Below are 66,760 nucleotides of genomic sequence, written 5' to 3'. Positions count from 1 at the left end.
GAGAAAGGCAAACTGAAGGCACCAATGGTGGCGGAGAGAATGGGTTCCCTTGCTCCCTGGGTGGCTCATGACATTTCAATCCCCTTCAATCCAATACGGCTGAATTATTTTTAACCTAACAGAGCCTCCTGGCTTTTAGAAAGAATTGTAAGTCGGAGGAGTTAAAGGACAGATAGAAGCAGGGTGTGTGTGGGGGGGAGGGGGGGGGATTCTAACCAATAAAACAGGCCCATAGACAGCACTATTCTGACTCGGGTGGGCAGAGCAAGGCATCTTTTACTCATGTTAGTAGGACACTCCAGGTGCCCTTTGCTTCTCAGAGTGCTACCGTGCATTTTCTTTTGACACTTTCTCTGTGACTCTGCTTGTATCACAATAGAATAGTTCCAGACAACCCAATCTAAATTAAGAAATTCTCACCGCACCATCTTTTGGACAGTTTTACCCAGGGTCTAAATAAACTGATCTCAGGTCTTAACAGCCTGGGGTGAGATGCAAGAGAAGTGTCCCATTTCTTCTTGGTTCCGTTCCTCTTCTTCCTCTCATGCTATGAAAAGCCACTTTCAAAACTTGTCAAAGGCCTCGCAGTAAAAGATCAATCAATAAATACTCAGATTCTCTCTTCAGATCATGGTGCTATAGGCTAACGACAGTGGTAGATGAACTCATACCACTATCCTAAGTACCCTATGTTCTTTTGGCCCTCAAACACTGTGCTTTCTAAAATACCCATTTTGGCCGGGCGGTGGTGGCGCACGCCTTTAATCCCAGCACTCGGGAGGCAGAGCCAGGTGGATCTCTGTGAGTTCGAGGCCAGCCTGGTCTACAGAGCAAGATCCAGGAAAGGCACAAAGCTACAAAGAGAAACTGTCTTGAAAAACCAAAAAGAAAAAAAATTAAATACTCATTTCTTCTTCAAGTATAACCCATTTCAATAGACGCGAGGAGGAGATATTGATCACGTTCTTCTTACTCTGGCCATCACAAATACAAACGTGCAAGTTTAGCCCCAAATATGAGTTGGCCATCAATCTGAGGTCTGGGGGGCAGCAGAGAGTAGTGGGGACAGGTGAGCAGGGACGTGCGTCACTTGTTAGGGGCAGACGCTGTTTACATCAATCATCTTGCAGAAATTTGTACTCAAGTCTTTGAAGAGAAAAAACAGAAATTTAAATTCTCTTTTTTTGAGAGAGAGAGAGAGAGTGGACTCACGTGGCCCACGTTGGCCTCAAACGCACTGTATAGCCAAGAACAACCTAGAACTCTATGTCCCGGGTGTCGGATTGAAATGTGAAGCACCACACTTGTCATGAACCCAGACTCCCGTGTGCACTCACTCTAAGTGTTCACATGTGGACTCCTGGCTTGACCGTTTTCACCAGCCTGACCCATGTGTCTTGACTGGCTGGCTGCAGTATGAGTGGAGACAGAACCACCACCCTGGAAACCAAGAACTCAAGACTGGCAGGTCCAGCTCTGATACCAGCCCACGCTTCCCCTGAGCAAGACACCTCATTGTTTTGTACCTCAGCTGCCATGTCTCAGAAGTTTAGAGATTCAAAATTCCTTCCGATCCTTAATTGCTAGTGTTTGACTGAACCTTTTCAGGAGGTCAGTCCCCACGAGGAAACCTCAGAACACGGCAGAAGAGAGAATAAAACAAGACACAGGCTCCTGCACCACAGCGGCCTCTACAAGCAGCAGACAGGCCTGAGGGTGGCAAACACTTGGTTAATAGGACCACAGGAATAAACACGTTCAGCAGAGCAGATCTCTTGGAGGATACCCACCACCCATCAGGGGCCACCATCACTGAGTGGAAACTTCCTTCTATGTGACAGACCCTCTGGGTATTCTGAGGCCAACTTCAAGGTTTCAAAGGAATGTTCTGAGTCGGAGTGAATCTGAGCAACACGTTCCCCCAGCTGGGCCTCCTGTTGGCAACTCATGCCAGCCCACCTGTGAGAGTGTTGTCCTTTGTCACTGTCCCTCTGTGACTTCTGGCAGGGGCCAGTTACACTAGGAGAGGCTCATGTGATTGGAAATGCAGACAGAGCCCATGTATGTGTACATAAGTGCGTGGTGTGGCCTGCACACAACTGAACTGGACGGAGAGATCACCTTGTGATATAAAGAGCACAGGAAGGAAATAAAACATTAAACCGGAAGTTTCTCATGCAGCAGTTACAATAAGCAGAACAGATGATAGTATGTACTTTCTCATGGTTATAGTAATCATGTACCTTAGGCAAAATAAAGGCCCAAGGAATGATGGAAACTTGTGTGAATTATTACCAGGCACCTTCTTCACACAGTCTTTTTGACATGACGACTTGGCTCCAAGTGACATGAAGAAGAGGGTATGTGGGACCTACATTCCTAGGAGTTCTTGTACATCAGTTAGGGACAACAGGGCCTTTTTCTCTTGCTATTAGCAGCTGCCAGCAAGAATCCAGTGCTTTCAGGAATGATTACCTTTGGTCCCCAAACCAGCTGCAATCCACGTGTTCAGTTCTCAATGCCCTGGAGGCGTTTTCTTCACTGTGCTCTGTTCCTACCTGCCTTTTGGTAGCTGGGGTGTTTGCTCTAAAAGCCGGGGTGTGCTTCCTCTACAGCCTCTGTAGAGCCTTCCCCTTCTGCCTGGAATGCTCTTTACTGTGATCTTCTTGAGAGCCATTGAGGCAGCAGATCTCAGCCTTCAGGATACTCCTCACCCCTCCCAACCACCCAACATACAGCCTCTGTAATGGTGCCCAACCTTTAACTCTGGGCTCAGCACCCCACACCATACACCTGATGGATTTCCTGTTTCTTTTTCTTCATTTTGAGTCTTACTTAGAAGACAGAATCTAAAACAAGAATTTGAACTGATGTGAGCTTATACAAATATAAGCTACATAGGAACTTGGATGCTGTGTCCTGTTCACTGCACATTTCCAGGTCCTAGAATAGTGCTTTCAACCCTGGTGGACAGAATGGACAGAGGGCTGGGTGGCCAGAGACTCCATCTGGCAGATGCCTGCAAGGTGCCCGTGGTGGACTGGGACTGGCCCCCCAGCCTACCAGGGAGGACAGACCTTGATAAGGCAGGAGAATTGCTTCCAAAGTGTACCACACCTTCTTCCCAAGATGACTCTGAGAACAAACTCCATGGAAAGGTAGGAATCAGTATGTGAGGAAAATCCCAGCAGAGGTACTAATTTGGAAAGCATGGAGCCCCAGGAGAGCTGATAAGGCTGGAGTGAGTGACAGAGGGACCACAAAAGAAAGGTGTGAGCCAACTTACAAGTCTCTGGGCATTGAACTGTGACCTTATGAATGAAGAACCATCCAAGGAGTTCCAAGTGACATGATGGTTTTATACCTTATTACTGTGATTTTTGTAGTGGTGAAGGCAACAAATCAGACAAAAAGCACAAAGCATTTAGGATGCTGTTGTCTAATCCAGATGAGCAAAATATGTAAAGAATGCAAAATATTAACGGCAATGATGACGGAAAAGAAGAGTTGGATTTGAAAGCTGAGGAGGTAAAGCAGTGGAGTTCAATGACACACGAGATGTGAGAGCGAAGGAGAAGATGCAGTTAAAGGGACTTCCAGTGTCTGGTTGGTGTTGGTGGAGAACTGTGATGTTTCCTTTAAAGCAAAAGGCTGCGAAGCTCTGAGTCTGTCCTGTTTGTGATGTGGTAGGATCTGTGCTCTGGTTTCCCAGATCAGGTGGAGACTGGCCTAAGTGGCCAACTGTGTGCCCAGCACAAGGCCTGTTTATCTGCTCACAGAGTAAGTTTGCCCAGCGGTCCCTCTGGCTTGCTGGTGACTTCTCTGCTGAGGACACACATGCGGTTTCAGCTCACAGCCATTCCTGGAGGAACACGCTGGTCCATCACCACAGAAGCATGACTATTGGTCTAAATATAGACATGCTTGTAGCCTCAGAGAAACAAAAGACCAGAAGTCAGGCTTCCAGTTACTTCAAGGAAATTCTAAGGTGACAGACTTGATAAATCAATGAATGTTCTACTTCTCCCACCTGACAATTTGATCTGAAGATTAGGCTAGGACCACCTCAACTATGTTTCATTCTTCTCAACTTTAGTGGCTAAATCATTCTTAGCCCTTCCGACAGCCTCAGCCCATTGCAAGATAGTCCTGGCCATCCTCATGGGACACGTCACAGGTGCTAAGTACAGCAGGCTGTCTGGGCAGACACGCTGCAGGGATCCTCGAATTTTCCTAACTCTCCTCCTGGCTTTCATCTGCAGCTACCATCTGTAAGGTCATCTAATTTGAACACCATGGGCACTGGGACCTGCCACCTTGGGTTTGCATCCTGGTGTTGCCATTTGTGAGTTATGGGATTTGAGGGCAGGTCGTTAGCCTTTCTAAGATGCAGATTCTGCCCTCATCTGAAAAATGAAGACGAGGAGGAGGAGGAGGAGCAGTGGTGGAGGAGGAGGAGGAGGAGCAGTGGTCAAGTCCTTGCTGCTTTTGCAGATCTGAGCTCGGTTCCCAGGAGCCATGCAGGCAGCTCGCAGAGGCCTGTAACTTGAGCCCCAGGAAAGCCAACAGCCTCTTCTGGACATCCCAACACATGTGGCAAACACTCACACAGACACATACATATTTTTTAAAGAACAGTGTTAACTGGTCTATCTTATGGGGGTAACTGTGATGATTAAAAGTATTAATATTTATAAAGTAGCTAAAAAACACCTGGCACATAGCAAGCACTCGATAAACATAAGCTACTATGCCACTGCCATGGTACCTGATGGCCCTGGGATGCCTCTGGCGGGTCCTGTCATAGGTACCAAAGCTGTAGGAGTTCATCTTGGAGGAAGAGCCAATGCCCTCTTCCTTCTGTAATATGACGCCAAGGGATAACAAAGCACCACAGCTTATACCCTGTGTGTTCTGATTACCAATGGAACAGCTGACCTTTCACCTGCTGCACCCCCTGATCCTTCTCATGACATCTACTTCCAGAAGACCGGAGAAAGACACAAGTCCACTCACACTGGGCTAGAAGACGAGCAAGAGTGACAGGCATCATGCAGGCCTCCCTTTCCTAGAGCTCTGCTACAGGGTCAGGTGGGTTCAGCCTGGCTCCAGCTCCATCCCTCAGGATGCACTTGGCCCATGAGGACTTCTTCCTTCATCCTCAGCAGATTCAACCCGTCGAAGGGTGGAGTGGATGCCGAGGCTTTGAAAAGAACCAGGCTCCAGCGGCACCAAGGTTGGCGGTGGAGAACAATGACAAACTACATCCCAGACGGAAGAAGAGCACTGACGCAGGCCTTCAACGTACCCTGGATGATGAAGTTCCGGTCCACACCCAGCACTAAGACGGGGGACAGAAACGGAAAATCCAAGCGTGAAAACACTTAACCAGTTCCTAGGAAGAACTCTAATAAGAAATGTGAGGTTCCTGTATCAAAAGCTGTAAAACACTATTAAAGAAAAGAGTAGAGACAGGACAGGCTGTCGTCGAGAGGGCTCGCTCGGGAGGTGAACATGCTTGCCTCAGAACCCACGGAAAGGTGGGAGAGGAGAATCAATTCATTTAAGCTGTCCTCTGGCCTCCATATGCACACCTTGGCATGCATATGGGCCTCCCCTACACAAACAATAATAAATAAAAGAAAAGGTAAAGATTATGTTAAGAAAACAGATATCCATGGGGCATACACCTGAAATCCCACCTGGGAACCTAGCTATGTAGTAATCCTCAGCCGAGAAACAAGAAAAAAGAAAAACGAGAGGGAAGGAGAACTATGAAAGTGAAGAACTGCTCCATGTACTTCTGGAACGAGGGCACTGAGACAGGGCTTCTCTGTGTATCCCTGGCTGTCCTGGAACTGGCTCTGTAGATCAGGCTGGCCTCGAACTCAGAGATCGACTGCCTCTGCCTCTCTAGTGCTGGGATTAAGGGTGTGCACCACCACCAGGCCTGCCTTCCATGTTCTCAAATCAAGATTCAACATTATAAAGAAACCTGTTAGCCAGGCGGTGGTGGTGCACGCCTTTAATCCCAGCACTCAGGAGGCAGAGGCGGGCGGATCTCTGTGAGTTCAAGGCCAGCCTGCACTACAGAGTAAGTTCCAGGAAAGGCGCAAAACTATACAGAGAAACCCTGTCTCGAAAAAACATTAAAAAAAGAAAGAAAGGAAGAAAGAAAGAAACCTGTTTACCCCAAGTTGATCTACAGGTTTACTGCAACTGCAACAAAATCTAAGCATGTTTTTGTGATAATTAACAAAATGATTTTATATGAAACATAAAAGGCTAAGAATAGCTAAGACAATCTTAAAGGAAAACTGGGGAAAGCCCCCACTACCAGATGCAAGACCATCATAGGCACCGAGTCAGGACAGCACGGCACAGAGGCAGACTTCTGTCAGCGGCTGCAGAGCACACCGGGGAAATAAAGAAGCCTGTAGAAACCTGCTCGAGCACGTGCTGTCCTCTTGTTTATCAGAGTGACTGCACTGAAAGGCATATGGGGAAGAGATTTTTTTTCCCCTTTAAAAAATATGGGATGTTCAGCGGGGCATCCATATGGAAAAGCAATAGAATGGGGTCCCTATCTTAGACCTCCCAGAAAGTTAGTCCACAAAGGCTGCAGAAACAAAAGGACCAAACATTGAACCTAGAGGATAATGTAGTAGACAATCTTCACGTTCCTGAGGACATAGGATGTCTTCTAAAGTAGAACATAAAAAGCACAAACTGCCATGGCAGTGGTGGTGGATGTCTTCAATCCCAGAACTCAGGAGGCAGCAGTAGTCAGATCTCTGTGAGTTCAAGGCCAGCCTGGTCTACAGAGTGAGTTCCAGGATAGCAGGGTTCACACAGAGAAACCCTGTCTCAAAAAACCAAAAGGGGAAGGGGAAAGAATTCATCAAGGGCCCATTAAAAGTGAGAGCAAATCATGTTGTAGGAGAAGAAATCTACAAAAGGACTCAAATCCAGAATACACAAAGAATTCTACAATCAGGGCTGAGGATGTAGTTCAGTCTCATCTAGCATACAGTAAGTCCTGGGTTCGTCGATCCCAGCACCACACAAACTCAGAAGTGGTGACTCACACTTGTAATTCCAGCACCATACTCCTAGTATTCAAGACGTGACTGAGGCATGAGTATCAGAAATTCAGTCAGCCTCAGCTACACTGGAAATTCAAGACCAGCATGGGCTACAGAAGACCTTGCTTTAAACAAAAGTCATCACACAAACCAGGGGCTAGAGAGATAGCTCATCGGTTAAGAGCATGCACTGCTCTTCTAGATGACCTGGGTTCGATTCCCAGGACTGACATGGCAGTTGTCTATAACTTCAGTTCTAGGGGATCCAACACCTCTGCTGCCCTTTGTGGAAACCAAACACATAAGCACAAGCACTTACATTCCTGAAGACAAGCATTCAAACACATAAAATAAAAATAACATTTTGCTGGGCGGTGGTGGCGCACACCTTTAATCCCGGCACTTGGGAGGCAGAGCCAGGCGGATCTCTGTGAGTTCATGGCCTAGACTACCTACTGAGCTCCAAGCTAGCCAGGGCTACGTAGTAAGATCCTGTTTTTTAAAAAAGTAAATACAAAATAAAAATAGGAAAAGGAAAAAAAGGTGGGGGTGGGCAGTAAAAAAAGAATGTGTTAACAGCAAAACAGCATACGTGTATATGTGTATGTAGTCAATGCCAGTCCTAAGAGAAATGCCCACTAAAACTACAACTATTTACTACTGGCATCTGGATAATTTTCTATTTCACAGTCTGGGTGATAGTTGCATACATATTCACTTGAAGAAAAAAAAGCCAAGTTGTACACTTAAGGATTTATATACTCCTCTATATATGGTACTTTAATTAAAATCATTACTAAAAAAGACAGAGACTTACTACTTTAAAGAAATGTGATGTGTGGGCCTTGTTTGGATCTTGATTCATACAAGCCAACTGTTTAAAAGAATTATGGCCATTGGGGGAATTCTGAACACTAACTGCACATTTGACGATAATTAAGGGGCTATTAACTATTTAGGTGTCATAATGGTACTATGGCAATGGTTTCTTTTTTTGTTTATGGCAGTACTGGGAATTGAAGCCACAGCTTCCAGCATTCCACAAAATCAGGCTACTCAGGAGGCTGAAGCAGAAGGATCTCAAGTTCAAGGCTTGACTGGGCACAGTGAATTCAAGGCCAGCCTGTGCACACTGGAGTAAAGCATGCTGAGGAATAGATTTTAGTGGTAGAATATTCCCCTGACATGTGCAAGACTCGTTAACCCCACACTGGGGAAGCAGAAGCAGGTGTAGCTCTGTGACTCTGTGAGTTTGAGGGTAGCCCGGTCTACATAGCAAGCTGTAGACCAGCCAGGGCTACACAGGGTTATCCTGTCTCAAAAGGGAAAACAAACAAAACAACACCACCAAAAAACATCCCAGGTGGTGGCGCACGCCTTTAATCCCAACACTCGGGAGGCAGAGCCAGGCGGATCTCTGTGAGTTCAAGGCCAGCCTGGTCTACAGAGTGAGATCCAGGACAGCCAGGGTTACACAGAGAAACCCTGTCTTGAAAAACAGAAAAAAAGAGAAAAGAAAAGAAAAGAAAAGGAAGAGTATTTTGGGGACTGGAGAGACTGTTCAGTAGTTAAGAGCACTAGCTGTTCTTATAGAGGACCAGGATTTGGCTCCCAGCAACCACAAGGAAGCTCACAACTGTCTATAACTTCAGTTATTTGGGATCTGACACTGTCTTCTGGCCTATGTGGGCACCCCCCCCCCACACACACACGCATGCACACACATAATTTCAGGCAAACACTCATACACATAAATTAATATATAAATATATATATTTGAGACAGAGTTTTCCATGTAATAGTCCTAGCTGTCCTGGAACTGGCTTTGTAGACCAGGCTGGCCTCGAACTCACAGAGATCCATCTGCCTCTGTCTCCCAAGTGCTGGGATTAAAGGCCTGTGCCACCACTACCTGGCATAAAATATTCTTTAATGGCCTCTTTACCACCACCCATTTTCAAAATCTCTGAAAGAGAAGAAAACCTAAGCCAAGCTGCATGCTGACCTGTGCAACAAGGGGCACGGTGCCTATTCTTAGAGAGTGCATCCAGACAAGACAGAACAGCCACTTACCCTGGGCTGCTTACAATTTGTCTGTTTTTGTGAACCCGGCCCAGCTAGACAGTCGCCTGAAAACAACCTCAGTTGAGAAAATGCCCCCGTCAGACTGGACTGTAGGCAAGCTTATTCGGTGCGTTTTCTTGTTTGACGATTGATGTGAAGGGCCCAGCCTTCGATGGTAGCGCCACCCCCGGGCAAGTGGTCCTGAGATATAGGAAAGCCAACTGAGCAAGCCAGGAGGGAGCAAGTCAGTAAACAGTGTTCCTCTGTGGCCTCTGCTTCAGTGCCTGCCTCCAGGTTCCTGCCTCGAGTTCCCACTCAGCCTTCCCTTAATAATGGACTGTGAGCTCTAAGAAGAAATCAATCCTCTCTTCCCCAAGTTGTTTTTGGTCATGGTCTTTATCATAGCAATAGAACACCAAACTAAGACAGCTGCCTTCTTTGGGGTATGCACCGTTCTAAGAGCTCTGAGCAGGCTGGCTGCCCTCCCTGAAGGGCAGCTTCCACAGCTTCTGGAGCTGACCTAGCCTACACATTCCCACTATACATCAAGCTTATGCCAAGTAGCTTCATCTCAGGCAAGTGTCTGTGGCCTCCTTTGCAAGCTGACCTGGCCAAAGGTGCTAGCTAACATAACATATATGAACCAGGAGGTGGGGTTGGGGGTGGCACACACTTTAATCCCAGCACTGTGGAGGCAGAGGCAGACGGATCTCTGAGGTCAAGGCCAGACTAATCTACAGAGTTGGGCTCTAGGGCTTCTCAGACTACACTGAGAAACTCTTATCTCAAACAAACAAACAAACAAACAAACAAACAACCCAAAAGAAAGCAAAAAGGAAAAAGAAAGCAAATATGCTGGGGGTGGGGGTAGGGGTGGCACATGCCTTTAATCCCAGCACTTGGGAGGCAGAGGCAGGTGGATCTCTGAGTTTGAGGCCAGCCTGGTCTACAGAGTGAGATCCAGGACAGGCACCAAAACTACACAGAGGAACCCTGTCTCAAAAAACAAACAAACAAAAAGAAGTATGAATTCCTCAATGAATCTAGTCTGGCTCTTTGTAACTCCAAAATCCTAGGCCCAAACAACTTGGTCTAGAGACAGATACAAACACAAAACAGACTTGGTAGGGCCTCTTGATTTAGAGTTTCTTGGGCAGACTTCAGCTGTGAGAGCTTTCCTACTTAGAGGTGGGTAACTCCTTCCTGCTCGCCTTTGCCACTTGCTGGAGTAGGGTCTAGAGTCGGTTGAGTCTACAGGTTACACCTGGCCTCGTGGATCATCTACCAGGCAGATTATTTGCATTCCAACTGGATTCCTTGGAGAAGTGAACTGCATCTTCAAAAAGGCATTTCAGGCATCCTGTGGCAGCTTTAGAAGGAAGGAAATCCTTGTAGTATCCCTCAGTGGTCCCTTATTTACTACTAATCAGGCTGGTGAAATGGTATGGGCATCAAAGGGCAAAGTCCAAGGCTTCACATACACAGACACAGCCAGGCACAGACATTAATTTACAGGACTTGCTTCATGTTTTCTTTTAACCTTGGAGGGATTAAACAATGACTTCCATTCATAGTCTACCAACAGCTATCTCTGAAAAGTAGCATATTGTAAGGTTGAGTACCCAGCTCTGTCACACACAAACTGTGTGACCTCAAATTTTCTGGGCTTCAGTTTATCACCTGTAAAATGGTACCAATTGTATTTCATAAGGCTGATGGGAAAAGCAAAATAGGATGATACATGTAAGCCGTGTAGAACAATGCCTGGCCAATAGTGTTGACTTTTAGTCTTATTTAGTGATTATGAAAGTTGCTATGGACATCTTTTATCATAGAAAAGAAAGGCTAAAATGGAAGCAGGGGCTGGAAGGATGGCTCAGGTGATAAAGAACTTGCTGCCAAGCCTGAGGACCTGAGTTCCATCCCCAGTACTTACATGGTACGAGAGATCCAACTCCCTGAGGTTGTCTCTGACAGCTCCATTGCACACAAAATAAACAAAATACAATACTAAAAAACAGCAGAACCAGCAGCCACCAGGAAACAAGAACACTATTGTTCTAATTCTGCCTAAAACCCTACCAACAAATTTATATCTATGCCATAGTATTTGACAATAACCTAGCATCAGGAGCAGACATTATGAGATAAGGAATCTAAAGGGTATCAGGAAACTGGGCATTCTCACCTTTCAGAAATGCATATAGAAAGTCTGTGTTCCGAAGAAGCAATTCCCATCACTGTTACATAGAATCTGCAAGCCCTAGTCTGACCTAGCCATGGGTTTCTTACACTAGCCTCAAGAAGTGCTCAGCTATGGTTTGTTATGTTGTCAATCACTGGCATTATGGCCTCTCTCATTAAAAAAAAAAAAAAAAAAAAAAAAGAGCCAGGAAGATTAAGATAGGTTAGCACACGTAAGCCACTCAGAACTGTCTCATGTAGTAGACTCACACTCACTATGCAGCTGAGGATGACTCTGAACCTCTCATCTGCCTCCAGCTCCCAAATGCTAGGATTATAGACATATGTCACCACAAATGGCTTGATGGCCTCTCATTCAACAAACTGTTTTTTAAATTCAGGCTATTTTTTTTTCTTTTTCGGTTTTTCAAGACAAGGTTTCTCGGTGCAGTTTTGGTGCCTGGTGCCACCCTGGATCTTGCTCTGTAGACCAAGCTGGTCTCAAACTCAGAGAGATCTGCCTGCCTTTGCCAAACAAATGCTGGGATTAAAGGCGTGCGCCACCGCCACCCGGCAAATTTAGGCTATTCTATTTCACATTTGCCTATATGTTTAATGTTACTAAAGAGCACACTTATTATTAAAGAGCACAGTTTTAATATTTTATTTGGTGCTGGAGATTGAACTCAAGGCCTTCTACATGCTCTACCATTGACCTACAGCTCCAGCAACCATTTTACACTTTTAAAAGATTTATTTCATGTGTATGAATGCTTGGCTGCATGTATGTATGCCTGGTACCCTCAGAGGTCAGAGAAGGGGGTCAGACCCCCAGGGAGTGTAGGTACAGATGGTTGTAGGCCATCACATGGACGCTGGAAATAGAACCAGGTTCCTTTGTAAGAAAAAGTGCTCTAAAGTGCTGAGCCATCTCCCCAGCCCCTATAACAATTTTAAAATAAAAATCATGAACTAGAAAATCCAGATATCCTTTTAATAATTTTTTTGAGGCAAGTCTCACTAGGTAGCCTTGAGTAGTCTAGAATGATGTAGACCAAGCTTGTCTCTGACTCACAGAGATTCTCCTGCCTCTGCGTCCTGACTGCTGGGATTAAAGGAATTCGCCACATGCCCCATCCAATTTTTTTTTAAACTTTATAAATAATTACCTACTTTAAAATTTTTTTAAATATCTACTAGTCTAGTATCTCCATACAGACTGTGTATACATATTTTTAATAGCTATAATTTATTTAAGTCATAATTGTCCCATAATTATTTATGAGTTATGACAATGCCAGAGAGATGAAGAATACATTTGAACTGTGAATAAGGAAGACTGCCCAGAGGGTCTTTTATCTAAGAATCTATGCAGGGACTCCCAGGGCTCTTAATTATTTATCTACTTTTCAAAGTTAATAAATAGGAATGCCTTTCTACTCTTTATCCCCAAGACGAATTTAGCCACGTGTGATGGTGTGTGTGTGTGTGTGTGTGTGTGTGTGTGTGTGTGTGTGTGTGTGTGTGTGACTGTCAAGTGCCTGTGTGATGGAGTGTGTGTCTATGACAGTGTGTATGTGGAAGACAGCAGCCTGAGAATTAGGAGAGTCAGGTTATGGAGAGGAAAGTCTTAAAAACAAATACAGAATACACACAGCACTGCTTTATCTGTCATGTTTTTATTAGGATCAACTTCTCATATTTTGATTATTTTTTAGTATTCTTTTAAAAACACTCGTTGTTGGTTTTGGGTTTTTTTTTTCCAAACAGGGCTTCTCTATGTAGCCCTGGCTGTCCTGGAACGTGCTCTGTAGACCTACCTGCCTCTCTCTCCCAAAATGCTGGGAACACTAATGTTTTAAAAGCATAACATTATTACAACAAGAGCAAATTTATCTATCATCTTCATAGCCCAAATAAACCCTGTTGACATTTCAAAATATATTGACAGTTAGCAAATTTGACCAGTAAGGAAAGTTTTACTCAGTCCTCCACAAAAGCCACTGTCCACACAATTCTGTTCTAGCAGGAATGCAGTTATATATACTTACTCATTTCCCAAGAAGAATCCTATTATAAAGTGTTTGTAACATTCCTTCTTTATGTAACACGGTATCTGGCTTCTGTGTCCTCACCAGCCCAGGTGATTTCCTCTTCCACAGACACTATACTTCAGTGAGTGTCCCTGCACGGGTTAGTGTCACAGTTTTAAAATGTGGTGCTACCTCAAGGCTGGTGAAGCAATTATAAAACTACTTCAAGCAATCCCTCTTAGCTGTGTGGTGGGAGAAAAGTAAGTTGCTCCTGTAGTTCATTTCCTTCAGAAAATTTCCCCAGATGTTATTATTTACACCAAATGGGTCTCTCAACAGCTGGAGACAACTACTGAGGAAAAGGCTACTTTTCTCTGGGACAAAGGTGGATGCATGCTCACCTTTGAATTCAAAGGCCTCTGTCTTCCCGGTGAGATTCACCTGGTGTCCTCACCCCGTCTACTGCCCACTGCAAGGATGGATGGTTATAGAGAGGAGGAAATAAGCAAGTGCTGGGGAGATCTGCATGGGACGATGGATAAAACTGCTTAGTGACTGGGCCCTCCCTCCTCTCACCGAGGCCGACAGATTGTCTGCATTTGGCTGCATACGACCAAGGCTGCATGGCACAGTTGAGGTAGAAAAGCGGCTCAAGTCCTCAGCTCAGTATTAAAGCGACTTGACATCTTTGTACTGAATGTCCTCAAATCCTTAAATGATGGAAGGTTTAAATTTATCTTGAAACACATGGAAGCTCACAACTGTCTGTAACTCTAGTTCCGGTGGATCTGACACCTTTATACAGACATACATGCAGGCAAAAACACCAATGCACATGAAATAAAAGCCAATTTTAAAAAGTGACACTGTGTCTGAGGGACAGTGAAGTCAAATGGCTGTTCAGAGTCAGGAAACCGACCAAGCCCTCTGACTCCAGGACATTCCCATATTCACTCCTGATTCTGCCCAACTCACCTCGTTAAGTTCAGCTTGCCACTGTACAACCTCAAATAAAGAAAAGGTAGTAGGAGCTGGTATACTGGCGCATGCTTGGAATCCCTGCACTTGGGAAGGTAAGGCAGATGGACAGGAGTTCTAGGCTACACTGAGCTTCTGTATGGTAAACAATGCTCTACTCCCAACTCCTAAATTTAAATCTTGACAGAAACATAATTACCAGTTTAACCAACATCTGTGAAAATTTACTTTTGTGTTTTATTATAAACACCTACATATTCAAAACATCTCCACTTCCAAAAAGGTGGTATCTTTTTTAGTTTTAAGGATTAGAAATGCTGCCTTGGAATATACCCGTCACTTGTCATTACTGTTTCCTGAATTGCTTTCTAGTCGATCAGGACTGATACAGATGAGTTTACCATTGTCAGTGTTTTCTTTCACAGTTTTTGGTTTTTTGAAACAGGGTTCTGGCTGTCTTGAAACTCAATCTGTAGACCAAGCTGATCTCAAACTCCCATAGATCCTCCCATCTCTGCCTCCCAGTGCACCACCACCCACTGGCGATTTTCAAACTCTTTAAAGAGATTTTTTTTTAGGTTTACTTATTTTTCCTTTAAATGTGTTTGAATGTTTTACCTGCATGCATGTATGTACATAACGTGTATGCCTGTTGGAACCCTGGAACTAGGGTTACAGATGTTCAGGTGCTGAGACTCCAACTTGGATCTTCTGCAAGAGCAACAAGTGTTCTGCCGTGCCAGCTCTCCAGCCCTCAAAGCCTTCTGAGAAGAGAAGAAATGCATTTACTTTATAAAGCCCAGACATGTATTTGTCATTGGAACAAAAGCCTCACAAAATAAGCACCCTATCTTCAGGTGACTTACTTGAATAATTATGCTTGTATAATTTTCTACTTTACTTTAAAAAAAAAAACACTAATTATGGCTCAGCACATTGATTTCACAAATGGGTTATAACCCATGGTTTGAAAAGCACTGCATTAAGATGAGTACACACACATTCTGCCCTCGAGGCATTCATGTATTTGCTGGCAGTCTCTTATGTACACAGTCCCTAGACAACCGGAAGACTTGGAAAGGCCTTAGTGTCAATTACTTTGATAACCTCCAAGTAGCAGATTCTGCAGCATCCCTGACAGGGTGACACACCCCAAAGCCTTTGCTTTCCGGGGGCAGGGGGCAAAGCTCAGTGAGAGAATACAGCTTAGCACAAATGAAGTCCTTGCTTCCCTACCACTGCCAAACAAACAGGACTAGAAGTTACCTTTCATGCGGTACCTACCATATTTAGAGTCCCATACAATAGTGCAGAAGTTAATCAAGTACCTAAATACAGACACAATTTTTTCCCCGGAGACACAATTTGTACTTAATACTAGGACCCAGCTTTTGTAGGAGGAAGGAAGAAGAAAGCCAGGAGACAAGAGGTCTCAAAAAGGTCCCTTAGTGACCTCAAGGAGTGTCAGTGAATGAGATTATATGCAGTCTTCAGTATTGGGGAGAAACCAGGAAATTATACTCACAGTAAAGGCTGGCAGGCTAGAAGCCAGGAAACGCTCCCTAAGGAGGTTCAAAAGGAGCTGTGTGTGTCTTGACAGAGAAACTCCATACAATCGGACTGGCAGGGCAGAGGGGAGGTCTTCAGAAGAAGCAAGCCCAGCACACTCAGTGGCAGTAACAAAGGGTTCACAGATGGCAAGTGGTAAAACCTTTCCATAGACATGCACAGTGTACAATGTGTAGCACATAATTTATGAGTTAACTAAAAATAAAATAAAAACAAGATGCTTTTAAGAAGAGAGCTAGCCAAAAAGAAAGACTGAGAGAAGACCAGATCCGCCTGTGGAAATCAAGACAATTATAGATCTTTATACCCTGTGGGTAACAGGACATTACTAAAGGTTTCTGAATGTGGAGAATAGTATTTCAAAATTATTAATGGGCAAGTGGCACTGAAACCTGTCTCTAAAAAGACCTAGAGTTCAGACAACAGGTTCCCATCCTCTGTTTTACTATAAATAATACAAATGTATACATGTATATGGACTTTAGCAATTCAAAATGTTTTAGGAGCAGCCTTGGTTGCCTGCCCCTAAGGAAGAAAAGCTGAGGTATACATACTGAGCTTGGGTGGCAATGAAATCCTATTTATTGTTCCTTCCATCCTTCTCCTTTTGTTATTGAGTGTGAGCCTGGCCTGTAGTTAAACGGTTCTTTTCTTTATAAAAGCTATAGACTTTATTCAAAGTAAGCTGCAGACCTGATCCATCCTCAAGGCTGCTGGGGACTTACCAGATGACTATAAACTATTTTGCAAAGAGTAAATTTTGCCTAAACAATAACAACCTTTATGTTAATGAGATTTCTCAAGTAGCTATACAGGGATCTGTGGAGGCATTAACTATCTAGTAATTCTGGCTCTGCTGGATATACTGTCTGTGCCCTGTAACCTCAGCTAGAACCAAGGTCTGTCTCAGGTGAATACAAGCACGGTATGTGAGTCACCTTGCAATTACAGCTGACACCTGAAAGCATGAGAAACTCCGCCCTGGTCTTTCTGTCTCTCTTCCCCGTCTCAGGATGAACAGAGATCAAGATTCTTGACAAATCATAGGATAATTTTTATTGCACTTCTAAATTGAAAAGGACTGCCTCCAAAGGCCTCAAAATTACTGAGTTGTGAGTATTGTAAATTTTAGGGACATAAGATGTATTGCTTGAGGCTGGTTTTTATTTCTCCTCCCAAAGGGAAGTCACCAAGGACTTCCTAAACTTCAGAGAAAACATCTGTACATACCAGATCTACAGGCTACCAACCATACACATGTAACTGATGAGGGGGTCCTGTGGACCATTCACCACTGAGTAACATTCAGCCCAGTTCTCTGCTGCTGTTATTTCTCCATCCAAGAAAGCCGCGAAACCACACTGAGACAGTGAAACCCCGGTCACTTGAAAACGTCAAGCCAGGCTCTGCATCGACGCCTGACTCCCCCTCTGTGTGGGAGGAAGCAGGAACCAGGACCAAGGCATCTGAGCGAACACTTAAAAGGAAAACAAAACAAAAACAGCCAAACTCCACAGCCAAGTGCCTCCGTTCCTCTGCACACCAGAAGACTTCTTGCCCCACCAGACAGGCAGTGACAGCCGACTTCGCCTTCTCAGGGTGGAGCACGGTCTCCTCTGCTGTCACCTCCCCTGTCCTTTGGTGACACGGGTACGACAACCGTGGGTAGTGCTTGGCTGTGGAAGTTCAAGTGTTTCCACCCTAAAAAAACGAGGCAGTGGTTAATCCCGGGTGCAGAGAGCCTCACGCCAGTGGACGGGGGCCTAGCACACCCTTGTGCCTGAAGTCGCAGCTGCAAAAACCAGGCCGCCGGCCGGCCACACCCTGGCCCGTGCCAGTGCGTCCGCGGGCCCCTCCACGCCAGCTGGTCGCTGCTTTCTGGGTCACTCCGGGTGCACAGGCGAGGACGCGAACTCGACCTCCCACCCCGCGGGGCCCCGGAGGCTTGGCAGCGAACTTCCTGCGGGGCCCGAGCTCGCTCGCCAGGCCCCGGGCCCCGGGGCGGCCCTCGCACAGCCGGGCCGGGTCGTGCTGGGTCACAGCCGACCCGGGGCCGGACCCCCCGCCCCGGCACGCCCTCGCCGGCACCCCACACGGCCTTACCCGGGCTGCCGGACGCACACGTGCTGGGTGACAGCCCCCTATAGGTTCCATACCTGCTGCCGGAAGTGAGCGAGGAGGGCAGTATAGGCATTTCCTGTGACGCCAGCGCCCGGACTCCATTAGGCAGCAGCTGGGGGAAGAATCAACACACCAGGGAGCGGAGCGGTGCGGACCGAGCACCGAGGCGGCCGCTGCCTCCGCCGCCGCCGCCTCCGCCGCCGCCGCCGGGCCTCCCGCTTCGAGCCCGCGCCCCCGCCAGGGCCCGCGAGCCCCCGGGCCGCGCCGCGAGCGCCTCCGGAGGGGGGGGGAAGGGCCCGGTCCTCCTTCTCCCCCTCCTCCCGCCCCACCGACCCCCGCCGCGCCCCGCCGGCCTCCCACCACGGCCTCTCTCGGCGAGGAAACTCTGGCCTCCGCTTCCTCCTCCTCCGACTCGGACGCCGGCGGAGCCTCCCCGCCCCCGCGGAAGAAGCCCCGAGCCTCGGCGGCGGAGGGAGCAGGAGAGCCCGGGGCCTCGGCCGGCCGAGCAGGCCTCCCCCCCCCGCCCTCGCCCTCGCCGGCCGCCGCCTCCTCCTCCGTGGTGGTGGTGGTGGGACTGCCTCCGGCCGCCCCCGCCGCCCCCCAGCGGAGCAGCGGCCACAGCCTGGTCAGCGGCGGCAGCATGCAGGCCAACGGGGCGGGAGGAGGCGGCGGCGGGGGCGGCGGGGGCCAGGGCCAGACCCCGGAGCTCGCCTGCCTGTCGGCGCAGAACGGGGAGTCGTCCCCCTCGGCGGCGTCTGCGGGGGACCTGGCCCACGCCAACGGGCTCCTGCCTGCCGCCCCCTCCGCCGCTGGCAACAATAGCAACAGCCTGAGTGTCAATAACGGGGTTCCCGGCGGGGCCGCCGCGGCCTCCGCCACCGCCGCCGCCGCCCTGGCCACCCCCGAGCTGGGCAGCAGCCTCAAGAAGAAGAAGCGGCTCTCGCAGTCCGATGAGGATGTCATTAGACTCATAGGACAGCACCTCAATGGCCTGGGGCTCAAGTAAGTGTCCGTCCTCTCCACCTGGGGAGGGCCGTAGGGGGACCCCCGGGGCCCCGTGCGCAGGAGGCCGCGGACCGACAGCCCCGGGAGGAGCGGAAGGGAGCTCGGGGGAACCGGATCGGCCTGGTGTCGTGAAGCCAGCCGAACCGTCTGGGGTTCGGGGAGGGGTGGTGGAAGCCCAGAGTGACCCCTCCCCACGCACCTCCAGAGCCGGATTGTCAGTCCGAGAAGGCGGCCACCGAGGGTGTTGATGCTGGGGGAGGGGAGGGGTGGATCAGAGCGGTGGAAATAATGAACCTTGGAGGATTTGTTTTTCAAGTGTGTCTCAGAGGCATCTTTGTGGGACACCTCCCCACCCCCACCCCTGACCGACAACAGCCCAGGCAAACTACCAATCAGGAAGGACAGTCGCCTACAAGTGTTTATGGGAACTAAGGGGCTGGGGTGATTTGGAAAGAGGCTGTCGAGTAAAGCTGGTGGGAATAATGAAGAAAGACAGGGAGTTGAAGTCCGGCAGAGGCTGTGTGTGTACTGAAGGCCTAGCACTAGTGAAATCCCCACTTCAAAGCCAAGAAGGTTGCCTCTGAAAAAGTGATCCCTGGTCTGGTGAATCATTCGTTTTCAAATACAGGTTCAGTGGCCTTTAACTTAGGGTGAAGGTAGACAGAGGGTTTAATCAAAACTCACTGTTTTGTACACACACAAAAGAAAAACTAAGGGAGTTGAGGTAGGGCTGGTGGGAGTGTCCTGGAGAGCCAGAAGGAGCTGATGGGAGTCAACACGCCACAGTTTCCTAGCTTCAGAGGGGAATTTCAAATAAACTCTGAGGCTGAAGTGTCGGGGTGTTGTTGTTGTTGTTGTTGTTGTTCTTGGTGGTGGTGGTGGTGTGTGCACTCGCATGTACTTGTTGGGAAATGGGGAGAACAGCCTTTAGTCAGAGTGGCAGAAGTATTTTGATTCTCAAGCTGAGCATTGCAGTGTTGAGCTGGAAAATGAGGAGCACGAAAGAAACACTAAGTAAAGCCATCAGCACAAATAGATGACTGCTGAAGGGAGGCTTGGATAACAGAGTCTCTGGTAAACGAAACCACATTCGATGAGTTAAGCTCCCAAAGAAAACTCTAGAAAGATTTCACTTTATTCCCTAAAGGCAAAGGGTAAGCGTGAAAATAAATTTTGTGAATGCTAACAGAACGTATTGTCGAGGGAAGCGGCAAGCTGAGCACCAGGCGGAAGTAGCTCGGGACTGTTTGGAATCTACACCATAGTAAATTGGCTATTTTTAGTATGAAGAGAAAGGAAATGGTTTTTGATGCTGGATTTGTTTTAATTTTAAAGACTGACCTAGCAGAATTTCCATACAAGCAAAATATCTGGAAGGAAAGCTCTACCTAGCACAGTCCATCTGTCATCTTGTAGTTTATCTTTGAAAATGCTGGGCCATAGATAGTTTCTAGATCCTAGTTTTGTTTGACCATTTGGTTAGAGCACATTTGAGAAATTGTATACACTCCTTTAAACTACTGAAACATTAAATGGCAGAAGTAGGAAGAACTGAATTAATGGTTTCAAGAAAGATTTTTAACTTTAAATGTAGGTGGCATTTTAAATTGTTTATTTAACCAAGTGCTCTAAAGGTTTTTTTCCCTCACAAAGTTGTAGACACTAGTTCATTAGGAAGAGCCCATCCCTAAAGTTGGTCAGGTCTTTTTTACATTGTGTCTCTCCTGCAGCCAGACTGTTGACCTCCTCATGCAAGAGTCAGGATGTCGTTTAGAACATCCTTCTGCTACCAAATTCCGAAATCATGTCATGGAAGGAGACTGGGATAAGGTAAAGTAGGGCATACAGAGCTGTATGACTGCTACTAAAATTATGTATGTGATGGACATTTTGTGACATTTTTGTTTTTCTTTTATACCAATTTTTGCAGGCAGAAAATGACCTGAATGAACTAAAGCCTTTAGTGCATTCTCCTCATGCTATTGTGGTAAGAGGCGCACTTGAAATCTCTCAAACGTTGTTGGGAATAATTGTGGTAAATACACTTTTGTTCTTAGTTTCACATTTATGCTTATTTTAGGTTATTGATAACTATAGCATCTGATCTTAAGAGGCTTAAAAGTAAATTTTATGTAATTTATAAATAAGGATGAGTTGTTTATGGTTGTAAGCTATGAATTTTAAGTTTTTTTATGTCATACTTAGTAAATGTGTCATTTGAAACTAATTTAAGCTCTATAAAAATGTAAACATCTTCCTGCTTTTAGTGCTGTTAATAGGAGCCTTGTATTGTTAGGGTCAAGGATAAATTATACTTTTATATTACTCAAAATACTGAATGTGTTTGTTGAAGAGAAAATATGTTTGGGTATGTGTATAATGTATAGCCTGAAGAAGCTGGTACATTATTTTTTTGATCATTGGAATTACATAGTCAAGCCAAATTATTACTGTTGGTGTGCCTACCATTTTCTTTCATTCAAGTTATATATATGAATTGATAAATGTCAAAGTTTGTATGTGTCACTTTGAGGGGTTTAGGTGCAGATTTGACCATTGGACCTGCTTACGATCTTTATTTTCTTGTCAAAATGTTTAGTAGTTAGTTCACCCTGTTAACCTCCTTCATTAACCTTGATGGGTTTTGTTTTGTTTTGTTTTGTTTGTGCGGATGGGTTTTAATTCTTTAGGAAGTGATACATTGTTTTGTTTTGTTTTGAGCACTAGTGATTGGAAAGCATGAAGAATCGGCTGCTGGCTTATAGACTTCCAGCTGATTCATTTATTGTCAAAGGCAGTTTCCTGTCGTTGGGGGAGGGAAAGAAGGAGACTAGGAAGTGGAGTAGGGAAGCCAGCTGTTTGTTAAATATTAGTAAGTGACCATTAGCATTTTGGTGTGTTTTTTTTTTTTTTTTAAATTGGGTCAGACATTAACCTTTTTTACCTTTGTCTATAAACTTAATAGAGCCATGTTTTTTTTTTTTTTTCTTTTAAAAAACCTTACTACGGCCGGGCGTTGGTGGCGCACGCCTTTAATCCCAGCACTCGGGAGGCAGAGCCAGGCGGATCTCTGTGAGTTCGAGGCCAGCCTGGGCTACCAAGTGAGCTCCAGGAAAGGCGCAAAGCTACACAGAGAAACCCTGTCTCGAAAAAAAAAAAAAAAAAAAAAAAACAAAAAAACCTTACTACAAAATCGTTTCAAAATTCTCTACAAAAATATAATCTTAGAAAGTAGGCTTCAGGAAATTAAAGGTCTAAAGAAGTATGACAAACATGTAGTTAAATTCATGGTTCTGTTCTTTCAATAAATACTCAAAGCATTAAAAAATTTAAATGAGTACAAAGTCAAATGATTTAACTTAAGAAACAAACAATTCCATAGAATAATTTAAAATAAAAATGAGCTAAAGTAAGCATCCATATTTGAAGGGATTAAATTTTTTTTTCAGGAAATAGAAAGTGTCCTCAATTGGTATGTCTAGGGTTTAAAACCTAAGTGTATTTTAATTGAGCAATTACACATTTTTGGCTCAGTCTGAATGAGCTAAAAGAGAATAAAATGGCCAAAATAAGAATTGGGGTTTATTGGTGGCTATGAAGAAACTTATTTGTGGAGTATTCTGATGTAATTTCTTAGACTATGTTTTCATTTTTTTTAAGTTTATCCAATTATATGTATACTCTAATAGCCAAAAATTTAATGGATTCACTTCTTTTAAAAATTTATTCGTAATAATTTTGAGACTTCTGCTTGGATTTAGATTGACTCATTAGAAACTTCAGTAGAAGCAACATGTAAATTGAAGAAAGATAGTTATAGATAATAAGGAGGAATCCTTTCTTTTTACAGCCTGTTGAGTCTGTAGAACATTTAGGATCTAATAAAAGATGAAGATTAGATCTCTGGCTGAGCCTCACACCATCAAACTGTTTAGGTATTTATACAAAGAAAGGGGTTCCACTTCTGTCTCCATAAGCAGTGATGAATCAGTTGCTTTAAAAGATTGAGTTCAGCAGTTTTTCAAGCCACTCTTCACCTTTCTAATATCATTTATTCCTTCCCAACTTCCTAGCTAGAAGTTGAAATTTGTAATAATGTCTTAGAAGACAACTGTATGGGTTTTTAGCATAATTACTTCCTTTCCACCTAGACACTTGATGACAGTACAGTCTCAAACTGCACATGATTTCCATTGACGGGAATGAAAGCCAGGGCCTTCTCTGGCTTAGCTAGTGCTCTGCCACTGAGCTGCATCGCTAGCCTTGAGACTATACTTTATTTTTAAAATCTGAATGTTTTAATTGATCTAGTTTACTTCCCTCACTTTCTCCCTGTCCCCCACGCATTAAAATGGTTTCCAGTCTAATGATACTCAGAATAGCAGATGTTGTGGGCTTTTTGGATGCTGAAGTCATGAATCAACATTTTTCAGTTTGAGTTGATAATGCCATGTCTGAGAATCTGGATGGACATTTGAGACCAAGAACAGAAAATTGCTATATGATTACAAAGTCTCATTGTTTTTGTTTTTTAATGTAATAGAAATAATTTTAACAAAAAGGGCAAATATGAACTTGACATATAAAAATTAACTCATAAAGTCAAATAAAAACTTTGAGATCCTTAGATTAAATATAATTTATTTCTCCTTTCCTTGGAATCAGGATTTAATTGGCAAAATTTGCTTATTTTAGAGTTAAAGCCATCACAAAATTAGGAGATTGCCCTCAATAACTAGGCTCCATGGATACTATTTTTTCTGAGTTTTTCTTCAATGTTAAAATTCAGTCTGATAATGTGGGGAAAAGATAAGATGAGGGGGGGTGTCCAAGAAGAATTTTCAATTTCAGGTTTTTATTAGATTTTAAAAGAGAAGAAAATACTGCTGGGCCTAAGTCACTGAGAGTCACCAGAGAGCTGAAGTGTCTGATAGAGGTCTAATTGGAAAAACTCATGGAGGGTGTTCTTTCCACATCCCTTTTCTTGCCCTCTGGCACTTTCAGAAGTTTCTGATCTTGAAAAGAGAGGAAAGAAGATCCTTGTCTAAGCATTCTCAGCATTGCCTAATTTTTAACTTTCTCAAGAATGAACATCATTTGTGCAGTAAAAGGTCTTTATTTTCTTGAGATTATATTAATTTTGAGCTTTGAATTTAGGAAGGTAAAATACATTTTCCTTGTTACTGTACAGTGTCGGACACTTCGCTGAGCTTCAGATGGCTAAACATTTTCTTCCTCGAACTCTAGCGGTGTTCGTCTAGTAGCATGTTAGCTGCAGTGCACTAGGCCAAGCTTTGATACCCATTTGAGGGTGTTCCCTGTCTTCTTCTGGGTAAAATGACTCATAAAAATGTCCTTGTGTTGATTTTACAGCATTCCCGTATATACAGGAATATGTGTTTGTGTTGGCTTTGCTCAGAGCTCTAGTCTGCTTCCTTTTCTATCCTGCCTCATCTTTACCCATAGAACACAATAACATGTTCTGCCAGGGTCTTGGTGAGAGAGTAAGGGAGAAATAGCATTGAGCACCATCCCTCTACACACAGGGTCTAGGGAGGGGGAGGGTAGAGGGCCTTACAAGTAATAGTAAATGAGCAAAGACTTGCCTGGAATTAAAAGGAAAAAAATGTTTTCCAAATTCCCAGTTGCTGAGAAAATTTAGTGAGGAAATGAAATTCATACTGACTAGTTGCATGTGGCATTGCTTAAGTTTGACTTAAAAATACACTAAATTATGAAACCAACAGAGTATTGATAACACAGGAGCTTCATTTTGTAAAATTAAACATTTTTTCAGAAGATGGTAACAGTAGCCTAATAACTTCCCATATAAGACCCCCCTCCCTTTTAAGACTTTCAAATTTAATTGGGAATTTTGTCACCTGGTGAACTTCCAAGTATTTTTTACTTGAATATAAAAATAAACTTAAGTACACATATACACCAAACATGCTTTTCAAAGCATCTTGCTAATTAGTCTGTTTCTGAAACTGATTACATTAGTCTAACTTTATGTGTAAAATTGGTAAGTGCAATTTTCCTAGCTACAGGAATATGTCTCAGTTTCAAAAGTTTTTCTGTTTTTGTTTTTTTGTCTTACCTAAAGTTTTAAGATTAGATTACCAAACAGAAGTAACAGGTCTCACAACAGCGAAGTTTAAATAGTTGTCTGGTTTAAATAAACTTGTAGTTGACACACAGTAGAATAATAATAATAGTATAATATAATTATTATATATAATACTATAATATCTTATAGATACTACTTAATATAAAATCTTACAAAGCAGTTCATTACGCTTTTTAATTCTGTTGTTACATGGCAACATTTGGTGCACCATTTTTTAACAACTCTTTTTTTAAGTGGACTTAGCTCGTCCACATTCCATGGAACTTCTAAATGTAATGAACATTTTCTGTCATTATGCTTGGCTGAAGCACAAGGAACAAGTTTGAGAGGGTCCTCCGAACAGTGGTCATCAGTTACGCTTCAGGTTGAGAAGACACTCTAGATAGATAACAGATACTGCTCTTGTCTAGTGGAGAAACTGGTAGGGTTGGGATCATCATTTTCAAATTTAGAATAAGACGATAGTGTAACATTAAAAATGTTAAAACCAAACATTTCCTATAGGAATAAATGGGAAAGTGTCTCATAACTGAAAAGTGCTTTATCCTTGTGGGCAAATAATAAATAATAGTTATCTGTGCTTCGTTGCTAACACATTAATGAGCAGATGATTAGAAATATGCAGACATAGTAGACTGAACCTTCCTAAGGCCATTAAACCTAACCTTCTCATGTGAGCGTCTCTTTACAACTGCAGAGATAGCAGGTGAGCGTGTGCTCCCAACTTCAGTCACAGGATCCCCAAACTCTTGCACACCAACCTGCAGTGTGCATCTGTTGGAAAGCCAGTTTTACTTTGGAAGCCAAAATCTGGCACTTTCCTACTTGACCGAGTGACTTTAGTTCTGCCTTCCAGTCACCTTAGTTTTCTGTCACATTGTGGCTTTTTTGTTTTGTTTGGGGTTTTTGTTGTTTTTTGTTTGTTTGTTTGTTTTTGTGGTACTAGAATGAAATCCATATCTCTCCATACTACACAAGCCCTATACAACTGAGCTATACCCCCACTGCATCATGGCTTTCAAATAACTCTTTCATTAACTGGGATTTTTTTTTTTTGCCAGTGTTTTCAAAGCTTGCTGCATAAGACCTCTTTTTGTCCTATTAAGATAGTCAGAAATTTTAAAAAGCAGATTTGGAATTCTTGGAATAGTTTTAAATGTTGATACATAGAAATCTAAGGAAATGTAAGAGCAGAATTCATTTGTGTTTTTTTTCTTATGTTTATAATGCCTCAGTCACTAATGGTCCTGACTGGAGAGTTGTCAAGAGTTTTATTAATATGTAGACTTGAGCAGTCATTTAACCTACTATGACTCGTAAAACAAAACATCTTGAGTCATCTTGCAGCTTTATAAAATTACTTTCAAGAGGCATAGTAGAATGGTTTCTACTGTTCTGTTTAGGCACAAACATTTTCTGAAACTTCCATCAACTTTTTTCCCCTGACTGCTGCTTTCTGTCATGTCAGAGGATGAAGTTTTTGCTGCTGCAGCAGAAGTACCTGGAATACCTGGAGGATGGCAAGGTCCTGGAGGCACTTCAGGTTCTCCGCTGTGAACTGACGCCACTGAAATACAATACAGAGCGCATTCATGTTCTTAGTGGGTAAGGAAGTGGGGTTCTTAGACTCCAGATTCATGAAGGGGCTGTTATTTTTATAGAAGTTTACTGTTGGTCAAAGTTAAAGTACCTGGATATTGCTAAATTCGTAGTTCTGGATCAATTCACTTATGTGTGCACAAGCTATTTAGCTATCTTTATTAAGATCGGACAGCTGAGCAGTGGTGGCACACTCCTTTAATCCCAGCACTCGGAGTTAGACGCAGGAAGATCTCTTGAGTTTGAGGCCAACTTGGTCTACAGAGCGAGCTCCAGGACAGCCAGAAAACCTGTCTAGAAAAAACACAAGCAAAAAAACAATAAAAGGCCAGGAGGTGGTGGCACACACCTTTAATCCCAGCACTTGGGAGCTAGAGCCAGGCGGATCTCTGTGAGTTTTAGGCCAGTCTGGTCTACAGAGCGAGATCCAGGACAGGAACCAAAAAACTATACAGAGAAACCCTGTCTTGAAAAATCAAAAAAAAAAAAGATTTGAGATACTTAATAGGTGAAAGGGAGAAGACATCCATATAGCCAATGAGATATTACTTCAAAATCTACTCACACACAAGAAAGAAAGAGAGAAAGAAAGAAAGAAAGAAAGAAAGAAAGAAAGAAAGAAAGAAAGAAAGAAAGAAAGAAAGAACGAACTTGATGGCTTTGGGTCACAGCATGCACTGAAGGGCGTACAGGTGTTCTGCATACAGAGTCATCTGCTGCTTAACTGTCAGCTGCTCTTTATTCTTCTGTTGCAGTGATCTGTATGTCTATCTATTTAGAAGCATGGTCTCATTACATATCCTTGGCTACCCTGGAACTCGCTGTGTAGACCAGGATGGCCTAAAATTTGTAAGAAATGTATAACTGGGCGGTGGTGGCACATGCCTTTAATCCCAGCATTCAGGAGGTAGAGAGGCAGGCTTATATTAAAAGAGCCTTGTCCCACAGAGCCCTCTTACTGGTTCCCCAAAATTATTTTAGAGACAAAGTGTTCCTAATACCCAGGTTTTTTGGGGGCTTGTTAAATATAATTACACTTTCTAAAACGTTTTTTCATTAACCAAATGCTACGTCCATACTACATAGTAAGAAGGCAAGGTGGCCGGGCGGTGGTGGCGCACGCCTTTAATCCCAGCACTCAGGAGGCAGAGGCAGGCGGATCTTTGTGAGTTTGAGGCCAGCCTGGTCTACAGAGCGAGATCCAGGAAAGGCACAAAGCTACACAGAGAAACCCTGTCTCATAAAACCAAAAAAAAAAGAAGGCAAGGTACTCTGCTGTTTACTTAGACTCTGTGATCCTTTTTTCAGTTGAGGAAGGGAAGGGCACTGACTGGTATCTGAGAGGTGTCGGTGCCTTACCTGTGCAGCAGGGAGCAGAGGGAGTACTTCGTTTGGCCTACTTGTCTTTTATATAAGTGACAAGAAAGGTATATTTGGCAGCGCTCCCCGGAGAGTTACCTGCCAGATCTCACCTCCGAGTTGAATAGGGCCGGTACTTGTTTCGTTCAGCCCTGTTCCCTGAGACAAGCCAGGTTGGAGGTATGCTCCCTGCAGGAGGTTGTCATGTGTTCCCCAGAGTTGAGGGACCTGAGCAGTTACGCCACGGTCTGCACCTGGGGAGCAGGAATGCTGGGGCTCCAGGCATGTGTAGCCCTGCCTGCCTGTTTGCTTGGTTGCTGGGCACTTAACTCAGGTCCTCATGCCAAGCAAGCATTGTTATCCACTGAAACATTTTCTCAGCCCCCAACTTGTTTTGACTTTTGATTTTAGTACTTACATCACTAGAGAAGCTGTGACGTCAGCTCAGTTGTGAAGAACAGGTGTGCAGCTAGAATGCCTGGGTTTCTGTGTATTGCCTGCCTTCTCTCAGAACTACTTCCTAAGCTTTCTGTCTCCAGTTTTTGCTTTATGTAATAGAATAATAGTGGTTGCTTCATATGGGGTAGTTATGGGCATTCAGTGAAGCATGTGCTGAGGATTTGGAACATAACTTGGCACAAAGTAAGCTACATATAACAGTAGAAGGGAGTAATCTTATAATTGCAATGATAATGTTGTGTATTTAGGTAATATTCTATTGCCTTTTAATAATTTTATGAAGACACCAGATTAGATTCACTATAAAAATGTTTTTCTTGATTTGTGTAAGCAAGAACTTGATTGTGAAAATGCAATTAATTGTTTTTCAATTATATTCCAAAGAAAAAGGTTTGAGATTTGTTGCTTACTCTATCGTAGGTATCTAATGTGTAGCCATGCGGAAGACCTACGGGCAAAAGCTGAATGGGAAGGCAAGGGAACAGCTTCCCGCTCCAAACTACTGGACAAGCTTCAGAGTAAGAGTCCTTTTTGATGTGTATTTCCTCTTGGATTGGAAGTAGGTAATATATAGCAAATAGGAAGCTCATACCTAGATACACTTGCCCTGGGTTTTTGTGGAAGGAGTTCATTAAAGAGCCCTTTACACCAAAGATTCTCACACTCACCAGATGTGATCTGGAGTCAGTGTGGAGGTGCTGGATTCGGCATTCTCTGTATGTTTGTATTCTTTAGTGATGCTCTAAAGATTTTCTTTGGATGAAAAGGTCCATGACTAGAGAAACAAATGAACCCCAGCTTCAAATCATGCATTTTACGGTTTCCGCTCTTTGTTTAATGGGGACTGGATTTCTTTAGGTAGATTGTTTTATGCTTCTCCTAGCTGTGTTAGATCATTTTCAAGTTGTGTTGGGGGGCGGGTGTGTGATTTCATTTTTACTATATCTTTATATAAAATACCTCCCTTCTATTCAAATCATGCTGTTATATCATGTTGCAGCAGGAGTGGAAATCTCATGCCTGGAAGAAATGTAAAGCATAAGAGGGCGGGAATAAGTTTTTACTGATGTCTAGTTTCTGAGTTTCCTCAGTAGCCGTGGCATTAGTAGCCTCAGGGTTTTTGTTAAGTGAAGATTTATCTTATACTGATCATCTACTGATACATAATCATTGGATTCTGTATCATCTTCCTTTTACTTCTGTAGTGTGTAGTTTCTGTAGGTGGTGTTAGTCCCCCAGAAACTCCGCCTGCAGGATACAGCCAGTGTATTCCTTCCTAGTGGAGGTATCACTGGAGCCTTTGAAAATCCTCCTAAGACTTGCTCATGTCATTTCCCTAGAGCTTGTCAGTGCGAAGGGAACAGTAGTGCTGAGGTGAGAGGGACAGGAGGAGTGCAATGTCTTCAATGAACGTTCACCGTTTGCTGTCATCTTTATTTCTCTTTTTAAAATGTCTTCCATTAAAGCCTATTTACCACCATCAGTGATGCTTCCCCCACGGCGTTTACAGACTCTCCTGCGGCAGGCGGTGGAGCTGCAGAGGGACCGGTGCCTCTACCACAACACCAAACTTGACAGTAACCTAGATTCTGTGTCTCTGCTGATAGATCATGTTTGTAGTAGGTAAGAGACCGTTTCCTGCATTTCCAACATCTTAGATCGTACAGAAGGAATTAGGAACTGTACCGGCACATTTCCCGTGGTTTCTTGGTGTAGCTGTGTAACAGTTCATATCTGATACACTATTTATTCACAGTAAAACCCAGGACTACTAAAAGGGAAACGTAGTAGAAAAAACAGAAAATTGGTCTCTACTATATGGGCCTGTGCTTATGTAGTAAGCCACAGTTGGGAGCTGAAACCCAAAAGCCAATTTTTCATTTTCTTATCTGTGGATTTGGTTAGTTATTTTCTATGTCCAACAGTTGAACTATGTACCAAGTTATTCTCTGCATATAAAAATCATTGAAATACTTTTTGCTTAGTGAAAGTTCTGGTTTTGTAAAAGAACAGCATCAAAAATGGTTAGAATAATAGGCATTAACTATGTTTATTTTTTACAAAACCATGCAAATAATTGAAGTTGGACGAATTCAAGCTTGTCTTTTGGTGTTGGGTAATTTTTAGTAAAAATTTCCCTTCTATTTTAATGATGCTCTCTAAAATTAAATCATAACTTTAAATTTAAAATACCAAGATAGAAATTGTGAGCCCTTCCAAACTCCAGGAAAGAAATGACTTGGTTCTGACCAGCCAAACACTAAGAGCAGGCTGCTGTAGTGCGCATGCTCCATTCCTTCTGCTGTCATTCGCTGAAGAATTAATAAAAGTAATGAATTTCAGAAATGAAAGACAGACGTGTATGTGTTAGTCAATAAGGAACTTTTGAGTAACCATAAATACTATGCACATAGCAAGATACTGGTTTAAAATAAAACTTAAGGATTATTTATTTATTTTTAAAATTTTAAAAACTGTATTTTGTATATGAGTGCTCTGCATGCCAGAAGAGGGAATCAGATCCTATTACAGATGGTTGTGAGGCACCATGTGGGTGCTGGGAATTGGACTCAGAACCTCTGGAAGAGCAGCCAGTGCTCTTATCCTCCAAGCCATCTCTCCAGCCGTTGAGGTGTGTTTAAACCAGGTGTTTTACTTTGCTTTTTATTTTGCCAGTGCTAGAAATAGCACATAGGTCCTTCAAATGCTAGTCAGAAGTTGTGCCACCGAGCTAGCCCCCAGCCCTAGAATCTGCCTGTGTAGTAGTTACGTCCTCACTCACTGCACTTGTAAGAAGAAAGGTCTGTCTGAGCTGCTGGCCTGTGCAGTGATGCTCACTCATCCTGAAGTATTGGCTGCTGACTTGGTGTGAGTTACTGCTCTGCTAGGGTGTGGTTAGTGATCCCTTCTCCTTGGCACCATCCGCTCCTTGGCACTGCTCTTTGTCTTGTTGGGAGAAGTTTTAAAATAAAGCTTTTTGTCTAAATGTGTGTGTGGGGGGGCGGGATAATAGATTAAAAGGGCTATATTGTCAGTCCCTTGCTTCATAGCTCCTTTAGGAGGTTGTTAAAATTAAGGCACTTGTAGACCAATGTCTCTTTGTGGCTCATAAATTCATTTCTTTTGGGGACATTGAAAAGTACGGTGCCAGAAGTGTCAGAAAGTAAGAGCCTTTCCTTCCTGTGGAAACAAAAACCTATTACAAAGATGATTTTTTTTTCCCTGTATACTCTTTAATTCCCGATATCACTATCTGTGGAACTAATATATAACAAAGACATAGTCTAGCCTTTCCATTCTTCACCTCGGGTGGGGTGCTCACTAGCCATGTAGTAAGCGCTCTGACATGTTATGTTGCTAGAACTGAAAGACTCTTGCTCTTTCAAAGTCATTGTTCCTTCTTAATGATTAAAAAAATGCACACATGGTACAGAGACATACTTGGAGGCAAAACACCCATCCATATAAAAATCTATTAGAAAACAGCATTGTGCCTCCTGTTGACCACCTCCCTCCTTCAAAGGTAGCTTCTCAAGTCCTTCCCTGATGTGTGAGTCTTTGTCTGTGGCCTTATTTTTCTTCACCAGATTCCTATATTGTCACTGCTGATGTTGGTGAGGAACAGTCTTTTTGTCTGTTTAAGTAGCAGCTGCTCTCCAGTTTATCTTGAGCTCTCTATAGTATTATAGTCTGATAGCTTTCTCTAACTATTTCAGACTCTAGACTGATGGTCTGACTCCTCCCAGGGCTCCCGTTCTCCATCTGTCCTTTAATAGTATGTTCCAGGTTCCTTCTTTCCTCATTCTTCCATAGGTTAGACTTCCACGAATCTAATGCTTCCTGGAAATAGGCCAGAGCCTCAGTCTTCACTCCTGAGCCTTAAACCTGAGTACAGTGTGCCTCTTGCTCTAGTTAAACATAACAGATCCAGATAGATTTTCTCTACCTCTTAACTCAGGCCTGCTAAATCTGGTTTGTTTGTTTTATACTTGAGTTCTGTTTTATTACTTTTTCTTTTTCACATGTATGATATTTGTACTTGAGTGTATGTTTTCACATGTATGTGGGTACACATGTACTTGTACTTCTGAGTGGAGGCCCAAGGTTGATACTGGAAGTCTTCCTTAGTTGTTCTTCCACTTTATTTGTTCAAGACAGGGTCTCTAGATGAACCTGGAGCTCATCAATCCCAGAAAGTCTCTAGCCAGTTTGCTCCAGGGATTCCCGTCTCCACCTTCAGAGGCTGGAATTGCAGCGCGTTACCATGTCCACCTGCCATTTCCATGGGGTTCGGGCATCTGAACTTTCCATCTTCTTGCTTGCAGGAACTTAAGCTGCTGAGTCCTCCTCCCACCCCTGCATTTCCTGTCTCAGGGAGGCTCTACCTACCCCAGTTCACCAAGCTGGAAACCAGGAGCCGTCCTCGCTGTTCATTCTGAGAGAGTAACACCAGGCATTTACTCAGGAAGCTGTCCCTTTGCCACACTGGAATATAGAGCCTGGATTTAATTCCTTAAGTTTTAGCTAGAGGTCTTCAAAAAAAAAAAAAAGTTGATCATTTTTAACCATCTGCTTTAGTTTCTTCTAGAAACTAGATTTTAGCATTGGAGCTAGAAAGATATTTTCTGAAATTAAATGTAAGCATACTATCCATTCTTTCCTCTCTGGAAAGTAGAGAACTGATTATGAATAACTGAGTTATGAATTTGAAAAACCCATATAAACACTGAAGAGTTTTTATTAGATTGTACACAATTTCTTATCAGCTAGTGTGCACATATTTTTGGTTAAATGTGACCGGTAAAGGACAATTTTTTTTTCTAGACTTTTTTATACTGATAATCAATGGAAGTATGTTTTCATATGCTGCTTTTATAAGTACTAATTTTTTTTTTTTTTTTTTTTTTTTTTTTTTTTTTGGTTTTTCGAGACAGGGTTTCTCTATGTAGCTTTGCGCCTTTCCTGGAACTCACTTGGTAGCCCAGGCTGGCCTCGAACTCACAGAGATCCGCCTGCCTCTGCCTCCCAAGTGCTGGGATTAAAGGCGTGCGCCACCACCGCCCGGCATAAGTACTAACTTTTTAGTACAGGATTTTTATAAAATATTTGTAGACGCAATTTAAAGATTGAGTTTGGTCAAAATGCTACATTTACTGTTTTCTTTCACACACTACTGGTTTTTAATACCATCTTAAGTTTTAAAATCATTTTAAAACAAAGACATCAACCATCACTTATGTATCTGAAAAAGACTGTTAATACATTTTCACATTACTGTAGTCTTCATTTTTAATTTATTTTTAGATTTTATGTGTATGAACGTTGTGCCTTCGTGCCCTGTCTGCATGCCTGTTGTCCACAGAGCCCAGCAGAGGGCACTATCCTAGAGCTGGCGTTGTAGACGGTGGTGAGCTGCTGAATGGCACTTCTCTAAGAGCAGAGCAGCAATGCTCTCCAGCACCGAGCCGTCTCGCCAGCCCCACCTTAGTCTTAGAAAGGGTGAAATGATCATTTTAACGTGACTGATAGCTGTGAATAGACTAAATGCTTTATGCCCTGTAATTTTGAATCAGTCCTCACTTAAAGGTTATTTGTTAATCTAAATCAATCTTTCTACTGTGATCAGCTTTAGGCATATGAAGTTTTCATTGAAATTTTATTAGCCTTTGAAAAATATTATTTAAAGTTGACATTTGGAAAGATAATTCAGTCAGTTTTAGGTTCACATTTTAGTTCAGTTACCTACCAGTTTTCTGAAAATCTGGTAAGATAGTGGCTTTTGAGCCTTGTTAAAATGAGGCTGCTAATTTCCCTTGTCAAATGAGTCTCAAGAATCAGTGTTCTGGAGACTGGAGCAGTGACTCAGCAGTAAGAGGAGTCGTTCTGGAGGAGGACCCAGCTTTGGTTCCCAGCACCCCCATGGCTGACGGGTATCTGTCTCTGCAGTTCCAGGGCTCCAGCTCCCTCTTGTGGCCATGTGAACACTGCAACACAAGTGGTGTACAGATAACTGCAAGCCAAACGCCCATGTACATAAGAAAAACAGAACGTGTGAAAAGTGCTTAATAAAACACAGTCATGCATTGTTTTGGTTCACAGTAAAATAACAGTTTAGTATTAAAGCAGTTCTTAGTTAAGTCATCTAAAAGTTTAAAACTGCCGACTATTCCTACTAAGGTAATTGCAGCCTGTCAGGCTGAGGAGTTGACAGTATACTCCTTTCCTCTGTGCATGCTGGTGCACACTTTTTTGTGTCGGGGGGATGAGGCCTTGCTATGTTGCCCATGCTGGTTTCAAGCTCTTGGGCTCAATCGGTGTTCCTTCAAGAACTCCACAGGTGCTGAGACTATGGGCTCACTCCAGTGTGCTGGCCTCTTATTACTTATTGATTGGGAAAAAATAGAGAAGACTGTTGAAGTCTTTTGAAGATAAATTTTTAAAGTGTGATTAGGCAAGATCGTGCCTGCCTGCCTCTTAACCCAGTGCTTGGAAGACTCAGCCTGGGCTGCAGTAGTAAGAACCAGTCTCCCAGGGCAGAGGGCAGAGGGCTGAGAGATGGCCCAGCGGTTAAGAGAGCACTTGGTATTTTTGCAGAGGACCTGAGTTTGGTTCCCAGCACTCACGTGGCGGCCCACAGCTGTCTGTAACTCTGGGTCCAGGGAATCTAACACCCTCTCTTGGCCTTCACATGGTACAGAGGCACACATACGGTGCACATACATGTATGTAGGCAAAGCACTCAGAGCACATTATTTGCAGGGGTAGTTTTACCCCTTCCGTCATGTTTGTCCCAGGAATTGAACTTGGGTCACCAGGCTTGACAGGGGGCACTGTTCCCAGCGAGCCGCCATCTTGCTAGTTCTCATCCTTTACTAAGGAGTGTGTGCATGTGTGTCACAGCACATGTGAGTCACCACGCATGTGTGGAGGCAGAGGCAACTTGACAAGTGAGTGTTCTCCGCTGTTGGAGGGATGGATTGTCAGCTGATCGCAAGCACTTGGACCCTTTGGGCCATCTCACTGGCTCCCTGTTTTTGTCGGACCAAAGCTTTTAGTAATAGCTTAACTGACTTGATATGCTTGGAGATACTGCATTATTTCTTATTCCTTGTAGAACAGCCAACTAATGCCATTCATTTATAAAGTGGGTAAACATCATTCCTGAATAATAATTATTTATATGAATTGCCTTAATCAGACCAGATAGCCTTCAGAAGGCAGCAAAAAAGGAAGAAAACTTCAGGTTGAAGTAGATTTTATATTACAGATTTTCACTAAAGTTGACTTGAACAAAAAGTACATGATGTCATAATGTTTTAATTTTCAACATATCAAAATAAATTTGATTCTTGAGAATTGTAAATGCATTCATATTTATACTTGAGAATTCCAAAAGGAGTTCTGCCAGTTGTTAAATGCCCTTTTTATTGCTAACAATGCTTTGAAAGAGTAATTATGTGTGGATTTGTTTGTTTTAGGAGACAGTTCCCCTGTTACACTCAGCAGATACTTACGGAGCATTGTAATGAAGTGTGGTTCTGTAAATTCTCTAATGATGGCACTAAACTAGCAACAGGATCAAAGGACACCACAGTTATCATATGGCAAGTTGATCCGGTAAGTATTCCTGGTTGTGTCCTTAGATTACAGAAGGGTCTATTTTTTTTTTTTTTTAAGATTTATTTATTTAATGTGTGTTGTAGCATGAATCTTAAAAGGTCTTATTAATTAAAAAAATCTGGAGCCAGGTATTGGAGTGAATGCTGAAAGGTCAGAGAAGCAGAACAAGCCACAGCCACCTCACCTTGCCAGTTCCTCAGCTGATCCTGTTTCCTCAGACTGGAAGCTTCTGAGTCCTCATCCAAATGGATCTCAGCTGAACTGTTGCTCAAAACCTAAAAGCTTAACCAGCTCTAGTTCCTGGTTTTCACACCTTATATACCTTTCTGCTTTCTGACATCACTTCCTGGGATTAAAGGCGTGAGTCACCATGCCTGGCTGTTTCCAGTGTGGCTTTTAACTCACAGAGATCCAAATGGATCTCTGCCTCTGGAATGCTAGGATTAAAGGCGTATGTGCCACCATTTTCTGGCCTCTATGTCTATCTAGTGGCTGCTCTGTTTTCTGACCCCAGATAAGTTTATTAGGGTGCATGATGTATTTGGAGAACACAGTATCACCAGTGTGTGTTGCCAGCATATGTGTGTGTGTGCGCATTTTGTGTGCGCCTCTCCTGCACAGGACTGAGGAGTGCATCTGATTCAGAGTGATAGATGGTTTGAGCCATGATATAGGAGGTAGCAGTCAAACCCAGTCCTCTTATTTTTGAATCTAGTTACTTTTTTGGTTTTTCAGGACAGGATTTCTCTGTGTAGCCCTGCCTGTCCTGGAACTCATTCTGTAGACCAGGCTAGTTTTATACTCCAAGATCTGCCTACCTCTGCCTCCCGAGTGCTGGGATTAAAGGCGTGCACCACCACTACCCATCTGCTTACCTATTCTTAGTATACATATGTATAACTAGTTGTCTTCTGCAAATGCCTTTTTGGTCATGTCTGTCACTTGATTTTTATTCATTCATTCATTCATTCATTTATTTATTTTTGAGACAGGTTCTCACTCCATTTCCCAGGCTGGTCTGGAACTCAAATCTCTCCTGGTCAGCCAGCCTTCCTTTAAGTGAGGACTGATTCAAAATTACAGGGCATAAAGCATTTAGTCTATTCACAGCTATCAGTCACTTTAAAATTATCATTTCATCCTTTACTAAGACTAAGTAGAGATGTATCATCATATCTGACTATGCTGATCACTTTTTTCTATGCATTTTTCCTCTGTTTTTTATATGTTTGTAGCTAAGTATTATCTTAGTTGTTCGGTGTTTGTGCCAGAGATTGTGCTAAGTCCTTGTGCATTCTTTAATCCTCTGAATGACTGAGGTGCTCAAATGTTGAGATGTTGATACTGGGCTGGAAGTGTTCAATGCCAAGTATAATTTGTGGATCTCATGTACAGTCTGCCTGTTTTTCCCCAGTGATAATATTTGAAAATTATTGCATATGGATTTTAAGTGCTAAGTCTTCTCTGATCAGAATTGTTTTTATCACTAGCTAACCTACATATATATAGAACTAAGCGTGTTCATTTCTTTTAACCAGTTGAACATTTGTACTAGTCAAAAAGAGCATGACTCCAAATAGATTAAGGAACTACACTTGTTTTAGGAGCCGTTCACCTGAGATCTAAAGTAAGTAAAACTTGGTTTAGAGCTAAAACACGGCTTTGGCCTCTGGATACATATACTGCCCAAAGTAGAACAACAGGTTCAGGGGGTGAAGAAGGCATGTGCTTTGTCAACCTGGAGACCTGATTCTGTTCTCAGGGACCTACATAAAGGGGGAAGTAATGACTCCACAAGGTTATCCTGATGTGTGAGCCAGGGCACGTGAGCCCACACACAAATATCATGCCCATACAACATACATAACAAGTAATTTAAAGGCACCATAGAAGGAAAAGTACAAATTTGAGACAGGTACTTCTTGAATACCTTTCTGTGATACACTGCAATTGGTGGTAGGAAAGCACAGCATTCCTCACTCTAAAGAAGAAGCTCTTGGGAGCTGGAGCGGTGGCTTAGCAATTAAGAGCACTGGGGTTCAGTTGTTAGCACCCACATGGCAGCTCACAGCTGTCTGTAACTCCAGGATCCAGCACCGTCATGTAGACACACATGCAGGCAAAACACCAATGCACACAAAATAAAAATAAATAAATAATTTTTTAATAAAGGGGGGGAGCTCTTACCTTTTTTGTATCATAATACCTAGTTAGCAGTCTGACAAACTTAACTGGTCTTCTTAAACTATACTGCTAAATACACAAGCCAAAACACATAGCCTTGTGTGTGGGTGTGTGTACATGTATATACACACATATATAATACCATGTATCTGATATACTTATAAATAACACACTAATTAAGCAACCTAATTATATTGAGATGTGGGCTCTCAACCTACAAGGAAAAGGTATAATATATGATACTCCTTTATTAACCCTAAATAATTTTAGTAGCAGATAATGGCTGCCAGCATTCTAAATTAGTAAACTTAAATAATATTGTAAGATATCCATTTCCAATATGAAATGAAAGTATTTGAATTTTCTCTATTGTTAAGGCATAATACTGAATTTACTGTTACCTAATGTACTACCTAATATTTCTACATACATTGCATCAGTTTAAATGCATTAGTGATAGATTAAGTCACAAATAATTCATTGGCATCTATGTTAGTCAGGACTTCTATTGCTGTGAGGAGACACCATGACCACAGCAACTCTTATAAAGGAAAACAACATTTAATTTGTTTAATAATTAAAATAGCATCTAATCTATGTCTTGGTGAGCAGGCAGCAGCAGGTTTCTGTGTCCACACTTGAGCACAGGAGACCTCAAAGCTTGCCCCATAGTGACACACCTCCTCCAACAAGGGCACACCTCTCCTTTCAAACCATCACCACAGAATCCATGAAGGAGGAGAAATACGAAGCCATCTCCTTGGAGTAATTTAGCCAACAATGAGCTCAGATTTGAATTCTCTGCTTGTCTTTCCCCTGTGTCTCTGTCATTCTCTCTGTGTTGTATGAGTCTGAATCTGCTTGCTTTAATGCCGCTTTGTGAATGTGTCCCTAACAGAGGCATCAACAGTTTTACACAAGGAATGAAGCCACTGGCTCCAACTGACTTAGATAACAAACAAAGGCTATCAAGTAATCATATCTGTATGTTGTAATCAACATTTATGGTAGATATTTATTTTATGAGGCCACTTGGATCCTATTTTCGGCAAATGATTGTCATAGCATACATGCATGCCTTACTTTGGGTCTGGGAATGGAAGAGTACATAACTTAAAACACTAGCTTAGATTGTGAAGGTTGACTCCATGGGAAATCCAAGGCAGGTAAGTTTGGTTGTTTACATTGCTATCTTTTGAGACAGGTCTCTCTGTGTAGCCCTGGCTGGCATCACACTCAGATCCACCTGCCTGTGCCTCAGGAGTGCTGGGATTAAAAGGCTTATGCACTATGCCTGGTTACATTGTTCTCTTAAAAGTAGGTTAAACAAACAGGCTGAGTACACAGTAGAATAGCAATCTTAAGTCATAAGTGACCTTAAGGTGTATTATTAACTTGGCTGTGAGGGCCAGTAGAATTCTAGTCCTTTAGAATGTAAGAGATAGTTTTATAATAATTCGTTGCCACAGTGCTAATAAACTAAGTGCTATTTTATTTCTTGCCTACATTCAGGATGGAAGGAATCCGGGTGGTAGTGCACACATTTAATCCTAGCACTGGGAGGCAGAGACAGGCGGATCTCGGAGTTTGAGGTCAGCCAAGGCTACACAGAGAAACCTTGTCTCAAGAAAACAAAAAATAAAAGATGGAAGGAAATACTGAATTTCAGACAGTAGTTTATTAGAGGTGTAACTTTAATCTTTTGTGTTCCATAGACCTTTTCTTGTAGATGTCAGAGTAAACTCCCATCAAAGAATAGTATAGGTTAGAAAGGACAATACAATGCAATTAAATAACGTGATTATGTTTATATTGAATAAGTATTATGAGGACATCAAAGAACCTTGTACGTGGGAGTATTGTATTAGAGCTTTATGGTGTAGCATACATGGAGGCAAGAAAGGGACATTCTGGTAGAAAAGGAGTATGTCTTGACTGCTTCATTCAAACACAAACGGGTTTATTCTTAGTGATGGCAAGGAGTCACAAATGACACTCGAAAGCGTTTGGGATGAACATGGCCTTGGAGTTCTAAGGGGTTTGTCACGTTGCTTTTACTAGCAGCTGTGTGGGAGATACCCAGTTTATTTAGCCAGTATAAAATGCCTATTGTGTGTTAATTTTTTTTTAATCCAAGCAACTAAGCATATGAAAAACCCTGATGATTCTGTAATGGACACTGGGATCTCAGAAGAGATCTTGCTACATCTAGAAAGCTAAGGAAAGTAAGAAAAGATTTTAGGTGAAAGATGAAAGAACTGTTTAGGCGAAACTGATTAGGAATGGCCTCGGTTCATTTGGGAGAGGAGTGGAAACCGATGAAGCAAAGCAATCGTTTGTGTCTTGCTGCGGGGTTGGACCCCACATGCCAGTGTTTCCCAGGATGCATTTTCTTGAAAATTAGGTGTGCAGAATGTAATCGGTGTTCATTGTAAAGGATTTTTTTCTTGGCCATATTCACTTAGGAATGCAGGATTAATATTTAGATTCCAGTCTGAAATGTGAAGGATGATTTTCTAATGGCTGTACTACAGAGAATCCCCTGAGCCTGGTGAACTCTTGGCATGGTGGTAGTTTCGCTATGTCAAATACCATTTAGAAAAGTTGACTGCTCTTTTCTATTTTCTTTTTTTTTGTTTTGTTTGTTTATTTGGTTGGTTGGTTGTGTTTTTTTTGGGGGGGCGGGGTTCAAGACAGAGTTTCTCTGTGTAGTTTTGGAGCCTGTCCTGGACTAGCTCTATAAACCAGGCTGGCCTCGAACTCACAGAGATCCGCCTGCCTCTGCCTCCCGAGTGCTGGGATTACAGGTGTGCGCCCCTGCCCTCCACATGTTTTTTGTTTTTTTGATACAAGGTTTCTCTAACAACCTTAGCTGTCCTGGAGCTCACTCTGTAGCCCAGGCTGGCCTAGAACTCACAGAGATCTTCCTGCCTCTGCCTCCCGAGCACTGGGATTAAAGGCGTGCACCACCATACCCCACTGATTATGCTGTATTATGTATTATGTATTATGCTGTATGATTATGATGTATTTTTTTATACCTTTAATTTAATTTATTTGTTTTGTTGAAACTAGATTTCAGGTTGCCTTAGAATTCATGATCCTTCTGCTCTGCTTCTGTACTGCTGGGATTAATGTCTAGAAAAAAAGAATTTAAGGTTTTGTTGTTGTTAATGTTTGAGTGTTTTGCCAGCATGTGTATGTCTGTGCACCTGGTACCTGTGGAGGCCAGAAAAGGGTGTTTGTTGGATCCCATGGAACTGGAGTTAGATGGTTGTGAGCTGCCACGTTGGTACTGGGAAATCATGTGGTCCTGTGGAAGAGCAGTATTTTTATGATTTATGGAGTTATTTTTTATTACGGTATATAAAACAGTTGGTTTCTTTTCTTTTTTTCCCTCTTTTGCCTCTCTTCCCCCTCTCTCCCTTCCTTCCTCCCTCCTGGAGTTTTTTGAGACAGGATCTTGTTGTGTAGCCCAGCCTGGCCTCCAACTTACAGTCTTCTACGTCTAACCTCCCAAGTGCTGAAAGAGCAGGCATGTTCAAACATGCTGGAATGAAACATTCAGTTTTCTGGATAAGCATTTCTAAAGGAATTGATTGTCAATTTAGAAGAAAATCTTTGCATTCATCTGGAGTACCGTTTTGTCTAGTCAAAAAAGACTTAAAATTATGCTAGCCACTTTGACCTTTTATTGATCTGATACAGGTGTTCGATGCCTCTTAGCTCCTCAAAGAGGAATCAATGGTTACATTGTTAAATGTTTCATTTTTCTCAAGATCATAGATTGGACTGGACTGTTGTGAAAGATGAGTTTAGTCCTATGAATAAATAGTGTAGGAAACAGTCCACAGTTAGGTTTCTGCAGCCAGGAGGCTTCAATTTTATCAGACTAGTTTGAGACATGTTTGTAGTTGCTTATAAGTCATAACTAGTGGACTTTCTCCCTCCTAAGCTTTAAGTTAGTCTCAAGGGCCTGGAGAGAGAGCTCAGTGATTAAGAGCACTTCCTGTTCTTGGAGGGCACCAGTTCTGTTCCCAGCACTAGTAACAGGCCATTCAGGCAACTCCAAGCTGCATGTAATTCAGTTCCAGGGGATCCACCCTCTTCTGGCCTCTATAGGCACACACCCCAAACTCCCCCGCCTCACACACACAAACACATAAATAAAAATATTTTTTTTTAGTTAGGGTTTAGTTTTTTTAGTCAGTAAATCTCCAGTCCAATATCTAAAACATATTACTAGATTTTTTTTTTTTTTTTTTTTTTTAATTTTCTCTCCTCCTTTTCCCTTAATTCAGAACTCTGGAGTTTGCCCTCTACCTCACCCCTGAGTGCTGGGGATTGGACCTAGGCTAGCTGGAGTTTTAACTTCCTTCTTGCAATTTCATCTCTAAAGTGTCTTCATCTCCTCTCTTTGGTTCTGTCTGACAGGTGGGCTTTTTAACTGTGAGGTTAGCTTGTTCCATGTTTCTTGAGTCTTTTCCTTCTGATTCATCTTCACCATTATTGTTTCTACATATTAGCTGCTCCCTAGACTGGCATGCCTTCCCCTCTGGATGGAATCGGATCGTTACTGGGAAGTGAACATGGCAGGCAGCTCTTGAGTCCTGTCAGTTAGACCTTTGTACTGGAGAGTTCGTCCTTCAGAGCATAGGCTTCAAGTCAGGAAGCCCACATGAAAGTCCTTCCCGCTGTTAGAGACAGAGTTTTAATCTTCCTAAAACTGCGTTTGCTTCCCTGGATGGGAGTATATTAATGATACTGTGTTGATATAACATTATTAACGATAAAAGACTTAATGAGGATTCGATGAATATTATAAGTAGTATTGATGTTGGTTTGTTAGTGGAAATATAATATGGTGCAGTCACTTGGAAAAGCTGGGCCGTTTTTTAAAATATTAGACAGCAAATGACCCAGGAATTCTTCTGTGTATATATTTTGAAGAGAAAAAACATGTCTGCAGAAAAGCACATACATGTTCTTAGTCATTTGGTATTCTTAATATTCAAAAAAGTAGAAACCAAATAGACAAAATATGTTTGTAAAGTAGAATATTACTCAATAAAATTAGATACTCTATGGCATGAATGAAGCATAGAGACATTGGAATGGATGAAATAAGTCAATTACAAGAGACTGTATCATGTTCAGTTGCATTTATGTGAAATATCCAGAATATACAAATCAATAAAAACAAAGTAGTGGTTTCTGGGAACTTCGGGAGAGAAATCATTACTAATAGATACAGAATTTCTTTGGGGGATTGATAAAAACATTACAAAATTAGATAATTTTATAACCTTCCACAATTTTATAACATCTCACAGGTGTTTTACAAGTCTGTGAATATACTTAAACTGTTGAACTATATACCCTAAGAGGATTTATTTTGTGCTGTTATGTGTCAGTGAAGTTATTCAAATCTTTAAAATAAAAAGAGGTAACTTTTGGTGTGCACATCTACTTTCAGTTCCTTTCAAGTTTCCTAATGGCAAGTCCTGTGACAGTTTCATGTTTCTATCTAGTATATAATATCCTGTGTATAGTAGGTGTAGCATGAATCTTAAAAGTTCATTTTTAATCTTAAAAATTAGTACGTGTGGCAAATCTCTATGAAGCAAACTGCCTGAGCTTCATTAAGCTGGATTGGCACAGAAACTTCACAGAATAAATGAGACCATCAATGTACATCTTTTTACTTAAGTTCTTGTGCTAGAAAACGGTAGCTTTTAGGAATGGAAGTTAACCAACTTGTCTGTTTTGTCTTTTAGGATACACACCTGCTCAAGCTGCTTAAAACCTTAGAAGGACACGCGTATGGTGTTTCTTACATTGCATGGAGTCCAGATGACAACTATCTTGTTGCTTGTGGCCCAGATGACTGCTCTGAGCTTTGGCTTTGGAATGTACAAGTGAGCGAGTTCTGTCCTGGTTTAAGTCTAGCATAATCTTAACACACATACTTGTTAAAACTTTATTCTTAGGCAGTCGGTGGTGGCACACGCCATTAATCTCAGCACTTGGGAGGCAGAGGCAGGTGGATCTCTGAGATCGAGGCCAGACTGGTCTACAGAGCAAATTCCAGATCAGCCAGGGCTACACAGAGAGACTCTTATCTCAGAAAGGGGGAAAAAAAAAGAGAGAGAACAATGTTATTTTTAGTTTATACAACAGAACCATTTAACCTAAGTGAGTGCTTGCTTCAAATGTTTAGAACCCAGATGTTAAAATTGATAAATTTAATTTATTCTGGATAGTAAAGTTTATTAAAAAGATGGTCAGTATGTTTTGCCTTGTTCAATGAAATTTATACTGTTTAGCCTGAAAAATTTTTCAGTTGTGTTTTTATCATTGTGCGTGAAGCTTAACCTTTCAAGTGCTAAAATATCAGTGTTAAATAAAATTTCACATCATGATGGCAAATATACTATTTCTTAACCTGCATTTAGTAGTCTGAGCTAGGTTAGTGCAATTAAAGAGTGCTCTCAGAACATACTTTTATTTATATTACTGTTTCTAACTGAAAACTTAAACTTTATGATCCTCTCTTAGACAAACTTGGTATTAGGTTCACTCCATTTTACAGGTTTTTGAATCCCCATATTTAAAATTTAGACTCTCAGTAAAGGAATGATAATCTATGGTTTGAGTATAAAAGTAAAACATCATAGGATGGGACTTTGAATCCAGTAACTGTTAATAGAAGAGTAAAAAGAATATTGCACCAGGTGGCGGTGGCACACGCCTTTAATCCCAGCACTCGGGAGGCAGAGCCAGGCGGATCTCTGTGAGTTCGAGGCCAGCCTGGTCTACAGAGTGAAATCCAGGACAGGCACCAAAACAACACAGAGAAGCCTTGTCTCGAAAAAACAGAAAAACAAAACAAAACAAAACAAAACAAAAAAAAATACTGTGAGCAGGGTGTAATGGCTCACACCTTTGATTCCAGCACTTGGAAGGATCTCTGAGTTCAAGGCCACCCTGGTCTCATAGCAAGCTCCAGGATAGCTGGCAGTACATTTAAATAATAATAATAATATTCCACAAAGATGAAATATTATGGGTGGCATGAACAGAGTGAACACTGAGATGGGCCTGCAAGTGAAATACATAGTGCTAATGCTGTGGAGTAAAATTTCCTGACTGCTCATTTACTTCCTTTTTTACCCATTTTTTTTTTTTTTTTTTTTTTTAAGACAGGGTTTCTCTGTGTAGCTTGTGTAGCTTTGCGCCTTTCCTGGAGCTCACTTGGTAGCCCAGGCTGGCCTCGAACTCACAGAGATCCACTTGGCTCTGCCTCCCGAGTGCTGGGATTAAAGGCGTGTGCCACCACCGCCCGGCTCTGTTTCTTTTTTTCTTTTTTTTTTAAGACAAGGTTTCTCTGTGTAACAGCTCTGTCTGTCCTGGAATTTGCTTTGTAAACCAGACTGGCCTTGAACTCAGAGATACACCGGCCTCTGCCTCCCAAGTGCTCAGATTAGAGGAGTGCACCACCACACCCAGCTTTACCCCAACTTTTGAAGAGAATTTTTGAAATATTAAAAATTTGAGAGACTGAAGGGATAGATCAGTGGTTAAGGGCACACATACTGCTCTTTCAGAAAACCAGAGTTTGGTTTCCAGCACCAAAATCAAGCACCATACAAATGCCTGTAAGTCTAGCTCCAGGAAATAAAAATCTTGGGAAAAAAAATGAAGCCAGACATAGTGTCTCATGCCTGTAACCCATCACTTATTAGGAGGCTGAGGCCCAGATGACCTATGTAGTGAGTGACCCACCTTGGGCAGCAGAAAAGTTGAAAAAAATGGTATAGCTGTATGTGATAGTGCATGACTGTAATCCTGTTATTTGGGAGAAAGAGAAGGAGATTAAGGGTTCAAAGTTGTCCTTAGCTGCATAGTGAGAGACCAGCATGTTTTCCAAAAAACAGAGAAAGAAAATGTTATAGTGATCAAATATGTGCCCACTATCACATATGTGCCTACTACTCTAGATTTGATAGTTGTTATGTTTGTGATATTTTATGTGTACATATGTACATAAATACACATACATAAACACTTTAAAACATTCAGATCCAAAGTATTTGAAAGTAAATCACAGATATGTTTAATCTTTAATATTCAAGCATGTATCCTCAAAAATAACATCATCCTTCATAACATTCTTATTTTATGTGTATAAATGTTTTGCTTGTATGTATGTATGTACCTCACATGTGTGAGTAGTACCTGTGAAGTTGGAGAAGGCATCATCAGCTCCCCTGGAACTAGAGTTACTGATAGTTGTGAATCACCTAAGGGTGCTAGGAACTAAGTCCTGGTCCTCTAGAATAGTAGTAAGTGCTCTTAACTGCTGAGCTCTCTCTCTCCAGCCCCTATTATTTTTTTAATATCTAAACACATGTCATTTTGTTCCAAAAGTGTCTTTTATGCTATTTGTATCAAGCTAGCAAATAACCACTGCTGTATTTGTGACTGGGTTTAGGGAGATGGCAAAGCACGGAGTAAATAAAATAGAAATAGATTAGAGTGAATCTGATCTAAAAGACTTTCTTCTTCCACTAAAGCTTTTTCCTCTCCCTAAGCAAGCATATACAGCCTTACTAGGGACGTAACACCTAACACTTGTGTGGTCTTTACTCGAGTTAGATTGAGTAACTCTGCACTACTTGGTAAGTTAAGGCCTTTTCCAGAAGGGTTGTCTTTTACGAAGTCCCAGGGCTATTTCTGTTTTTAGATAGGCTTCTAATCTAATACTCACTGTTGTGTGCAGAACAGAAGGAAAACATTGCTGCCTCAGAACTTTTGTGCTAATGTCTTTGTTAAAGTAAACACCCGAGATTTGGTGGCTTTTTGTGTTTGCATTTAATCTTAGCTGTTCAGGTCTAGTAACCAAAATAGTAATTAAATAGCTGAGAATAGTGAAGAGTTTGGGGAAGGATTTGTGTTGCACAAATCCTAATTGGTCTTATAATAAAAATCCACAGCCAGGTATCAGGTGAAAGCTGAAAGGGCAAAGAAGCAGAGCAAGCCACAGCCATCACATCACCTCTTACCTCACCATCTCCTCAGCCTGAAACATCTTGTTCCTGTCTCCTCCCGCCTTATATTCCTTTCTCTGCTCAGCCATATCACTTCCTGTCTCAACCTTCCTAGTGCTGGGATTAAAGGTGTGTGCCACCACTGCCTGGCTCTGTTTCTCTTGTAGACTATTTCTCATGTAGCCCAGTGTGGCCTTGAACTCACAGAAATCCAGAAGGATCTCTGCTTCTGCCTCCCAGGCACTAGGATTAAAGGTGTGTGCCACCACTGCCTGGCCTCTATGTTTAATCTAGTGGCTTGTTCTGTCGTCTGATCTTCAGGCAAATTTTATTTGTTCAAATATTACTACAGATTTAGATGTTGAATTGGGTTTTTGTTTGTTCCTCTCATGTAAGGGAGACATCTAGTTTTCTTTTTTGTGCCTCTTGTGTCTTTATTACTTGGCCCCAGGTTCCTAATCATACCCTTTGTTTTCACTCTTTTATTCTTACTTTTAAGTACACATTTCTCACAGGAAAATTATGCCCACATGTCTTTATACCAAGGGCAGCTATTACCTCTCAGGTCCTGTTTCTAATTCCAGAACAAAATTGAACAAGACTAGATTAAATGGTGTATGCAATGTCTCGTAAGGTGAATAACCTAGAACATGTAACAAGAGGATGTCTGAGCCTTAAGCACTAAACAAGCTTGATTAGTTGGAAGCACTGTAGAACGCTATGCTAAATAGTACAGAGATTCTTTGTTTGGCTTTTAATTGAAATAGTTATGTATTAGAAAAAGTAGTCTTTTTCCCATCCTCCCTGCTATATTATGAACATTTGAATATGATATTTAGTGTAATTAAAATTGCCCTTAGCGGGTTTTAAGGACATAGTTTTACTATCTACTAATCATGTTCTTAAGGAATTGCTAATTGCATTAACTAGTTGTAGGATAAAATTGATAAAAAAAAATTTTGGACTGAAATGGAGGCTCAGAAGGATTTAAGTTTGTAGCTTTGGGCTTTTCATTGTCTTGATGGTGAAAAATTACATTTTAGTTTAATTCTTTTAAGATGAGAAATCTATTAAAATGTATTAAAGCTTATTATATGTGAACTTTCAATTTTTTTTTGAGTGCTGTAGTCTTGGTTCTGGTGAGGCCAGTTGAAATCACCGTTTCTCTGATTAGCAGTGGTGCACCAGTAAGGTACCCCAGGCACCTTCCATTCTTCTGGCTGCCTTCTGCCTACTTCCTTCTTCCTTCCTCCTCCTCCTCTTCTCCCTCCCTCCCTTTCCAGTCTGTCTGTCTTTACATAGACCCTTAGGAATCTCGAACGTCTTATCCACAGTTTTATTTCCTTATAGACGGGAGAACTAAGAACAAAAATGAGCCAGTCTCATGAAGACAGTTTGACCAGTGTAGCCTGGAATCCAGATGGGAAACGCTTCGTGACTGGAGGTCAGCGTGGGCAGTTCTATCAGTGTGTAAGTACTGAGTGCCTATTGGAAAGGAAATTAAGTTGTTTAATTCGTTTTAGAATTTACAGTTGCCAGGCATGATGGGACACACTTTAAATCACAGCACTTGACCAGTAGAGGCAGGCAGATCTTTGTAAGTTCTACAGGCCAGCCAGGGCTACATGTAAGACCCATTCCCATCTCCAAAAATCAATAAATAAGTAAATAAAATTAAGATTCACTTGACACATAATATATGAAAATCTATTTACCATCCTCTTAAATGAGTATTTAATAGAATTTTTTTGTTACTTCTTTTCTATTTTTAAAACCATTCCTGAAAAGTATAAAAATTAGCTGGGCATGGTGGCTATTATCCCAGCATCTAGGAGGCAGAGGCAGGTGGATCTCTGAGTTCTAGGCCAGCCAGAAAAACATAGACCCTGTCTCAAAAACAAAGGTACTAATTTATAGGACTGAAAATGTCAGTGTTTTCTTTTGAGTGGGTTTAGGCCTTTTTAAGAAAAATAGTGCTAGCCAGGCATGGTGGCCCATGCATATACTCCATGCACTTGGGAGATTGAGATGGAAAAATTGCCAAGAGTTAAAAAGTAGCCTGGGCTGTAGTGAGTTAGATACAGCCTAGACTATAGATTGAGACCCCTGTCTCCAGAAGCAGTGTTGTAGAGCTGAGGATGTAGCTCAGCGTGAACAAGGCCTGATGGCACACACTGTAATTCTAGCACCTGGGAGGTTAGGAACTAACTATAGGATCCTAAGCTCAAGGTCCTCCTTGGCTACATGGTCAGCTTGGGGTATAGGAGATCCTGTGTGAAAAGGCAGCAAACCCACAAGAATGCTGAATTTCATGAATGGACAGAGTGGAAATGTTTGAGAACTGAAAGTAAGAAATTCTGGGCCTGAAGGGATGGCGCAGCAGTTGAGCATACTGTGCTCTTACAAGGTTCCGTGTTGGGTGGTTCACAACCAGTTCTCACTGCTGTCAGAGGATCTGAGGCCCTCTTCTGGCTTCTGTGGGTAACTACACACATGTGCACATACCCTCACACATACCAATATAATTTCACCAGCTGCTGTGTTGATTGAGATTTGGATGTTGTTGTTTCTGAGTCAGGGTCACCATGTAGTACTGGCTACCCTAGCACTCCCTGTATAGACCAGACGAACCCCAGGTGTAGCTAGAGTTTTCCTGCCTTGCCCACAGTCAGGACAAATCTTTGTCACCCACCAGTCCCACAGCCGCTCAGACCCAACCAAGTAAACACAGAGACTTATATTGCTTACAAACTGTATGGCCATGGCAGGCTTCTTGCTAACTGTTCTTATAGCTTAAATTAATCCATTTCCATAAATCTATACCTTGCCACGTGGCTCGTGGCTTACCGCATCTTCACATGCAGCTTGTCATGGTGGCGGCCGGCAGTGACTCCTTCTGCCTTCCTGTTTTTTCTTTTCTCCTCTCTGTTAGTCCCGCCTATACTTCCTGCCTAGCCACGGGCCAATCAGTGTTTTATTTATTGACCATTCAGAGCAACACATTTGCCATACAGAACATCCCACAGCACCCAGGCTCACAAAGATCCTCCTGCATGTGCCTGCAGAGTGCTGGGATTAAAGGCGTGTGCCATCACACCTGGCAGTTATAACTCATTTGATTCAACCAAAGTAAACTGTCCTGTAACATAAAAATGCAATGTCCTTATGCTTTGTCTAGGTTCCACATGTCACACGTACCACTGTCTCATGTGGTTCTAGTAGGTGTTTTCAGATTCAGTTAGGTGTTTATTTAGATAAACTGTCTGTAGTTGACCTTTGTGGAATAAAACAGATCTTAATAGGCTATACCACAGGCTTCATTTCTTCTGGGTAGGTCATTTAACATACTTCCAGGGCAGCTCACTGGCAATACAACATCTCCCTGGGTAGCTATTGCAAGTTACCACTTTCTAGTAAAATGAAGCTTCTAGAATTCATTGTTTATTCTAGCAGAGTATAAGTTAAAATACTTGTAGAGTAGTTTGGCTAGGAAAAAAACAAAGCTACTTTCACGAGGCATTGCCAAGCATTTACATCAGGCTTGTTTGTTTTTGTTTTGTTTCCCTGCTTAGGACCTGGATGGAAATCTTTTGGACTCCTGGGAGGGGGTGCGAGTGCAATGCCTATGGTGCTTGAGTGATGGGAAGACTGTGCTGGCGTCTGACACACACCAGAGGATCCGGGGCTACAACTTTGAGGACCTTACAGATAGGAACATGTAACTATTATTTTGTTTCCAGTAGAAATGGTCTAATTTAGCAGGGTGCAGTGTCACAGGTCTTTAATCCCAGCACATGGGAGGCAGAGGCCAGCCAATCTGTGAGTTCAAGGCCAGCCAGGGCTACACAGAGAAACTCGGTCTTGAACCCCGCCCCCCCTCCCCCCAAAAAAAGGAAATGGTCTAATTTATACCAAAATATGTATACAGTTGGGCTTTTCCAGAAAAGCAGTTTTGTTTGTTTTTTGTTTTGATTGGTGATTTGAATTGGTGTTCAAGGGGTATTTGTTAACTCATTCTGATTGACATATATAAGGTAAAAATGTCATTTAAGCTATAATAGTTTATAGTCTCTCATAATTTGAAGTTCTTGACTCCTTTGCTGTTCCTGACAAATTATTTCTGATTACAGAGTACAAGAAGATCATCCTATTATGTCATTTACTATTTCAAAAAATGGCCGATTAGCTTTGTTAAATGTAGCAACTCAGGTATGTTTTTTGTTTGTTTGTTTGTTTGTTTTACAGCTTTCAGAAAAATTCAGCTTAGTGAAAATTGTTAAATCTAGCTATTAAATATCTGTTTAGTGCTTAAATGTGTAGGAATCAGCTATTGGTTTATTGAAGTACTGGCATTTTGCACAAATAGAAAATAAGAATGCGCCAGTGGACAAAGGAATATTCACAACTTACTGTTAAAGATTCTTTTGAGACTGGGTGTGGCAGCCCACACTTTTAATCCCAGCACTCAGGAGGCGTAAATGGGCAATCTCTCTGAATTTAAGAGCAGTTCCAAGCTGCTGTAGGATGTTCTATATGGCAAATGTGTTGCTCTGATTGGTCAATAAATAAAACACTGGCCAGTGGCTAGGCAGGAAGTATAGGAAGGACTAACAGAGGAGAAAAGAAAGAACAGGAAGGCAGAAAGAGACACTGCCAGCCGCCACCATGACAAGCTGCATGTGAAGATGCGGTAAGCCACGAGCCACGTGGCAAGGTATAGATTTATAGAAATGGATTAATTTAAGCTATAAGAACAGTTAGCAAGAAGCCTGCCATGGCCATACAGTTTGTAAGCAATATAAGTCTCTGTGTTTACTTGGTTGGGTCTGAGCGGCTGTGGGACTGGTGGGTGACAAAGATTTGTCCTGACTGTGGCAAGGCAGGAAAACTCGAGCTACACCAAGCCATTGGGCTAGATCAGCAGGTCTCAACCTGTGGATCAAGACAGTTTTGGAGTTGAACAATCTTTCACACGATTGGCTTAGTAGATATCCTGCATATCAGATTTTACATTACAATTCATAACAGTTGCAAAATTACAGTTAGGAAGTAGCAACAAAAATGATTTTATGGTTGGGGGTCACCACAACATGAGGAACTGGATTAAAAGGTCACAGCATAAGGAAGGTGGGCTAGATTGTCTGTCTTTTAAAAAATAAAACAAAAAACCTACTAAGCTTATTGATGTCATACATGCCTATAACTCTAAAAATTTTGGGAGGGTGGGGCATAATGCCAAACACTTTTAATTCCAGCACTCAGGAGGCAGAGGCAGGTGGATCTCTGAATTCGAGGCCAGCCTGGTCTACACAGTAAGTTCTAGAACAGCCAGCAAGGGCTACACAAAAAAAAGAAAAAAGAAAGAAAGAAAAGAAAAGGGACTTGTGAGGATCTATTAGTTCCAAGCTAGCCTGGAGTATACAGTGAGATTGTCTTCTTTTTTTTTTAAAGTCATAGAGGGGAAAGCCGTATCTTTAAAAAAAAAAAAAAATGCAACAAAAACTTCTTTTTCTTTCTTTTTGCCTGCAGGGAGTTCATTTATGGGACTTGCAAGACAGAGTTTTAGTAAGGAAATATCAAGGTGTCACACAAGGTTTTTATACAATTCATTCATGTTTTGGAGGCCATAATGAAGACTTCATCGCTAGTGGCAGTGAAGGTAAGATGTCTGTCACTGCTGGTTCACCTGGACAGGTTAATTTAAAGGTCTATAATACTCTTTATCAGGGTAGCTTATTTTTCAGGAAGCATAAGATAGGAGATTAAATTTTTTTTTTTTTTGGTGGGTTGTCGTCTGATTGTTCTTTATTTTATATCTAGAATTCACTTATGAGTGAGTACATACCATGATTGTCCTTCTGGGTTTGGGTTACCTCACTCAGGATGATTTTTTTCTAGTTCCATCCATTTGCCTGCAAATTTCATGTTTTTCTCTGCTGAGTAGTACTCCATTGTGTATATGTACTACATTTTCTTCACCCATTCTTCAGTTGACGGGCATCTAGGTTGTTTCCATGCTCTGGCTATTACAAATAGTGCTGCTATGAACATAGTTGAGCATGTATCTTTATGTTGTGAATCAGCATTCTTTGGGTATATGCCCAAGAGTGGGATGGCTGGGTCTTGAGGTATTTTGATTCCTAATTTTCTGAGAAACCGACATACTGATTTCCACAGTGGTTGTACAAGTTTACATTCCCACCAACAGTGGAGGAGTGTTCCCTTTGCTCCACATCCTCTCCAACATTGACTGTCATTGGTGTTTTTGATCGTAGCCATTCTGACAGGTGTAAGGTGGTATCTCAGAGTCGTTTTGATTTGCATTTCTCTGATGATTAAGGATGTTGAGCATTTCTTTAAATGTCTTTCAGCCATTTGTGATTCTTGTTTTGTGAATTCTCTGTTTAGCTCTTTAGCCCATTTTTTAATTGGACTGTTTAGTATTTTGATGTCTAGTTTCTTGAGTTCTTTATATACTTTGGAGATCAATCCTCTGTCAGATGTGGGGTTGGTGAAGATCTTTTCCCATTCTGTTGGTTGTGTTTTTGTCTTATTGACCGTATCTTTCCCTGCAAAAGCTTCTCAATTTCGAGAGGTCCCAATTATTAATTGTTGTGCTCAGGGTCTGTGCTGTTGGTGTTTTATTTAGGAAATGGTCTCTGGTGCCAATGCGTTCAAGAGTGCTTCTTACTTTCTTTTCTATTAAGTTTAGTGTAACTGGATTTATGTTGAGGTCTTTGATCCACTTGGACTTGAGTTTTGTGCATGGTGACAGATATGGATCTATTTGTAACCTTTTACATATTGAGATCCAGTTATGCCAGCACCATTTGTTGAAGATACTTTCTTTTTTCCATTGTACAGTTTTGGCTCCTTTGTCAAAAACCAGGGTTCATATGGGCATGGATTAATGTCAGGGTCTTCAATTCAATTCCATTGGTCCGTATGTCGGTTTTTATACCAGTACCAAGCTGTTTTTATTACTATAGCTCTATAGTAGAGTTTGAGGTCAGGGATGGTGAGAGATTAAATTTTTTAGTAGTTTATCCCGTATATTCTTAATGTTACCTTTGGGGACTAGCTTAAATCCTGGTGTTGGTTTTGGTTTTGATTGCTTGTTCATTTTCCTGTGTGGTGGTGGGGGTGGACTCCAGGGGCCTCAAGCCGCTCCTGTTCTATGCTTGAGCCCTTCTCACTGTTTCGGATCAGTGCAGCCTGTCCTAATCATGTGGTAGAAATATGTTGGATGTTTGGATCAAATCAAAAGTTACTGAAGTCATTATACCTTTATAGGACTTGTTTTTTCACGGGACTGATAGTTTTTAAAGATTGGTAAAAGTCAGGCTTGCTGGTCATAGTGGCATACGCCTTTAATCCTAGCACTGGGAGGTGGACCAGAGACAAGTGGATTTCTGTGAATTTGAGGCCAGCCTGGTCTACATAGTTCCTCCAGGACAACCAGGACTGTGTAGAAAGAACCTGTCTCCAAAACCAAAAGTTGGGATTAATTATGATTTATCTGTTTTTTAACACAGTCATTATTTCTACTAAGACTATGGGAAAAGTTGAGTTTGATTATTTTCTTAAGATAGTAAGTATGTATAAGTACCACTTTTTTTTTTTTTTTAATAATTTATTTAAATTTATTTTATGTGCACTGGTGTAAGTAAAGGTGTCAGGTCCCCTGCAACTGGAGTTACAGACAGTTGTGAACTACCATGTGGGTGCTGGGAATTGAACCCAGGTCCTCTGGAAGAGCAGCAGTCAGTGCTCTTAACCACTGAGCCATCTCTCCAGCCCTGTATAAGTACCACTTTTATGCCTGGTAGTTATTAACACAACTGTCCCTTCTACTAAACTTGGTGTGTAGATGAAAAACGTCTGTATTTAAACATGTGCCTGAACAGTAGAGAAGTTAGTTTTTCATTATTCCAAGTTATATAGAAAGGTTCTAAAAATGTTTTGAACGCCAGCTATATATAGAAATTTCCCAAGATGGCCACAGTAATTATTCTATTAATTTTTAAGTACTATATTTCAGAAGCCCACTAAATACCCTAAAATATATAGGCAAACTAGGGATTTGGGATTGTGGTAGTTCAGTTGGTATTGTGCTTGTCAGCACACACCCAGTCCTGGGTTCAGTCCCTCACACATAAACCATACTTGGTGGCTCACACCTGTAATCACAGCACTGGGTACAGGTAGGGGGATCAGAAGTTCAGGATCATCCTTTGCTACATAGTGAGGCTGAGACTGCTTGGGCTACAGACTGTCTTTACATAGGCCATTGATTTGCAAGACTGATAGAGCACATAGAACATAGTCAGCATAAACCATATCATTTTGACTTTGATGGCTGCAGATCCTAGTTTTGCTACTTAGCAGCAAATACCTCCTTGAACATGTGTAGACATAAACCAGAATTCACAGAATCCACTCCCCCAAGTTGTGGAATCAGAGGTGTGTATCATCTTCCCACTTTGCAGACCTGTGCTCTTTGACTGAGATACAGCTAATCACCAGGTGGGTGGTCCGTGCCCTTAGTTCTCCCACTTGAAACGTACAGGCAGCACACCCACTCAGGTTTCCACATTGACCCATTATTTAACCAATAGATCGTCATAATAAAGAGCTGATTTATCCTGGGGTTCTGTTGTCATTTTAGAAGTATCATCTACTAATTAGCTTATTCCCAAGCCTTAGTGGATTTGATTTTTTTATGGTCACTTATGATCATCTTCTAGAAGCTCTACAGAATGTGCTTAGTATGAGATGGTTGTCTGCAGTAATCCCTGAGCAGAGCTACAGTTAAGAGGTCTCCCTGCATTGTAGACCTTAGAGGGCTTTAGCCTCTCTGTACTTCAGCTCCTGTCTCTACAGTGTAGGGGGAGCCTAGTACCCACTCCATCAATTACACACAGAGTACTTTGTAAGCTCCCCATGAAGGTTTTACTCTTGCTGTGGTTTTTCAGTTTGGATACCTTGTTTCTCTGTCTTTCTGCAGAATGCATCGGCATCTCTGTACTGGACTAGTTTATGGTCAAATACCTTCATTGTAATTGGAGTTTTTCTGTTAAAGAAAAGTATATGTGTATGTCTGTGTGCACACATGAATGTGAATGCAGAGTTCAGAGGATGCCCACGGTTCTGAGCCCCCTTACATGGGTGCTCGGGAACTGAACCTGGTCCCCTACAAGAGCAATAAACACTCTTAACTGCCGAGCCTTCTTGCCACAGATTCATTAATCGCATATGGACAGACTATTGCAAGTAGTTGTTTTTGTGCCTTCAGAGCTATTTACTTTGAACAGAGGAAAAAAATTATAATGTATTAACATGGCTTTTCACAAAATTAATTTATTAAACTATTTTATTTTTTCTCCCTTCAAGTTATAATATTGAAGAATCATGTTGGGTGTGTAGTAAATGGTAATTTAGGGTCAGTGATTTTGTTAATAACACAGCTTTCTAGCATTTCTCTGAATTGCTCTAATTTAGATCACAAGGTTTACATCTGGCACAAACGAAGTGAACTGCCGATTGCGGAGCTGACAGGGCACACGCGCACAGTGAATTGTGTTAGCTGGAACCCACAGATGCCATCTATGATGGCCAGTGCCTCAGATGATGGCACTGTGAGAATATGGGGACCAGCACCTTTTATAGACCACCAGAATATTGAAGGTAAGTCATGCACAGCCCTTGTTTTCTCCAGATGAAACATTGCTCTGAGTTAGAATACTTTTAAATAGCAATTTAAATGTGGAATATATTTCACCTATTTCACTTTATGGAAAGAATTAAAAAATCTAAGGTTAGGTTTTATTTGTTGTTTTTGGAGAGACAATGAAGAAAGTAAGCTAGATTGTGCTACCTCATTTATATCAAGTTAACAATAGTACTTTAAAATTTGGGGTTCAGAGATGAATGTGAGGTAAGTGCTTGCCCCATAAGCGAGAGGACTTGAGTTTGGATCCCAGAACCCATGTAATGCTGGTGTAGATGATGTGAGTCTGTAATCTCTTTGCCCTTACGGAACATGGGAGGTGGACACATGGCAGAGTTCCCAGAAGCTGTCAGGCCAGCTAGGCAGACGTGTGCCGCAGAGAACAGGAGAGATTTTTCCAACTCAGTGGAAGACAGAGATGACACCCAGGCTGCCCTCGACCCCCAACACCTCTTGCACTTTGCAGGCATGTACTTGCCTGCACGTACACACAAATTTTATTAAAATGATGTTTTCTCATGCTGTGTAAATGTGATATTACACGAAACATTTTATATACATGAGAACTAACCAATGTATAAAATTTGAGAAACTTTCATTTTAATGAGCGTCATTTTGGGGTTTTCCTAATATGTTAGCACTGTATATAGCATACTAACATTAACTATGATGAGGGAAAGAGGAAGAAACTAAAATTTCCTATGCTGCCTATGTGCCAAGTAGCATGCTCAGAGTATATTTGCTCTCACATGTGTTCATGGTCTTGTAAGAGAAACATTTTTATTTTCATTTTATAGGGAAGGAACCAAAATATGGCAGACCCCCGTTAACTTGTTGAATGCTGCCATTTCGGCAAGTCTAGGTCTGGAAAGTTTTCCCACCACCTTGATACTTGAAGATGAAGAAAGTCATAAAGCTAACAGATGAGGACAAATTCTTGATTAAATATAATAGTACTAGAGAGAAGTAATAAGAACTTTTATGTAAATATCATTTTTTTTTCCTCAAAGAGAACAAGTAAAAATGTCTCGTTTAGAAGGAAATAACTTACTTACAGGTTGTTTTGTTCAGTATGTCCCACCGAAGTGGCTGGTGTTTTTGTTTTGTTTTTCTCGTGTGTGCCTGTGTGCCCATGCTACCCGCTGTGCATGCTGGGAACAGAGTGACAATCCTCTGCAAGAGCTGCAAGTGCTGTTAACTGCTAAAGCCGTCTGTCGTCCGACTTCCCACCTAAATGATTTAGTAAGAAACACGTGGAACAATTCCAACTAATGATTTCCCTGGGAGGGAAGTTAGCTATTTTTTAAAAAAAAAAAAAAAAAAAAAAAAAAAAACACAAGGATGAGGCCAGGCAGTGGTGGCGCCTGCCTTTAATCCCAGGACTCAGGAGGCAGAGGCAGACAGATCTCTTGAGTTCGAGGCCAGCCTGGTCGGCAGAGTGAATTCCAGGACTACACAAAAAAACCCTGTCTCGAAAAACAAAACAAAACAGCAAAACACAGAGATGAGAATTAAAAACTGTTAGAACTACTGCATCAAGTTGCATGGGACCTTGGAGGCCTTTTCTGTTGGTTGTTACTGTCTGATACTCCTGGGAACTCAACCAAGACTTTTAGTTATCCTAAGTTTCAAGGCCCAGTTTCTAAGATATGGTCTTTGGAGATCTGCATCTGTAATTATCTGTACTTTTATACTTTATTAGTCATTCAGAATGTGATGGGAAGAAGTAGGAAAGGACTGGTCCTACGTAGCAGCTTCATCTCATAAGGGGTACTGTCTTGCAGCACAATGGGCCACGAGTTGCACTTTGCACTTTGTGCCTTTGGTTAATGTGAGTCACTTCAGTGGGTGTGCTGCATACTGGCTCACTTGCAAGATCAGGCCCAATTCAGCAATGTCCATTACGCTACACCAACATAAGGCTGACCCTACAAATACAGTCATTCTCATTTCACATAAAAGAACTACTTTTTGAGGATATCCTGTGGAGTCTTCCCACACATACAATGAAAACATTATTTTTTTAAATAAATTATACCTGCGTAGAATAGGAATTTGAACATATAAGTGTATTAAAGATAACGTTCAAAGACTGTAGCATGAAATTACATATGTCATTTAAATGCTTAATTCAAAACTTTATACATATAAAAAGGTTTTTTATGTACATTTATTGTATGCAGGAGGGTGGTGGATACACATGCTCTGTTGAAGTCAGTGGACAGCTTGCTGGAGTTGGTCTCTTTCTTTCATGTGGGTTCTGTTGATTGAACTTAGGTCTTCAAGCCTAGCACCAAGTCTTTTGCCCCATGGTACCATCTTATTTGCCCAACAAATGTATCTTTATGTGTTACCGGTGTTTTGCCTGAATATAAATCTGTACCACATGTGTGGTGCCCACAGAGACCAGAAGAGACCATCTGATTCCCTGGGACTGGAGTTAGAAGCTGCTTTAAAAACCCACCGTGTGTGTTCTGGGAATCGAACCAGGGTCCTCTGCAAGGACAGCCATTGTCTTGTAACTGCTGAGCCATCTCTCTAGCTCCTGGCTTAACAATTTATTTTAAAGAGAAGTTGCTGATCTTTTGTAACGAGTTGCAAGATTGATTGCCTTAGTAACTTTCTGGGTTTTGTGTGGTGGGGGTTATAAAATGGAATAGAATGAAGTATTTATACATGCTATATAAGGTGCATGAACCTTGAAAACAGTATGCTAAATGAAATATATCAGAAACAAAACATACAGACCCACCATATGCTGTGATTACATTTTATATTGAATTGGTCTAAAAATAGGCCAGTCCACAGAGACCAGAGGAGTCGTTTTTATGAGGGTATATGTGATGGCTGAGATGGTGAAGTTGGCCTAAGATTGGGTACTGATTGATGATGTACAGGCTGTCAGTATACTAAAACTAGTAAGTGTTTTAAATGAGTGTGCGTTTATGGTATGTGAACTCTCTCTCACTAAAGCTCATATATACACCTCTCCCAAGCGGAGCTGGTGAGGCTGTAGACCTCAAGCTTCGGCAGCTGACTGGATTAAATACATAGTTGAGTGTGCAGCTCTGGCTTGTACTACCAGAGTGTTCTTTCGTCTTTCGTATTGTAAACTAACAGATTTTCTTAGTCTAATTGTTTATTTCAAGGTTAATTTTAAAAATAAGGAATTCTGTCAGTCATGGTTATGCACGTTTTTAATCCCAGCACTCTGGAGGCAGAGGCAGGCAGATCTCTGAGTTCATGGCCAGCCAGAGCTACACAGACCCTGTCTCACTGTTGCCCCGTCCCCCAAGTAACATAAAATTAGGAAATTCTAACGTAATTATTCACTTCTTTTCCTGCATTATTCAAAGTAATAATGAGGTTATATTATAAAAATATAACCTAAAAAGTTAAGAACTACGAAAATATCAAGAATTTGTTTATTGTTACTTATTCGGCTGTTATGTCCTAATTTCTAACGGTATCTTTTCTTTTTTCTCTGCATATGTTCGTCCTGGCGTCATGCAGAGGAGTGCAGTAGCATGGATAGTTGATGGCGAATTGGAGCAGACGACTTCTGTTTAACTTAAAATTAGTCGTATTTTAATGGCTTGGGATTTGGTGCAAACAGACATGATTGATAGCTGGACAGACATGCTCGTCATGAAAAAAGAACCATTTCTGAAGCCCGATTGGGGCCAAACCTTTACACCTTGCTTCATAGTAACCAGTTGATGAAGCACGTCGTTAGAACGTTGTTGGACACCATGTTGAATATTCCCCATCGGTTGTGAAGAACTGTACTGCATCCAGGCTTACCCATTGAACTCAGTATATATATTTTTTCCCTCCTGCCTTTTGTCTGGTGGGATACCATACTTGTTGCTCTTCTGTGTAATGAAGTTCAAATGCTTGTTTGGAAACTTTATTTAACAGTTTAGAAGGCGTGGTAGGAAGAGTTCATTAGTCTGAAGAGTATACAATGGACAGGAAAGAATTTTCCTTTTGTTTCTCCAAATCTTTCCGCCTTATTTAGCTTGAGATCTTTGCAGCTTGGTTCATGGATCCTAGCCTTGCCCGTTGCGCAGTATATACTGATCAGATGACAAACCAGTGAACTATGTCAAAAGCACTCTCAATATTACATTTGACAAAAAGTTTTGTACTTTTCACATAGCTTGTTGCCCCGTAAAAGGGTTAACAGCACAATTTTTTAAAAATAAATTAAGAAGTATTTATAGGATTAAAGTGACTTCATTTGTATACATTTGGAATCTAAACCAGCTTAAAAAACAGTTTCCTCTGTGACTCAGATATGCAGTGTAACTGATGCTCTTCTGGGGTACCACCTGAGACATGGCATGGTCAGAAACAGTGCTCAGAAGGACATGGCACAGGAAAGCCAGAGAGATACTCTGAAGTTCCCCCTTCTTATTTTATTCCCGAAGGGACATCAGTATCTGATGTTGAAGAAATTCAAGATTCAAAAGGAGAATTTTATAAATACACCAACATGAAAAATCAGCTATCAGTCTAGGTTTTCACAAAAGCTTGTTCCAAGTTCTTCTGGACTTGGTGTGATCTAGTAAAGTAGAGATCAGAAGATAGACCCACTTGGGGAATTTATAGTGTCGTTGAGACTTAGAATTCAGCAGGTTACAAACATACGTCAACTGGGATTCAAACCTCAGTCATTTCTCCTAATTGCCCTTAATGCCCAACATATAGGGACACTGGAATTTAACAAAGATTCCTTCTCAACTTCTCAGATGTTGCCATACTGAACCTCATTCAAACTGGTGCTGTGGACAGTCTTTCCCTCTCCTCCCCCTTTTAGTTTAAGGGATGGTTTCCTTTATGGAAAAAGGCTCTCATTTTGAAGACTCTACATCTAATGTCTGATGTTCACGGTGTTTTTAAACCCCACAGCTGCTGGGTCTAACAGTCTCTCTTGAAATTCCCTGTTTTTCAGTAGAGGATGATCAGGGTGACCACAGCTATTGGAAAGAGAAGTGGAATTACTCCCAAAGTAATATCCTGGGGAAGAAAAAAAGTCTGGTATCAAGTTGCCCTTGAGGCCAAGCCAAATTCCCAGCATGCTCACCATGATCACACCCCTCATGGCCCGAGAGAGGAGCGAGGCCTGGAGTGTAGGGCGCAGGAGGAGGGATAGCAGCAGGGAGGGGAAGCCAGGAGAAGGAAGAAAAAGAAGACACATTTGGCCTTAAAGTAGAGTTCATTCTCCCAAAGCTCATAGTGAGGAAATGAGAGGTTGTAGTCAGCGATGATTTTATCAAATTGGTGTGTAAAAAGATTACATCAAGCTTCATTTTGCAGAGACCACCACTTTAGAAAACCAGAGAAATCCTGTTTTGATACTTCTAAGTTAAAATAATATGTTACCGTTTATCTGGTACTTCATTTCTTTACTAAATTACTTTTCACTTTAAGCTTGAATAAAAATTTTCATTTGTAACTGTATATAATTAAGTGACAACTCCTCTTTACCTCAGTGCAGTTCACACCGTATTTTGATTGATATACCCTGAAGCCATTAACACATACACCCAGTCTCTACAGTAACAGTCACTCACAAAATAGGGGCATAGAACTCCACGGCTGTTTACAGATGTGGATACATTGTACTGTTTGGTACATATGTAATGTTCCTGAGATTTGTGCCCACTGGGCACAAATTCTACCAGTATACCAAGCCACGCCTAGATCTGAGTTTTCACAGTGCTTGTGAAGTACAGTTAAAAACACTTAGAAGTAAAAACATGGACTAAAATGAGGCACACTTGAAAGTGGAGTTACAACTATGCAAAGGTGTTCATAGCAGCTAGGGGAGTAGTTTCCAGGTCTCTCCTAACTGGCAGTTTCCTCTATATACTGGTACTTCACTGTGCCAATTTGCCGGAAGCATCTGTTTCATAGATTTACCATGAAGTGAGTGTGTTAGAAAGGTGGGAAGGAGGGTGAAGAAACCTAGCTTTTATGATGGAAGAACCTGGTGGCAGGATTTTTCTAACCCATAGCTATTAACTGAAAATTTCGGACAATGTGATAAACATAAAGGCTTAAGAGGGGAAATTCTGTCAAGCCAGCCACAAGATACTAACCCATGTATAAACTGAAAAGTACCAATACTTTTTGCACATAGATCAAAATAGTGGAGAATTTTGGCTCCAAAAATCAGGTTAGTAGGCTCAATTCCGTGTGCTTAAAAATGTTGTTGTTGTTGTTAATGCATTGATTAAGGGCTAGAGCAAGAATGAAATTAAATGTCTTTTTCCTCTAAATAACTGGTTATTAGTGGTGAAGTGTTGGACTGGGGGTCACTGAGGTTGGTGTGTGGGTGGTGAGAAGAGGAGTTAGAGCGGAGTTAGTGGGGGATGGCAAGGCTTCAGGTGTGCGTTTGTATTTTAGTAGCATTCGTGCCACAGTAGTTTGTTGCTCTTGCTGGCCAGACAAATGTATTCTAGTAATCCAGGTAAGTAGTTGACAACAGGAGATTTTATTTGCAAATATCCCCATGTATTGGCCCATTTTCTTGGGTGGGAGAACAAGAAAGGAATTCTCTGACTATAAGTAATGAAAACAACCTGCTAGACGAACCAAGAGCAGTCTCCGTAGTCTGAGAAGACAAGCAGGAATTGAGCAAGATTAGTGGTTAGGAGTGTTCTACCTTGCCTGGCATTCTATGGCATTAATAGAAAATTCTTCTTCCCACCCCTCCCCGCCTTGAAATCTTTTTTAGGACGTTGGTTCCTGCAAACAAGAACTGACCCTCTGCCTCCCAGTGGGTAAATGTGTCGCACATCTCTTGAAAGGGAACATATCCATGTCATTTACTTTACAGCAGAAGAATGGGGAGGAAAGAAGATAATTTGTCTTAATATCCTTTGTGTCCCATTTTTTTAAAATATATTTTTACCTAGTAATTTTACTTTAATGTCTCAGTCTTCAGCAACTCTCCCTTTGTTTGCTGGCCAAAGCATTACCTCCATTTCCAAACCCATACCTGATTTCACTTCAACTGCTAACTTTTAAAAGAGGTGAATTTGCATTTACACTTAGACACTTTGTAAAAACAGGGTGAACTTAATCTAATTTTGCAGTGTTGAGCTATTGTTACAGTAGCTGCCCTAGAATTGCAGAAACAAGCTGTAAAAACCCATCCCTATCTACTTGATCCAGATATCCTGGATTTCATGAAGTTAGTCGTATAAAATTTTGTGTGCTTGAGAAAGGAAGAACTTGATTCATACAATATCCTAGAAACAACTTCTAGGTTGTCATTTTTACTGAAAGTCTTGTGCACATGTAAAGTGCCCTCTCTTGAGTTTAAGACTTGGTTAATACTTGTCTATTTTTATAAGAATGAAATTAATTGTGTCCCATCTTTGACTTAGACATTTAAATTATCAGGATCAATATGGTAGAATTAAATCATAACATTTTTAGGCTCAGAGGGGGGGTGTTATTGGCCTCTTGATAGTAAGAGAGTGAGTGAGAGAGGGTGTTGTGTGTGTGTGTGTGTGTGTGTGTGTGTGTGTGTGTGTGTGTGTGTTTTGAGGGGAGTAGATTGCAAAAGCATGTATGTGCTTACAAACCAAGCTGTAGAGATCACAAAGAATTTGGGTGTTGCTCTGGAGATTTCTGAGCTATGGAGAGTGATACAGCCTTGTGCGATGTAGCTCACACAGCTGTTGGTGTGGAGTAATAGTTAACGATGAACTGATAGATGTTTCCAGAGGATTGTGTTCTTAAACTTTGGGGTTTGCTTTTTTAACTGCCTCTCAGATTATATTTAGTAGTTTAAATTTCTTTGTTTTATTATTTCATTAAAGTATAAAAACTTCAGGTCTCATATTTATTTTCACTTGTTCTACTAATTATTTACAAGACACCTTTTGGTTGACATTTATTTTATAAATGTGTGGTATATTGAATGTCTTTAAATTTTTTTGTTTGGTTGAAATTACAGTAACTTTGATTTGCTTTACTTGGATTTTTAAATTTTATTTTAATTACACCTTTTCCATGTCAGTGCACAGCACTTGCCCAGTCCTTTGTATTCCCTTCTCTCAATTCAATAAACAGAATGAGTAATTAATTCTTGTTGTATTATATCTCAAATGACTAGTTTGCTGAACTGGTGGCCATATCTTGACCTGGAGTTTGTGAATGGAGCCTAAGGAAACAATTCTTCATGTCCATGAAGGAGGGTATTGTGCAGCCAGTCATGGATAAGGGTAGATTCCAGAACCTGTACTTAAATAGAAGTGTGTGAGACTCAACCTGGGGAAGCATGGGTTGATATCCAAACCAATTTTCAGATTTCTCATTAGAGGGAAAAACCATCAAGATAGTGGTTGTTGCCAAGCCTAATGACCCAAGTTTGAGGACTAGGACTGTTACATGAACAGAGAACCAACTCCTACAACAACCTTCTCCCCTCCCCAGAAATAAATAATAATTTAAAGGAGAAAATTTGTGTGTGTGTGCACGCATGTGCATCCTCACCCTCTGAAGCTAGAGAGGGTATAGGATCCCTGGAGGTGGAGCTACAGGAATGTGAAGCATCAGAACCTGATGGTGGGACTCAGCAGTTAAGAGCCATCTTTCCAGTCCCAGAGAATTTTTTGTTAATATCTCATAATTACATGGTATCAGCCTGCCACCTATCCAGTGCTTGGTGTTTGACCAACACAAGACCAAGCTGTATTACTCCCCGGTGATGACAGCACAACTTAGAATCAGGACCAGAGAGTTTGAGGGAATGACCACTTACCTACTTATGTGTATCTACTTGGTTACTGAGTGGTACTGATACACTGAAATACACTCAGTGCTTTGTGTATTCCAGCCCCTAGAATAAGCCACTTGATGTAATTAGAGAAGTACAATAGGTTTATATGGCAGATGGTAATTCCCAGCTTATAGATGAGGGAGAGCGGGTATGAAGCTGAGAGTCAAACCAAACCTCGAGGCTAATGTTTGCAGTCATACCATAGTCTTCCCTTAGTCTGTAGGTGGCTACTTTGGAAAAAAAATCAAAATTTGTTAAGTGTCATTAAAATTAAATGACACTTGAGATTTCAGGAGGTATCCATATAATTAAACATTCAAGTTTTCTAGAGTCTTCAGGCAAGTTACTTAATATGTGAAAGCCAGGCCACTCATCTGTGAAAGTATCCTACTGGACATTGAACTGAAAGAAAATTAAAATGTTTCTGAAGAACAGTTTAAAATTTAACGAAGGGGAAGAAGCAGACTTCAAGGCCATCCTAGTCTTATACCAAGTTCCAGGTTAGAGAGAGGACTCAGCGGTTAAGAGAACAATGGCTGCACTTCCAGAGGACCCAGGTTCAATTCTCAGCACCCACATGGCAGCTCACAACCATCTCTAACTCCAATCCCTCTTCTGACTTCTGCAGTGAAATAAAAGCTTCATAGGTATTGTCCAAATGTGTAGAGCTTGTTTAGATTGCTATGTTAACAAACCAACTGCAGAACTTTTGAGTCCTGGGGAGATTTGAGCCCTCATGGATTATTTAATACAAAGATGTGGTAAATAGTCTTAACTAGTTACTACTCAG

General features: G+C 41.7%; 1 protein-coding gene and 1 long non-coding RNA gene across 5 annotated transcripts; one reads left to right on the top strand and one right to left on the bottom strand.

Moving 5' to 3' along the window:
- Positions 1-12,993: 12,993 nt before the first annotated feature.
- Positions 12,994-18,010, bottom strand: LOC143267846 (uncharacterized). The gene is made up of 2 exons (XR_013043463.1): positions 15,870-18,010; positions 12,994-15,108 (listed from the first exon to the last, which is right to left on the bottom strand). It is a non-coding gene; the product is annotated as an uncharacterized LOC143267846 (long non-coding RNA).
- A 126-nt stretch (positions 18,011-18,136) lies between these two features.
- Positions 18,137-65,274, top strand: Wdr26 (WD repeat domain 26). Of its 4 annotated transcripts, none has more exons than XR_013043461.1 (15): positions 18,137-19,036; positions 20,770-20,869; positions 20,970-21,074; positions 26,638-26,774; positions 29,007-29,104; positions 30,053-30,209; positions 36,065-36,203; positions 44,168-44,308; positions 48,791-48,910; positions 51,013-51,158; positions 51,571-51,649; positions 52,970-53,099; positions 56,942-57,127; positions 57,968-58,153; positions 60,684-65,274. XR_013043461.1 is itself a non-coding variant. In XM_042258737.2 (14 exons), exons 1-14 carry the CDS (start codon positions 18,675-18,677, stop codon positions 60,707-60,709), a joined length of 1,926 nt encoding a protein of 641 aa, XP_042114671.2. In that variant the 5' UTR covers positions 18,138-18,674; the 3' UTR covers positions 60,710-65,274. The 4 variants fall into 4 exon arrangements, 2 of the variants coding, with proteins under 2 accessions (XP_042114671.2, XP_042114672.2); XR_013043462.1 differs by having other exon boundaries at positions 18,591-19,036; positions 20,970-21,026; XM_042258737.2 differs by lacking the exon at positions 57,968-58,153 and having other exon boundaries at positions 18,138-19,036.
- The last annotated feature ends 1,486 nt before the right edge of the window (positions 65,275-66,760 follow it).

The sequence above is a fragment of the Peromyscus maniculatus genome, chromosome 11, assembly GCF_049852395.1.
Source record: "Peromyscus maniculatus bairdii isolate BWxNUB_F1_BW_parent chromosome 11, HU_Pman_BW_mat_3.1, whole genome shotgun sequence".
NCBI lineage: Eukaryota > Metazoa > Chordata > Mammalia > Rodentia > Cricetidae > Peromyscus > Peromyscus maniculatus.
The sequence above is the reverse complement of the archived record's forward strand: the minus strand, read 5'-3'. Positions and strand labels throughout refer to the sequence as shown.

What these genes read in the sequence shown, in the direction of transcription:
- Wdr26 (XM_042258737.2), top strand. Translation starts at nt 18,675, where the DNA reads ATGCAGGCCAACGGGGCGGGAGGAGGCGGCGGCGGGGGCGGCGGGGGC. An exon ending in TCATATGGCAAGTTGATCCG is followed by an intron (nt 36,204 to 44,167) that starts GTAAGTATTCCT and finishes TTTGTCTTTTAG; the next exon opens with GATACACACCTGCTCAAGCT. An exon ending in CATCGCTAGTGGCAGTGAAG is followed by an intron (nt 53,100 to 56,941) that starts GTAAGATGTCTG and finishes GCTCTAATTTAG; the next exon opens with ATCACAAGGTTTACATCTGG.